Here is a 70,102-nt window from a genome sequence, read left to right as displayed (position 1 = left end):
ATTTTGTAAATGAGTTTTGTTTTAGAATTGTAATAGTTTATTTAATGTTCATGCTGGTGGGTTTGTCCTGTTTTTAGTGGAATGAAAAACTGTTTTCCTTAAAAAAATCAGACAGAAAGGTGAAGGACTGTGTAGTTTTCATGTACGCTTCTATTTATTTTGGTTATTGACATTGTTTTTATTCAGTTGAAAAATGTTTTTCTTGTTAAAAAAAATATCAACAATAAATGTTGGTTTAATTCACTACTCTGAGACTACTTTATTGAATTATATTGTTTTTTGTAAATGTTCTTATATTGAATATGAATGTTAACATTATTTTTATTTGCTGTAAAACACAATTACAGTCTAAACAAATTATACTGTACACAATTACAGTGTTATACCATAAACCACATTTGCAGTACAGTGATACTATAAAACTTAATCACGGTAAGTCTTTCTAACTGTAAACCACGTTTACAGTAAAGCTGTTATACTGTAATATATGTTTACAGTAAAGTGGTTGAACTGTAAAACATCACAACAGTAAAGATACTGTAGATCAGTAATTACAGTAACTTACTGGCAATAGTGTTGCCAGTAAGTTACTGTAAAAATACAATAAAATGTCTAACAGTGCGGCATGGAAAACGTGGCGTGAACAACAGGCGACCTGACAAAGAACGAACAGAAACACACAGACTAAATACACACAAGGGGGGTTAGGGGAAGTGGAAACACATGAGGAAACAGCTGACACTAGTCTGACATAACGAGACAAAGGAAGCAAAGCTGACTGCACTGACATAGGACACAGACCTTCAAAATAAAAGAGGAAACAAAAAATGCAGACATGACAATATGAACTTGACAACATAAGACACGCAGGATGAAACACAAAGGGTGAGGGAAACTTAAACACAGGGGAAGAAAACACAAGGAGTCTAATAACCAAACGAACTTCGCTAATCTAATGAACTCAAACATAAACAACATCCAAATAAACTAAAACTTAAAACGCTGCGTCAACACACCCAGGAACCTGACACTTGGCAACTCAAGGAGTGTTAGATTACATTTCCAGATAAATGGTAGAAAACGTCAGGTGGAAATTGTGCAGCAGTTTTATGTAAACTGCTTTACAACTATCTGGCAAAGGCATAAAAACGGGATTTTGTGGCATGTTTCAGTTGTTACTTTGAATTACTTTCCTGGGTCTTGTGCACCTTCCAAACTTCAGTGTTGTTAACACACAAGGAAGAAAAAGTAATTAGCAGTTAACCCTAAATAGGTTACAGAAAAAGTAGTGTGCTGTCTCTGCTTACCCCTGGAGAAAGTGGTGACAGACTGCGTCTCCCAGGAACTGCTCCTGTGGTTGTTTACAGGATTCAGGTTGAGCTTCATCTCTGTCCACAGACTGTACAAAGAAAAAGCTGTGAGACACTAAAGGAACGACTGAGAGAGAAAGGGGGGGGAAAGTATTTTTTTATTTTGAAAGAATTTTCTTTGCCTACAAGTCGATTATTGTGAGAGGAGCATAAGAAAAACGGTTTTGTCTTGTTGAAAACAGTTTGTCACAGCTGAGAGCTTTTTCGTTGGACTCTTCTGAGGTCCTGACTGTTAGCAGCTGCTAAACATCACCAACTTTCCTTCTCCTCTCTTACTCCTCACAATGTGCCGGTGAATCGTCCAAAATCATATAATAAATATAATAGTAGAGCAGCGGGCCTCTTTAGTCCTTCATATTGTGTCACTGATGAAAATTAAACCTTATCCCACCAACATATTTACATATATACTTGATCAAAAAAAGAAAGTTCAATTCTAAGAGTAGGCTGTCATGATCTTCGGTAGCCGATTGAATGGAGGGAGAGTGAGGACCTAAATGCAGACACTGCAGGCAGAAGTTAAACGAGAAGTTTCTTTTTTTCAAGCTGACTGTTGAAAGTAAACTAATCAGGAAAACTAAACTGGGAGAAACCTCAGAAACCTGGGACACAGGGATAAGTGTACAGGTGTTCTGACAAAGGACTGAGGGAAACAGCCACTGTATACAATGAGGGGCGATCAGGGAAGTGGAAACACAGCAGGAACAAATTAGACATAACAAGACAGGGGAAGCAAAACCGAACACAATGCTCATAAGACTATCAAAATAAGACAGGAAGCAGCACGAACACTGAGACCCAGACACACAAGCTTGACTCTAAGGCGGGAACACAGAAGAACATGGGAAAAGGTGAGGGAGACAAAGAGACAGACAGAGGAGACACGGGGATAAGTGAACATGGAGACATCGTCTTCCACAGGAAGACACTGAGGACAAAACACTGAGAAAGGGAAACGATAAGGGAATTTAACCTGAATCACAACAGACAAACATAATAATTAGGAAATTTATAAGCACAAGAAAAGTAAACTAGGAAAGATAAGTCTAAGAACACAACAATAACGACTAAACACGATTCAAAAGTCCACAGACACAAAACATTGGGTCAAAGACCCAGAACCATGACATAGGATGTCTGTCCAAACTGGGAGCTGGACTGGTTTCTGATACCTGACAGCTCTGTCTACACAAGTAGAGCCTAGAGTAAGTATTTCATTAGGATACAATGTTACGGTATGGACCTATGCAGATGTAAGAAAGTGAAGTATTTGAGCCTGAAGTTAAAGTGAAGACACAAGATAAATGCACTGCCAAAACAGGAAATGATTAACAACCAATGCTAAAAACAAAAATAAGGATGAGACACCAGAAAATGCTGAGGGGACCAATGAACTTCACAAACACAGACAGTGATTTACCAAATACAGCCAGGACGAAAGAGAGAGGATCAAGCAATGAAGAACGATATTAAACTGAAAAAAGACTGAGAACCCTGAGAAAAGACCAGCGATCACGAGGAGCCCTGGTCTGCTGATCAGCTGAAGGCGTTTAGAGCAGCCTGACAACAGAGACGCGACAAATGGATGAACACGTTTTTCAGCATCTGTGTCAGATACGACGTTCCTAATTGGGACAATATGTGCAGATGAGATAAGACAGTCTTTACAGTTGTTTAATGTGAGGCAACAGCTTGATTAAAAGTGACTTTGATTTCTCACAATATTTTAGCCAAAGTAATGGCGTTCAGGGCCTGGTCAGAGATTTACTTTATGTAGCCAAATATCAAAATGTCCATTTTGTGCCCTTCTGTGATATGATTCTACTATGAGGTCTGTATGATGTGATAGTGCCTGCTCCGTATGTGAGGAGAAAGAATTTAAAGCACGCTAAACAGCATCAGCATCTTAGCACTGTCCCTGTGATCACGCTAGCATGTTAACAGCAGCTGTAAAATGCACAGACGCACAAAGCTGCCAGGTTAGCTGTCAGTTCATAAAGGTCGTCTTTTTCTTCTGGATCAGGCATGATGCTCACTTCCATTTATAATGGACACTGATTGAAAAGAGACTGATTGCACGATTGTACTTTTTTTAAAGAACACAAAACAATGAGAGATGCAGAAGCTTGTGCCACTGTCATTAGAGCAAAGACACCCCTCTATAAATGACTGATCAACTGGTCCAAGTGTAACACAGTTTGAAGGCAGCTGATTAAGGGTCAGCTCCGGCCTGGACTGGAGCGTGGATGAAGAAAACACAGTGATGGGGGCCATCGTGGTTTTTGCTCCCGTTGGGGAGAAGGTGCAATTTCTCCCAAATGAGCATCTGCACACACTGGCTTTATGATGTTTCTGGGAACAGGATGCATTTCTTTTTACAATTTGCTTTGACGGTGTTTGATGAGTATTCTTAGAACAGATGTATTTTTAGATGATGTGTTTCCATAAGCTGAAACACACATTACAACATTACAAAGAACATTTAAGACAGAAGAACCAGAGGCTCACTGAACGCTTTAAATATCTGTTTATCTATTTATCGTACATGATGAACTAATAACCAGAAGATATGGTTTCAAAGAAAGGGAAAAAAGAAAAGAGTTTTTAGACACTCGTCTGACATGTGCGTACAGTTGTGTGCCTGTGTTTCAATCACCTGTTTGAGGATTACTTCTTCTTCTTCTTGTGTGTACTTCTTTGGAACCCCAGACTAATTTCCCAGCACTCCCAGCACAGCAGAAGGATGGGAGTCTTTTAATGAAGCTCAAAAAACCCTCCCTTGTGATCATGAAGGTTAAGAGTTAGTGAGGCTGATCCCTGCTCAGGCAACAGACGGAGTGTCAGCAAAAATGTCAAATACGGCAGTGAAACATAACCGAGTCCGTCCTCTGGGAGGAATGAGTGAAATAACAGGGAAATAATTTCTATGCAGTAACTGTTAATGGATGACATGGATCAATCAAAGCACACAAGGCTGAATAGAAATGTGACGTAAAGAGTGAATCCATCCATCTTCTTCACCACTTGTCCAGTCCAGGATCAGCAGTGATCAGGCCGTCACAGTAACAATGTCCCGTTCCTGAGTCTGGTTTTTGATGATCAGTATTCTTGGTTTCTGTTCGTTTCTGGTTCGACTTTATTGATTTTTAGATCTTGGGTTTTGCACCTCCCGTGTGTTCCACGTGTCACGTCGAGTCAGTTGTGCTTTCTTGTCTGTTCGTGTGCTCAATGTTCGCCTCCACTGTCAGCCGTGTCGCCTTTTCAAGTCTGCGTCTCCTGATTTCTGTTTCCTGTTTTACTTTGATAGTCTCGTATCCTGTTTTCAGTGTGCTGAGTTTTGCTTCCCCGTTGTCTCATTATGTCAGATTAGTCTTGCTGTGTTTCCCTCCTGTTTCCCATTCCCTCGTTACTCCCTCGTGTATTTAAGTCCTTTGTCTTCCTCTTTTTGTTGCTGGATCTTCTGCATTTTCTGTCCCTCATCTCTGATTTTCACGTTTTATGTTCTTACTTTCTTTATACTTGTTCGTAGTTTTCCCCAGTTTAGGTTTTTGTTAGTTTTTCGCAGTCTCCCGTCGCCTTTTGTTTTTGGTGTTTTTTTGCCGCCCAATATAAAGGCTCACTCTTTGTTAAACATCCACCTGCATCTCTGTGTCTGCGTTTCGGTCCACATTCGATTAGGCCTCCCAAAATGCATTGGACTCAAATGCAGCAGTCTGGAGAAAAGTTTCAGTTTATTTCCCAAACACAGCTCACATGGTGAAGGTAAAGGTGTCCAGTCAGTGAAGTCCAAGGCCCAGAAAGAACAAGAAAATCCACACCTTAGCTCCACAGAATCGAGACCTCTTTCTGTCTCTCTAAGATCTCAAAGGCCTTCTGCACAGAGACACACAAAGCAAGCAGCAAACACTGAGCGAGAAAGCCTGCTTCACTAACTGTGGTCAGTTCAATGATCCAGCAAAGCCTGAAGACGATCTTAAGTAGCAGCTGATTGCAAATGGGTGAGCTCATTACCTGCAGGTGAGAGGAACCGAAGGGTGTTAACCCAGGACACGTCCCGCTCCTGAAACACAACGCTGAGGTCAGCTCACTCACACAAAACAACAGAAGGATAGAAAATGGTGAGCCAGCACAGGAGGACTGAGGGACCATGGCAATTTTCTTTGATTCTGGAAGGTGCTACTTAATGGTTCCCTTGTATCCCCACGTTCAATACCCTGCAGGTTATCATATGAGAAATGTGAGGAAGGGTTCAAATTAAGTGGACACACATCTCCAGGAAGAAAGCTGTTTCGCTTCTTTCTGTAGTTTTTCTCCTTTAGGATTATTTTCTTTTTACCCTCAGGGTGTTTAAAAAAACCCTGTCAGACCTGCAGTTCTCTATAAAACAGAAAGTAATGCGGCTCTAGTCGCTACTTTGTGTCTAACCATCCCCATTTTATTCAGTTAATACAACATTACATAGATACATAGTGTGGCAGAAGACTAATGTAAGCGTTCTTCTGGCCTGTGATTTAAAAACAATGGTTCAGGTTGAGTAAATGTATTTATTTGAACACAAATGCACAAACGAACACAATCGCAGTAACATTAGACTCCATTAAGCTCCTGTTGGTCCTCTGACATCTCTGAAAGGCTTGACTGCCATCCAGAAGTCCAACAAACGCTCACTAAGGTTGACAAGTCAGGTAGATTCAAGGCCTGCACTCCGTCCTACTGTGGAGTCCCTGGAGAGGAGAATTACTTTCTTTCTTTCTTTCTGCAAGTTTATTCATGCAGGGAATCCTATGTATGCAATTCCAAGCAGGAAAACACTCTCCCAAAATATCATCCCAGGCCTACATGACAGAGAATGTGCATCTTCTCTTTTGTTTTCATATTTTAATTTATATTTGATTGTGTTGTGGTTTGCAGTGTTTTGTGTTGTTTCACTTAAATTTGTTTAAAAGGAAAAAGCTGAAAATTTAAATAGTTAAAAGTTGAAATGTAAATTGTTGGTTTTTGTATTTTAACATTTATTTATTACGTTTTATGTGGAGTGAATAAATAAAAGTATATTTACGGTGGCCCCTACAAAGCACGTAGTGCGTCGTTCACTTCAAAGAGCCATTTCGTTTGCGACCGACACATCACTATTACCAAGCCCAGCATGTCAGCTATGATTTGGAAGGGGATCCTTACAACACCTACTGAATAGCTGCCATGACCAGATGCTGAAGGCGGTTCCAGAAAGTAGTAGGCAACGCCATGGCAAACTCCATCTTGGCCCAAAGACAAGACTCGCCCTTGTCAAAGCTGGAGAAGAGCCCTGTCGGTAGCAAAGAATAAGGTCAGGTCTCCTCTATACAGCCTCGGACTGGCAGCTGCAGGATGACCTAAGGATGCAGTTGATGTTCTCTCAGCACATCACTGAAACATCACTTCAACCAGACATGTTTATGTCTCAAAGGCAACAAAACAGCTTATTGTCCTCGATCTCGCCACGTCCTGGGAAGAGGAAGAGGGAAATGAAAGAAGTAAAGAAGTGCCGGGAAGGCGGCTTGAAGATGTACTATGAGCCAATAGAGGTGGGCTCTAAAGGCTTCGCATGATGCTCACTCCGCAAAGTCCTGAACCAACTGGGCCTAACAGGAGTGGCTAGGAAGAGGGTGAAACCGCAGAGAAGGCCCCAAGGTGGCTGTGGATGAAGAGGGCTGATCCGTGGGTGGCTGTCGCTGGGACGCAGGCTGGGGTCTGCTCAACCTTAGCTGGGTGCCTGGATGATAGTGTCTGATGTTGAAAGACCCGAAACACCAGATGACCCCATGTTACATCACTGAAAATGCGTCCCAGCGCATCCAAAGATGCATCGTGCACACTCCATTAATAATAATAATAATAAAATGAAACTGAATGTTTCCCAACTGAGGACATTTCATTTAAACAGATCCCATTCAATTTAAGATTTTAAGTACTTATGTAACAAAATTACATTATAAGATTTACATGTAATCAAACTACTTAAAGTCAGGAGTTTAGGGCATGAATTATACAAACCTCTCTTTCACTCTCTCTTTTGCTGCAGGCGTCTCTGAACTGCATTTCCTTATGCTTCCTTTCCTCTGTCTTTGTCTTTGTTTTAAAACTGCAAACTCTTTCATCAGTTCCATCAGAGGGTCCTTTCTGATTTCTGGATGCTCTCAGATTATTTATGCTTGATTTGGTGCTATGTAAAAATAAATAAATAAATTTAATTGAACACGCATGACTGGCTGGAAAGGAGACGTGAGAAGAAACAGGTATTAAAAACATTAAAATGTTTGGAGCTTTGGTATTTTCATTTGTTATTATAGAGAGCCATGGGCTTAGACTGAAACATTAAGACAACATGATTGTGCAACAGAACTATGAGAAGCAGAGACAAAAATTAAAAAAGTGAACATGCACAACAACTTTGAACATGAGCAATAACAGTAACCCTGCTGAAACACACAAGCTATTAAAGTTAAGTGGTTCATAAATTAAAACAAGTGAATTTATCACTCAGCTGAATAGTTGCTGCTTTCACACTTAAGCAGGTTATTTCCCAACACCCCCCCCCCCCCCCCCCCCCCACACACACACACACACACACACACAGAGGTGGAGCCCAAAGGAGTCGAGTGGAGTTTATAGCACTGCTCTGAATCCCTGTTGTAGTTTGCATTTATACTGGTGTGCTGTGCTGTTCAGTGCCGTATAAGGTTTGAGGAAGATAAATCCTACAGAATAACAGGGCTACATGTGAGGATTATGGGACTGTGGAAGGCTGGTGAGGTCAGGTGAAAACAGTTAACATCTGTAATGTTGTGATATTTTGATACCACGGTTAGCATTTACAGGATATTGTTTTATACAGGAAAACTGTTACTCAATAAGGCCCATCTACTAGTTGTTTTTCTCTTTCTCTGTGACCCAAGAATTAATGTGTAAGACTCACAAGCTGGTACCCCAAGGTCGAAAACACCACAGAGATGAGACCACTTCCTTACTCCCATCCTCCCTTTTTCTTTATCTCCTGGAAAAGGCTCGTTAAAGGCTAGGTGGTTTGTTTCAGAATTCACTAATGAAAGAACTCTGTATTTTATGTCTAGGAGTGTATTTTGCTGGGATGATCATAAATTGTAGCTGAACTGATAAACTACACACAGGATACTTCTTTGCTCACAAGGCAGGAAGACGTTTCCTTATTTGGTCTGTACCGGTTTGAACTGAGAACTTGCTGACACACGAACCTTTTTTTCCTCTATATAAGCTGTTATGTACTAAATAAACCTTTGAGTCGATTTGGGAAGACAACCTGAAGCAGTCTGTGTTTCCTTGTTCTCCCAAGCTGCTCCCGACGTCGTAACTAACCCAGCTGAATGGCATACCTGAGTGTTACTTTAAATAATTAGGAATCTTAGAAGGAAAGGACAGAACTCTGCTTATCGCTCGTGCCTTGGAGGGAAAACCGGGATGGACATTTTTTCCTTCATGTAAAGACCATTAGAGCGATGCTGACAATGACAAAGACGGGCAAAAACTAAAATGGGAAGCAATCAAAAGACTAATACGAAAGACAGACAGTAAACAATTACAGACCAATATCTCTACTCCCACAGTTCTCAAAAATTTTAGAAAAGTTATTTGTTAATAGACTTGATAAATATATTGAGAAGCATCATCTCCTAAGTGATTTAACCAACATGGTAAAAAGGCCCACTTCAGTGGCAGTGATGGAACTTGTAGAAGGGATATCTACTGCAATAGATAATAAAGAATATACTGCTGGTGTTTTTATAGACTTAAAACAGGTGTTTGATACAAATGATCTATATTAATGAATAAACTAGAGAGATATGGTCTTAGAGGGATAGCAGACAAGTGGATGAAAAGTTACCTGGATGACAGAAACCAATAATGTAAAATCTAATCAGCTGAAGGTAACTTGTGGTGTTCCTCAGGGCTCTGTGCTGGGCCCTAAATTATTCATGTTATATATAAATGACATATGTAGTGTTCCCAAACTGTTAAAATGTGTATTGTTCGCTGATGACACCACTCTGTGTTGCTCAGGTAAAAACCAGGAACAGCTTCTGACTACAGCGGAAAAGGAGTTAAATATATTTAAAACACTGGTTTGATGTAAATAAGTTATCATTAAATACAAACAGAATGTGGCAGGATGAATGTTATCCCTCGGTCCAACCCACTTTCAGCCTGGCCCATTAGGGGGCGCTGGTATAAATAGTGGCCATTTGAGTGTCTCTGGGTCGCTTGCCTGTGATCTCCTTTTTTGGTCACCTGACTTCCTCTCGGTGTGGTGGAGATCATTTGTGGGTTACTCCTCTGAAGTCTCCATCGCGGCTGGTCGTAGCTATAGAAGCCTCCTCTGAGCTATTCTACTTACGTTCTATGACCCGGCTTACTTGGAAGTGTGGGCCTTAGTTTTGCGCCAAGCTACACGAACTGAAGTGCTGCTGTTTTGCCTTGCTGTGCTTTTACCGTCTGTTCCCGTTGTGAGAATTCTTTCCCTGCTGCTGTCAGCTTTTACAGTGGACGTCGGCGAGGACAACGGCCATATGCATGCCGGTTATCGGAGTCAGCTGGCGTGCATATTGATTGACTGTTAACTTATCGTCGTGTGGACGGCAAGTTGGAGCAGTACGGCGATTCCGTTTGCTCCAGATTTTAGAGTTTTATTCAGATTGTATGTTGTTTTATTGCTTTTTGATTTGTAGTTTGGATTTTCTGTTACACCACTGGTGGGAGGCCCTTTTTCTAGCTGTAGATCACCAGTGTGGTCCTGCAGTTGGGTTATCCCCCGGTGCTACACATTAGTTTGTTGTAATATATTAACATTTTCTTTGTTTCTTTTATTCAGATGCGGAGTGCCGACGTGGAGGAGACTAGGGTGCCTTGGTGGTGGGATCCCTTGAGTGTACACACCTGCCTTGTCTAGTTTATTAGTGTGAGTGTGTGATAGTGTGTTGCACTTGTGTTTTGGTGTGTTTTCTTTCTTTAGTTGTGTGTGGCATCCCTGCCCCTCCACTGGTAAGCCTCAGCTCTGAATACCTTTTTAAGCATATTTGTATTTGAATATTTATGATTATGTTTTTATTCGGTGTTTTAAATAATTACCAATAAATTGTCAATTTGTTTATTATTGAACCTCGTCTCTGGATTGAGTATAGCGAACCTAAGTGCCTTTCTGGTGATTTAGTGTCATTTCCAGTACTCTCTGGGTGAAATTCCCAGGGTGGCGTTGTCGTTCTTTAAAACTGAAGAGTATTTACTTTATATCCCAACCTCGTCTCGCCACAAAAACAAAATGTATTAATTTTGGTACCAGACAATTGAAAGATTTATCTAAAATCAGGGTTGATGGAATTGAAATTGAAAGAATTGAAATTGAAAGAATAAACCATGTGAAAACAAATGTCAAAAACCATTGATTTTCTCTACAAAACAAACATGTCCTGAACAAGAAATCATTACACACACTATTGTTCTCTGTGCTTCCATATATGACTTACTGTCTATAGATACGGGCTAATGCATATAAAACAAATACTCTTCCCATTTTGGAGTTACAAAAAAGAGCTATAAGAATTATAAACCAAACTATATAGAACCAACTAACGTTTTGTTTATTAATCTGAATACCCTGAAATTTTATGATTTAGCTGAATATAAAATGGCACAGATAATTATAAAGCACAAAACAACTGGCTTTGCTGCAGTCAGAGAGAGTCAATATGACTTAAGGGCAACAGATTTCTTTAAAAAGAACAAGATGAGGACGAACATAAAGCAGAGACGTGCTTCTGTTAGAGGAGGAAACCTGTGCAATAGTTATGACAGGGATTTAAAAAGGTGGAGTTCATTTCACTTGTTTAGATTATTAGAAAAATATAAATCAAGAATGAAAAGAGCAAAAATAATAATACTGAAACTCTTGGTTGTTTTGCTTTGATTATTTTAATGAAATTTAATTTAATCGATTTACTTATCTAAGGTGGAAAGGTTTTTTATTTTGTTTTGTTTGTTTGCTTTGTTTTACTCTTTGCTTCGAGCCCTGTGTATATGAGCTGCATGCTAGAAGATCTTTTGTTAAAGCGTAATAAGCACATGATTCAGCCAATACCTTTTGATCAGCTTTGTCTTGCGCTTTCTCGCTTTGTGGTAGATCTTTATTCTGTATTCACTGAGATGCTAATCAATAAATCAATATTCAACTCAACATGGTGACGGAGACAAGGGATCACAGGAAGGCAAAAGAAATATCACTGAAACAAGACAGAGAGGGAGATGGTGAGGGTGGAAGAAATGATGAAACACGTGAAATCAAAGCAGGAACTAAAACTAACATAATGAATAAAGCAAAAAAAAAACAGGAATCCCAAAACATAACAAACTTCAAGAACAATAAAAGACAAACTCAAACACCAAGAACCCAAATCCTCGTTGGAAGTTGTTAAATCTGAAAGAATTATTTTGAAGCACAGATTGAACAGGTTGAGTCCATGCACGAATGTCAGCTACAACAATGGGAAAAATGTTGACACTGGTAGAAAACAAGCTACTGCATTAAGACTAACAGCCAAGCTAGATATAGTTCAAGCCTGTTACAAATGGTGCACTAATCAACAGACAGACAGAAAAAACTCACAGCTGCTGAGCTCTGCATCACTTTGAACACATGCTGCAACATCTTGAGGAAGATGAAGGTCAAGTTACATCAATGCACACAGCATATTGAGCATCAGACAGACAAAGTATGTGGGTTTGTTAGTTGGTTGAGACCAGAATCGGAGCTCAAAGAGTGAATAAAACTGCACTAACGCTCCTCCAAAATGGCCAGAAAGGCTTTGGCTACTATGCTAATTGCTAATTCGTTGCAATCTTCACCTTTTCACAGCTTTTACCTGAAAGCTGCTCATAAGAACAGCAATCGTTACATCAGAAATCATCAAAGCTACACACAGCTTCCTGAGGCTGTAGAGCTGTATAGAGCAGCACCTGCTATTAGACGAACTGTTCATAAAAACTTATAGACTAATGCTGTTTTGGAGGAAGGTTGGTTCAGGGTTTCAGTAGTCGTCATCATGGGCTCATCCGATTAGAATGAAAATAAGCAGTCATTAATCTTTGCAGGTTTTGTTGTTTTATTGTATAACGGATAAAGGAAAGAAAGACACACATGGACTGCTCTCTCTAAAAAGGACATAAAGTATGATTTAAGTAACTCAAAATGATACATGAACTCAGGAGACTCAAAGAGAAACTCACCTCAGCTGCCGCCCCATGTGGGAGTGAAGAAAGAGTGAGGGGTAGGTGAGTGCAGTCCTTATATAACAAGTGACAGGTGAGTGCAATTAAGGCCAAGCACCACACCCAATCAAAGGTGAGGAAAAGAAACAAGGTGCATCTGGTGAAGTGAATGTGCTGAAAGGTCAGCCTTTACAACAGCCGCCCCCATATTTCTACTGAGAAATATGTTCAAAGGATCAGAGATGTTCCTTTTCACAAAGCGGGGGCAGAGGAATCAGACATGCTACAGGTCTAATATAGGTTCAGGGGGTCGACAATGCAGGCCAGACAGTTCAGGGGGCCGACCATGTAGCCAGCGGTGGCGGCAAAGCAGGTCCAAATGCCAACCGCATGGGATGCAGCGGCAGGCCCAGACCTGCAGACCGTTGGGCAGTTTTGCAGGTGCTGGGGGCAATGTACGGGGCTTGGCAGAGGCAGGACCAGGTGATGCAGGAGCAGGCAGCGCCCTGACCACTGGTGGAATGGCAGCCACAGGCGGTGGAACTGGTGATAGTGGCACTGCCGGTGACGACATAGGTACTGCTGATGGTAGAGTATGAGGTGGCTGAATGAATTCAGAGCCATCAGCGGACACAAGGATGTGCTGGAGCGGTTCTCCTGAACCTGAACTGGAAGATGTGAATAAACATTGGGCATGCGTGGAACTGCTCTGGGGTTGGAAGTCTGTGATTGGACCTTGGAGTGTCCATCCTAAGCGGGTTTTGACTGCTGCAGGAGATCCAAATGGTCCATGTCTAACTGGTGCAATAGGCGTAATAAGGTGGGTATGATCAGAGCCTATGAGCAGTAGTGGAGCTGCTTTGTTAATGAAGGTTAATGGGATACCTTGAAGATGCTTGTATCTCCGTTGAAGAGGGGATACGGGGTAGGTGTGGTCTGAAAGTGCTAAGTGACTTGTAGCGAAGGCATTATTAATTGTGTATGTTTTCTCTGGATGTGCGATGGGTGAGATCTGGAAACTTACACAAGAACCTTGAATGGTTTCAACTTCTTGATGGACAGTTCTGAGTGATAATTTTTCAGCTTTCCCGGTTAGGTGGAGATGCTTAGCTGCAGATGTCAGAAGCATGGTACGTTGGGAGCCATCGCCAAGTATTGCATATGTTTCCAGGGTTCTTTTGCCATTACGCAGGAGCACTTTCACAACCTTTAATAGTACACTAGGGCGATCGCTAGGTCTATCAAAGTACAGTGTCCTCACTACAGGATTAGTTTCAGTTCTAGGTCTCTGATTCACCTCACATAGGATCTGTAGATGTCTTTCCATGCAGGTGGCACATGCTTTCCTCAGATCACACTTCGCAGCCTGATGAGTTCTAGCACAACGCCAGCACCGTTTGTTTCTCCTTATCCAGTTTATTTTCTCATCCTTTGTCTTGTTAATGAACTCGGGGCACTTGCTAATGTGGTGTTCAGGTGAGCAGCAATATGCACATCTTGCCTTAGTCATTATGATGGGTTGTGCTGCCTGTACAGGATCGGATGCATTTGTCCCATGTAATATTGTTGTGAGTGGAGAGGTGTACTTATGGGCAGGTCGTGGCTGGTTAAAGGATGAAACAGGACTGTCCTTTCTTGGTTGACACTTGCACTCTATTTGCAACCAGGATGAGAACAAAGGTAAGTCATACATCATATCTCCTTGTTCCCTGTAAATGTGCCGTTTGAAGCGACTGGAATGCTCTGCGGGCAACTTTTCAAGTAGGCGATCGACATGGGAGCCACAATTTAGTTCTGTCTGTCCTTGATCACCCATAGTGCTAAGCAAACCAACTAAAGCTTGCACACGAAGAGCAAAGTTATCCAGAGTCCGACCATCACCTGCTCTGATAGGAGGAAGCTCCAGTATATTCCGTAGCTCTTTCAATGCTAGCTGTCTTGGTTGCCCATAACGCTCATCAAGAGCTTTGATGGCTTGAGTGTATGGGTCAGGAGCATAGGAAAAGGAAATAGCTAACCGTTTAGCTTGGTCTACTTTCAGATGATCGAGAAGGACATGATATTTGAAATGCTCTGTGTCATGAGGGTCAAGCAGGTTAGTAAGGGCCATTCGTAACAGCCTATACTGGATCTCATCTTCTCTGGTAAGGTCTGGGAAAGAAGGACCCTCAAGCTTATACACATGTGTTCTAGTGCTAACAGGGTGACTAGAACTAGCAGTGATGGGTACTGAAGGGTTTTGTGCATGCAAACCATCAGATGTAGCTGGTTGCTGCTGCCTTGGTTCCGGAATGCAGACGAGAGGTTGAGCAGGGTCTTCATCTAGAGGAACAGCAGGTTGAACACATGAAATCTGGTGGGGACCTTGCAGTGGCGTGGCCAGGAAATTAAAAGGAGTCTCATCTGGTGTAGGAAAAACTGGTCTAGGCAAACCACTTGAAGGAACTGCAGCATCTAATATTGTTGAATTAGGGAAAGGAGGGCTAGCAGCCAGAACTGCACCAGAGTGACGGCTAACCTGGGGGGGCTGAGAGGGTGATTGACATGTTGCTGGATCAATCACTGGGAACTGCTCATGTTGCTGATGTGTTTGGGGAATGGCTTGTAAACCGCAAACAGAGGATTTGCTCTCATCAGAGACAGTGTGAATTGAAGATCTGGAGGAACTGCGAGAATGGGGAGGAGATAACTGAATCATGAGTTGCCTAATCTCCCTCATTGTCATCAGGAGTTCCCTCATCACCTCATCTTGATTGGTGGGTAAAGGAGCAAGTGATGTCTCTGGTAGACTTCCTGACTCCCCATCAGGATCCTGCAGCCCATGTGTGTCTGTGTCATTATGCTGGCATTCTGTTTGACTCTCTGTATCACATCGAGCACTTCTACTTCCAGGATACTGAACGTCATACTGCTGCAGGTGGGCAGGAGGTCGACTATCACGACCAGAATGTCTCAAATCTTCAGTCAATGGCTGCTGTGAATCCATGACGCTGACGCTACTCCGGCTCGGAGGACCATGTTTTGGAGGAAGGTTGGTTCAGGGTTTCAGTAGTCGTCATCATGGGCTCATCCGATTAGAATGAAAATAAGCAGTCATTAATCTTTGCAGGTTTTGTTGTTTTATTGTATAACGGATAAAGGAAAGAAAGACACACATGGACTGCTCTCTCTAAAAAGGACATAAAGTATGATTTAAGTAACTCAAAATGATACATGAACTCAGGAGACTCAAAGAGAAACTCACCTCAGCTGCCGCCCCATGTGGGAGTGAAGAAAGAGTGAGGGGTAGGTGAGTGCAGTCCTTATATAACAAGTGACAGGTGAGTGCAATTAAGGCCAAGCACCACACCCAATCAAAGGTGAGGAAAAGAAACAAGGTGCATCTGGTGAAGTGAATGTGCTGAAAGGTCAGCCTTTACAACAGCCGCCCCCATATTTCTACTGAGAAATATGTTCAAAGGATCAGAGATGTTCCTTTTCACAAAGCGGGGGCAGAGGAATCAGACATGCTACAGGTCTAATATAGGTTCAGGGGGTCGACAATGCAGGCCAGACAGTTCAGGGGGCCGACCATGTAGCCAGCGGTGGCGGCAAAGCAGGTCCAAATGCCAACCGCATGGGATGCAGCGGCAGGCCCAGACCTGCAGACCGTTGGGCAGTTTTGCAGGTGCTGGGGGCAATGTACGGGGCTTGGCAGAGGCAGGACCAGGTGATGCAGGAGCAGGCAGCGCCCTGACCACTGGTGGAATGGCAGCCACAGGCGGTGGAACTGGTGATAGTGGCACTGCCGGTGACGACATAGGTACTGCTGATGGTAGAGTATGAGGTGGCTGAATGAATTCAGAGCCATCAGCGGACACAAGGATGTGCTGGAGCGGTTCTCCTGAACCTGAACTGGAAGATGTGAATAAACATTGGGCATGCGTGGAACTGCTCTGGGGTTGGAAGTCTGTGATTGGACCTTGGAGTGTCCATCCTAAGCGGGTTTTGACTGCTGCAGGAGATCCAAATGGTCCATGTCTAACTGGTGCAATAGGCGTAATAAGGTGGGTATGATCAGAGCCTATGAGCAGTAGTGGAGCTGCTTTGTTAATGAAGGTTAATGGGATACCTTGAAGATGCTTGTATCTCCGTTGAAAAGGGGATACGGGGTAGGTGTGGTCTGAAAGTGCTAAGTGACTTGTAGCGAAGGCATTATTAATTGTGTATGTTTTCTCTGGATGTGCGATGGGTGAGATCTGGAAACTTACACAAGAACCTTGAATGGTTTCAACTTCTTGATGGACAGTTCTGAGTGATAATTTTTCAGCTTTCCCGGTTAGGTGGAGATGCTTAGCTGCAGATGTCAGAAGCATGGTACGTTGGGAGCCATCGTCAAGTATTGCATATGTTTCCAGGGTTCTTTTGCCATTACGCAGGAGCACTTTCACAACCTTTAATAGTACACTAGGGCGATCGCTAGGTCTATCAAAGTACAGTGTCCTCACTACAGGATTAGTTTCAGTTCTAGGTCTCTGATTCACCTCACATAGGATCTGTAGATGTCTTTCCATGCAGGTGGCACATGCTTTCCTCAGATCACACTTCGCAGCCTGATGAGTTCTAGCACAACGCCAGCACCGTTTGTTTCTCCTTATCCAGTTTATTTTCTCATCCTTTGTCTTGTTAATGAACTCGGGGCACTTGCTAATGTGGTGTTCAGGTGAGCAGCAATATGCACATCTTGCCTTAGTCATTATGATGGGTTGTGCTGCCTGTACAGGATCGGATGCATTTGTCCCATGTAATATTGTTGTGAGTGGAGAGGTGTACTTATGGGCAGGTCGTGGCTGGTTAAAGGATGAAACAGGACTGTCCTTTCTTGGTTGACACTTGCACTCTATTTGCAACCAGGATGAGAACAAAGGTAAGTCATACATCATATCTCCTTGTTCCCTGTAAATGTGCCGTTTGAAGCGACTGGAATGCTCTGCGGGCAACTTTTCAAGTAGGCGATCGACATGGGAGCCACAATTTAGTTCTGTCTGTCCTTGATCACCCATAGTGCTAAGCAAACCAACTAAAGCTTGCACACGAAGAGCAAAGTTATCCAGAGTCCGACCATCACCTGCTCTGATAGGAGGAAGCTCCAGTATATTCCGTAGCTCTTTCAATGCTAGCTGTCTTGGTTGCCCATAACGCTCATCAAGAGCTTTGATGGCTTGAGTGTATGGGTCAGGAGCATAGGAAAAGGAAATAGCTAACCGTTTAGCTTGGTCTACTTTCAGATGATCGAGAAGGACATGATATTTGAAATGCTCTGTGTCATGAGGGTCAAGCAGGTTAGTAAGGGCCATTCGTAACAGCCTATACTGGATCTCATCTTCTCTGGTAAGGTCTGGGAAAGAAGGACCCTCAAGCTTATACACATGTGTTCTAGTGCTAACAGGGTGACTAGAACTAGCAGTGATGGGTACTGAAGGGTTTTGTGCATGCAAACCATCAGATGTAGCTGGTTGCTGCTGCCTTGGTTCCGGAATGCAGACGAGAGGTTGAGCAGGGTCTTCATCTAGAGGAACAGCAGGTTGAACACATGAAATCTGGTGGGGACCTTGCAGTGGCGTGGCCAGGAAATTAAAAGGAGTCTCATCTGGTGTAGGAAAAACTGGTCTAGGCAAACCACTTGAAGGAACTGCAGCATCTAATATTGTTGAATTAGGGAAAGGAGGGCTAGCAGCCAGAACTGCACCAGAGTGACGGCTAACCTGGGGGGGCTGAGAGGGTGATTGACATGTTGCTGGATCAATCACTGGGAACTGCTCATGTTGCTGATGTGTTTGGGGAATGGCTTGTAAACCGCAAACAGAGGATTTGCTCTCATCAGAGACAGTGTGAATTGAAGATCTGGAGGAACTGCGAGAATGGGGAGGAGATAACTGAATCATGAGTTGCCTAATCTCCCTCATTGTCATCAGGAGTTCCCTCATCACCTCATCTTGATTGGTGGGTAAAGGAGCAAGTGATGTCTCTGGTAGACTTCCTGACTCCCCATCAGGATCCTGCAGCCCATGTGTGTCTGTGTCATTATGCTGGCATTCTGTTTGACTCTCTGTATCACATCGAGCACTTCTACTTCCAGGATACTGAACGTCATACTGCTGCAGGTGGGCAGGAGGTCGACTATCACGACCAGAATGTCTCAAATCTTCAGTCAATGGCTGCTGTGAATCCATGACGCTGACGCTACTCCGGCTCGGAGGACCATGTTTTGGAGGAAGGTTGGTTCAGGGTTTCAGTAGTCGTCATCATGGGCTCATCCGATTAGAATGAAAATAAGCAGTCATTAATCTTTGCAGGTTTTGTTGTTTTATTGTATAACGGATAAAGGAAAGAAAGACACACATGGACTGCTCTCTCTAAAAAGGACATAAAGTATGATTTAAGTAACTCAAAATGATACATGAACTCAGGAGACTCAAAGAGAAACTCACCTCAGCTGCCGCCCCATGTGGGAGTGAAGAAAGAGTGAGGGGTAGGTGAGTGCAGTCCTTATATAACGAGTGACAGGTGAGTGCAATTAAGGCCAAGCACCACACCCAATCAAAGGTGAGGAAAAGAAACAAGGTGCATCTGGTGAAGTGAATGTGCTGAAAGGTCAGCCTTTACAACAAATGCAGTGTTGAATGGTGGCCATAGCATCGGCTATGTGGTGTAGGATAAGCTGCAGATTTAAAGCAGTAGTGTTTCTTTGTGAATTTAGTTGCATAGACATGTTGCTAATTTCCAAATTGAGCATCAGAATGGTAAAAAAATGCTTTAAGTAAGATAAGTAAGAGCTACACCAGCAGAAGACCACATCAGGGCTACACCTGTCAGCTAAAAACAGGAAGCAATTCACACTGGCTTACCAAAATGTGACCATGGAAGATTGGAAAACCATTACCTGCTCGGATGAGTCTCAATTTCTGCTGCAGCATTTTGGTGTCAGCATCAGAATTTGGTGTAAACAGCATGAAAACATGGCGCCATCCTGCCTTGTGCCAGTGGCTCTGCTGCAGGTGGTGTACTGGTGTGGGGAATGTTTTCTTGCTGCAATTTTTGCCCTTTAGTACCAACTAAGCATCATTTAAACACTACAGTCTACCTCAGGATCGCTCCTGACCTTGTCCACCCTGTATGACCATACTGTACTCATCCTCTGATGGCTGTTTCAAGCAGGATATGTCAGGAGCATGTCACAAAGCTCAAATCATCTCACGCTGGTTTCACAAACATGGCAATGAGTTCACTGCACTCAAATAACCTCCACTCTCAGCAGATCTCAATCCAATAGAGCACCTTTGTGATGTGGCGAAGCAGGATATTCACATTATGGATGTGCAGCTAACAAATGTCAGAAACTGGGTGATGCTGTCATGTATGGACCAAAATCTCTTTTCAGCCCCTTATTGAATCAGGGAGTCCAACCCGGTACTAGTAAGGTGTACCTACTGACGTGGCTGACTGAATTTTGTGCTTTCTTTATAGTAAATAAAAACATTTCCTTCAAATGTTGATACAAATCGATGCATCAAAATTGACCAAAATTCAGGAAATGAAATGTCTGATACTCACAGGTTCCTGGGAGAAGTCTTTCAGATCCCTCACATGTAAACACTTCTGGTCATGTGTCTCAAGTATGAAATCTGCCCGGTGTGCTTAACTCCTGTCCCAAAAGAAAACTCCAATTTTGCTCCATCTTTCACTCTCCTCACTGAGTCTTGAATGAAGAGCTTGTGTAAAGCTATTTTCCCCAAAAGGAAGTGAGCGCTCCTTAACTGTTGCTGAGAGATGAATCAGTTATGCCACATAAATAAATAAATAAATAAATAAATAAATACATATGTGCAAAATTGTTTGCGTGGGTGTAGCTACTTGTGCCACTCATTAAAACACATAGAGGTGGAGACTGATTGATCAAATGGATACTAATAGCAGAATAATTTGTTGGTGTTAACAGCGTTTTTTCAAAGCGTTCTGGTGAGCTGAAGAATCCTGTATTGAAAATGAAAGAAAATTGAAGTCATAGGACATTCAGAGCAGAACCAGTTGAGTTTTACCCAGCGGGTGGGTCCAAACCCACATGTGGGGCTGATGCACAATTGTGTGTTTGTCACAGATCAAGTCAAAGGATGGATTCTCGTCAGAAGCTGCACTGATCATGATTATAAACCCATCATAATACTGTGGCACTCACCCGCAGAGTCACACAAACAAACCATGAATACATCTAGCCCCGAAAATCAAATTGCACTGGCGACACGAACCATAAAGAGGACACAAAACACGATTATGATCTGGTTCAGGGAAATATAACCGTGTCAGTTGGAGTTGTGATTTGGTTTGGCGTCTTGTGCTCAGCCTGTAAAATAAAGACACATCCTGTCTTTTCCTACGCTCGCACCATTTTTCTTCCTTTGGGTTCATCGAGCTGACATTTCAAAGGCACACTGTGTCATACATGGCTTTGCCACATTTTACCATAAACGTGTGGGGTAAATGAAACAGAAGCTAACCAATCAGCACACCCATCCTTCACAGTTTGGGTCAGTTGGTTTTAGATTAGATGAAGTTTACTCACAGTCAACAGCTCATGAGTCAGATAGAGGGGTGGGAAAAATACGAGGCTGCTGGAGGAAGCGGGGAGGAGCGAGCACAGGGCGTTTATAAGAGCAAGCACGGACCTTGCCTCAAGACCAGAGCACAAAGTGCAGAAACATAACCACGCGTGGACGGGTTGAATTCTGTTGGCTCCTGTATGCGTCCGAATCAGGGAGACTCTTCTTGACTATTTGCAGCCACTTCTATATTTTATTATTGTTGTTATTACTTTGGCATCCTTAGGTAGCCATGGAGACGCTGAAGTTTGTAGTAGTGATGCTGGTGGTCGTGCTGGTGCAGGTTTGCAGCGCGCTGGGGACTCCGCTCTCCGGGGAAGAAAACGAGGGAGAAATGTGGACGGTGGAGGACTGGCAGGTACAACCCCCACCCCGACCCCTCAAAGAAAAGAAAAGGGAGAGGAAGAGAGACGCAGATTTGAGGGTTGCATCCCCATATTACGGAGCTTTGTAGAGAAAAAGATATTTTCTTATCAGAATCAAGTCTAAATTTGTTTAAGCTGTATAAATATTACAAAACAAACTTCTCTCTCTTTCTCTTCTTCTGCAGTTTCTTTGACTAACTTGCTTTTCAGCACCACAGACAGAGACCGAAAGTCCAACAGAGGCTGGAGGATCATCGCCTTATTTGTTAGAGCCAATCGTCTAAAATCATCAGCAGCCGATATTTAAAAATAGTTCTGGTAATAGTTCTCTGTCGAATGTGCCTGCAGCTACAAATCCTCAGAGAAATGTGAACATGACAACCGAGCGTGTCCGCTAAACTGGTAATTAGATGGTAAATGGGCTCGTTCACGCTTTTCCACTCTAACCGAGCAATTCAGTGCTTCACACACACACACACACACGCACACGCACACGCACACACACACACACACACACACACACACACACACACACACCTGGTCTATCTGACCTGGTCTATCTCCTCGTAAACATGCTAATTTCCTTTATTCATACATTTCACTTAAAGCCAAAAACTGAAGTACAGACAGTGAAGTGTGTTCAGTGACGTCAGACGCGTCACCGCTGGAATAGTTGAAAGCGAGGAGAACTCGTCCAGGGCAGAGACGTGTTCGTGCTGACTGCAAACTTTAGACTTTTGGAAATAAATTCACGCGTGATGCTGTGCTTTATATCTACGTGAGTGTGGCGAGCCTCAGTCTTCTGTTGTTGTGTGTGCAATTTTCTGGGACACATCTGCAGATCCGCTGAATCACATGCCTCCGAAATAAGAAAATCTGCGGTGATTTATTTGCGATTTGACGCGTAGAAATGAAGGCCTAGCAGGCACAGATGGCGTGTTTATTACCATATTTAACAGCTGGAGTCTCAGCTAGTGTCTCTGCTTCTGTGGCAAAGCATTTCAAAGCCATGTTCACGAGTAATTCTTACAGCTAAGATGTGTCATTCGGAAACATTTTAGAAGTCTGAGAAGTAGATGTGTTACAGGGTTATGAAGTCTCCACGACTACAAATAATGTTTTGTGTGTTTGGTGTGGTATATCTATAGTATGTGGTGACCTTTAGTCCAGATGCTGGTGAAGAATTTTGTAACAGACTTTTATGAGACACAAAGAACGAGTGTATGCAGAGCTTAATACTCCCATTTCTGCTTATTTCCACAATCTGACTAGATCCTAGTATTTATATCAGCAATAACCTATTGTACTATATGTACGTGTGTGTGTGTGTGTGTGTGTGTGTGTGTGTGTGTGTGTGTGTGTGTGTGTGTAAGCAGGGTTACCCAGTGGAGAGAGGAATAACCATTCGTCTGGCAGATCTCATCAAGCGGTCCAAAGCGCAGCAGTTCCACGGTCTGATGGGAAGAAGCTCAGGTGAGCAAATAAACCAGCTCATAATTGTACTGCATGGTTTAGAGTTGATGATGTGCTCCACAGTCCTTTTTGCTTCCTGTAATACCCGAGACTTCTTTATCTCTTGCTTGTTACAGGTGTATCCCACGCTGTGAGACTGGGCAGGAAAAGTGAGTAAGACAGATTAGAGTTCAGCTTTTCTTTATTGTTTTATTTTGGTAGCGAGCCTAAAAATCTTTGTGTTCCTCTTTCTCTGTGTGTTGGTTTGTTTTTACAGGAAATAAAGGGGAGATGTTTGTTGGACTCATGGGCAGAAGGAGTTTAGGAGGAGGTAAATGTCCGGCTACAGCCACGTCTATTTGTATATAATGTTTGCTTTGCATAACTCTTTAGATAGAGAAGCGGCTCTGTTATCATGTTTGAATCTGCCATTTAAAAAGTGATTTTCAAGCTTGATTATAATCAAATCTAAATGTTCATTCTAATATTTGTTTTTGCTGTTTTCTTTCTGTTTTACAGACATGGAAGAAGAATTTAAATCGGACTCTTACTGAAGACAAAAAAAGAAAAGAAACCAAACTCCATTTCAGTTATAACGTCTTATTCAGCCATCCGTTGTTGACCAACAGGACACTGAGATGATGCACTTTGACCGACACGGTCCAAACACCTGTTACAATGAGCTGAAATAAATGCTTTTAAAAATCGCTAACTTCACTCCCGTCGATCTGATGAACTGCACTGCTGTATGTTGTAGCTGATGATATCTAACCACATTTAAACTTAATGCATATGTAAGTCTCGTGTCTTTTCAAAGGGTTCGCTCAGTTTGTGCCAGATTCATTAAAGATGATTTCATTAGCTAAGTGTGCTTTCTTTCTCTGTCATGCATTACTTGCAGAATTTCATTCTCTCGTGTTCATGACCCCTACTGGTCCACTAATTCTTAATTTACGTTTTAATAATTAGAAATAAGCAAAAAAGATGTTTGGTGTTAATTGTTATTACCTATTGTTATTTAAACTCACTAAAATAAAAGTGGAATAGAAACCCTGAGTATACGAGGGCATTTTTAAGTGTATTTACAGGGAACCACACTAATATTCAGCTCTGCTTTAGGCTACATTTGCTTATCTAATAAGTAAATTAATTCATTAATTAATAAATATTTAGAATTTGCAACCGAAATAAACATTTGGTAACAGATGTTTTATTTAAAACACTGACAGGCACATTCTTTTCCCCTGCATCGGCCCTCTGTAAAGATATTACAATTAATAAATCACATGTTACATCTTTGCATCTAACTAACATGAAAGCGTGACCAGGAAAAAGAGCAGATCAAAGATCAAAGGTCTCCTATCATCTCCCTCATGTGTGGAATTAACAAGTGTTACAACTCTGAGTCAGTTCTGCTCTTTAAACATTTTGAGGCACCACAGAGATCTGTTCTTGATCCAGTTATTTAATCTAATAATAATGACATTGTTATTCCAAACCAACACTTTATGTTCAACCTTCTTTTTAACTGATGATACAATAATATATGCTAGAAAGAGCCTGCAGGCCCTGATTTATCTTAATCCCCTCAATCTCTCTTTGGCAGCTCAAAATCAGCATAAATGCAGAAAGGATCTTAAAATAATCTTTTTGAAAACCTTTACATCCTGTGCAAATAAAATAAATGGATCTTATAAATATTTTTTTTAATAGCGTGTGAAAAACGTACATTTGAGATTCATGTTCAACGAGGGGCTCAAACACTGCACCGTACAGAAATGTTGTCTTTCATTTTCCAGCTGCAGTATTATTGTGCAGTCAGTCTCCATAACTGTCCTGGCCTATGAAGAGATTCATGCAGCCCAAACAACACTCCATCACTTAAACCCCGTATGTCATCATGCTTCTTTGAGCTCTGAAGGAAAAGCTTGGATGGATTCCCTTGAACAATTAACAGCCCTCGTGTGGTATTCCTTTGTAAAGCCTCCAAACCACACATCTCTCATTTAAGTGTTGTAACAACAATTAACAATAAATTGACATTTTAATTTCAGATGCTCTCCAATGAAACCACCTGTTGGGTAGAACTGGTTTCAGCAGCACTATTCAAACTGAATAAACTCAAACCACAGACCTACATTCTCTTTGTAGCTCTTTAAGTTTTATGATCTGATGTTTGTTGGAATTTTGCAATTTTTTTTAAATTAATTGTATTTTGTGCAGTTTTGTTATTTTTTTCTGCCAATTGTGTTCTTGTGGATGTGGGATATCTTGATTTTCAGTCTCCAGTGTGGACAAAACTCGATCATCTTCTTCAAAGCCGACATGACCGCAGTAGTGCCAGGATTTATTTAGTCAGATTAGACATGCAGTAGATACTTGCTATTGCTGAAATGCCCCTTTAAGCGATCAGTGGCATTGCATATTTAGTTATTTAAACAGGCACGACACATAGAAATATTCTTTTGTCTATAAGTTCCTTATTAGCTGAGCAAACTGACCGAGCCTAAACAATCCTTAAACCTTTAAGGATGCTGTTCGGGACACAGTCAACACGAGGCGAAATCTGTTTGTTTCACCATTTGTCTTTATTGAAGAGGAAGGCAAAGAGGAGAAGCAGGTACAAAAGCACAACTGAGCTACACAGCAATGTCACGCTACTTTTGTGTCACTTCTTTGTGTGAGTAGTTTAAATAGGTAGCACTACAACAACAGCTTTCTGGTGACCTATGAAAGGCAAAGGAATGCATCTTTGTTTCTCCAGGGAGTCGTGATAGCATATGGGTGCGTTAGTAACCAGCAAAATGCTCTAAAACTGTCCATCTATAGCTGCCATTGGCACCAGGGGGAGGAATGAAGAGGTGATTGGAAAATAGACACAAGCACAACAACGTCATGACAGGTTTCTTGAAAACAAGGACCCTACACACACGGGTAAATTTGATTTTTTTTCTAAAGTTCAAAACACTCCAGTTATTTACAGATTTAATGGGCTGTATTCAGCATTATAATTAGGTCCATTTTCTGCTCAGGTAAGAAGGAAAAGAGTACACCCTTAATGATGGGATTTCTTCTTGTAAGACTCTTAAATATCAGCATAATGGAGGCCTGAAAAAAGGAACCCATCCTCTATAATATTTTCTCTGATACCAAAGCCTTTTGCTTACCAGTCATCTCAGCCAAAAAAGACCTCGAGAGCACAAGTATCCCAATCATGTATGGAACACTGTAGCCAGGAGTGTTTGAGGATGCTTTTTATTCATTGGAGATTCATTTAAAGGCAAAAAAAAAGAGAGGAGAAAATGGTAAGTAAGCGCACTTTGCTGTTAATGCACATGAGTTAAAAAAACAACAACAACAACCTACCAACAAGTAAATTCAGGCTGCAGCACATTTGTGAGTGATTTATTGAGAGCTCATGCTAAAAGGATAAATGGAGTGTCTGTTAGCACTGTTGCCCTGTGCTGTACGACCCAATGACAGTGCATTTAACCACATTAACCACCGGATAACACAAATATGTATTAATATGTCAAATGCAGATAACCCGTACACAGAAACGATCAGTATATAAAACAGGACAAAAAGACATTGATTTTTTTAAACTAATGAACTTTAAAGGCAACAGTTGTTTCAACACAAGAAGAAATTTAACTTTAAGCCGCAGTCGGGAAAAGAAAATGGCTCAAGTGTGACACAAAAGCTACAGGAAAAAATATAAAAATAAAAAAGATAATGGTTGATTCAATGTGACATTGTTGGCAACACACCTCTAATTTCACAGCCAGCTGCTGTCTAAACTTATGCACAATGTTTCTGACTCTTACCAAGTGTTAGACGGCACGATTGAAACCACCCCCGTGTCTGTTTGGTAAAAAACAAACAAAAAACTACTAGTAGTATTTTTACAACTGCTAGCTTGTTTCGCTTTTAGTGCCTGCAGCCACTCAGTGTTTAAATATGTATTTCCTTCAGTTACCTAAACTGAGGATTGTTAGGATGTATGTGAATCCTCTGTTGGACCAAGCAGATGTTTAGTCTGAACAAAAAGGGAATTTCCTGTTTTAAAGTCGGTTATTTGCTCGAGCCAGAATGGCTATTTCCCAGTTTCCAGTCTAAGATAAGCGAACAGCTTCATATTTACCGAACAGACGCGAGAGAGATATCGATCACAGATCAATGTTCACAGATCCACATTTGATAATAACAGCCAGCTACTCCTTTACCAAAACATTAAATGCTGATTAAAATTCTTCAACATGTTGATCCAGATCAATAAATGTAGAGATTGTCAATAGAATTAAAATAATATTTTAATCAATCATATAGAACAAATTAAAAAAATTTAAAGTGCTGCCAACCATGCTTATTGAGCTTACACAACAAGGCTGCCCTTTTCTAAAAGCTCACAGCATCAACTATGGTGGTAATAGGTAGTGACAATGTGCACAGTGACATGTTTTGACTCAATCACGTCACTTTTGATAACATGGAATAAATCTCTGAAATGTAAATGACTCATCGCCTTTGTTGGTGGGGAAATGCTCTGGATTGTTCTTCCTGTACTTCCCAGTTTGTAGACACATTCAAAAGCACGTACAATTTTTTTTTAGATTTTTTAAAATATTTGATTCACCAGGAAATCAGTTCCCTAGAAAGGAGAGATTCCTCTACGCTTGTTTACGCTCTATGTAGTTAATGTGGTTTTTTTAAGAATATAAATAGGCTATTTAAAAAAAAAAATCTATAAAAAACCCCAAAACACTTGCTGGGCAGTAACATCTACATTATTTTCACGTTAATACACACACAAAAACTAAAAAACAACAACAAAAAACCCCAAACACAACAAAACAAGAAGCTTAATGCGCCATTTTAGCTTTTTATACAGTGGTAAAACCTCAGAGGTAGAAAAAGTATGAAAATCATTGAGAACTTTAACAAAACCAAACAAAGCACACAAGAGCTCCCAAACTCTATAAACTGATAAAAAATGAAACTGCAGACACAACTGAGAGAAAAGTCTTAAAACATGAGTTACAAAAACAAACGGAAAACACACAAAAACACACATCGTGGGTAGGTTCCTCCTTGGTGACGGTACAAACGTGGCCCAGTGGCAGCTATAGCTTTTTGCTAACCAAGAGATGGATGAGACGGGGTTAAATGCTGGACACAATGTGAGGCTTTGTTGCATGAGAAGCTCTGTTACTGATCGGCTCTGGGTTCAAACAGCCACAAGGCCGTAAGGTAAAACACCTGACCTAAAACCATATTAGCTTTTCAATACTGCATCTAGTTGATAAAATGGATTAAGTTAAGTTAGATCAAATCACTTTTCACTACTTTTCACCTGTGTATGTGTCAAATATGTGAACACTAATTTACATAGTGTTGTTTGCTCACTGTGGTTTGATACTTTTGGACATTTTCTTTCTTTAGATTTCATCACTCGTCCCAGAGGAATGATCAACCTTATTTCTTCTCCAGTTTGTTTGAAAACTCTCCATTTAATCATGTGGATGGCAGTATTACATGCAAGCCCAGACATGGTCCTGTTTAATCACAACCAGCTGGTCTGTGTCTGCAAAAACACGTTTACACGAGTCAAAGTGTTGCCGACCTGCATTTTGTCTCAATGACAGACTGAAATGCACTGCAGATTTGATACCACATGCCACTGATTGGATTAGCAAGCGGGCCTGGTGCGCCGTGCTAATTAAGTGTCTGGGAGAAGGTGCGCTAACGATGCACGATTACCTTCACTTTGCAGAGAACAAATGAGGTCAAGAAGCTATCAGCGGCCATGCTACGTATACACACGTCAAAAGAACCTAAAGATGAATAGTGGCTGTGGTCAGTGTATAATAAAACCTGTCTGTTCTATTGTGTAAAATGTATAACTGCATTTGTGAAAATGTTAAAGAATTACATAAAACTCAAAGCCCATTTCATCAGAACAATCCAACATTCAATATTGTATTGAATAACATTCTCATGTTATCCCCCACTTTAAAAAATAATTTATAGCAAAAGCTAATCAAAAGCTAATTAGCTAAACTCAACATCAATAGTTTATAGCTAGCTAGTTAGCTTATAAAATACTGTTTAATCAAGAAATATTCATCAGTTTTATTGAATATCTGTGTTATTTTTGCCATTTTTCCCAAAATGCCCATTTTCAGGAAAGTCTTAACCAGCTAACTTTAGTAGTGGTTTTTGCTAGCTTATAAAATACTATACAGGGGAGTGTAGCTATTTTGGCTGCCATGAGATAAGGGTCGTTCTACATCCTGAACAGGGAAATAAATATTTAAAATTGTGACTGAATATCGTTCCTATTTTTCACCATATTATTTTTTAAATGCCCACTTTTGGCCCAAACAAACCAGCTAACTTTAAGCAGCTGTTGTTGCTAGCTTTAGCATAGCGCATGTAATACGCAAAAAATGAAAAGACAGCGACAACCCCGGTGTTGCTTTGTCGTAAAAATGTCTACCCCTATCAAAAGAGTAATAAAACAAGATTTGAATCATTAATTAATTATTTAACTTGTCAGCATCCCGCCACAAATAAAGCAAATTTATATTTCCTTTTTATAGATGTGTTAAGTACTGTATTGGATGTTGTATGTTAGGACCTGTTCTGTAATCTGTCTTTATTTCACTGCTTATTGCTCGAGATACATCTAAATGTAGTTTTCCCGCTCACAGAAATTAAACATTGCTTTTCATTAGCCCTCTTCCTTTACATATTTTATTTATGCAGCTTTCCTTTCAAAAGGACGTCGTTCCTGATCGCTTGCTATTAAACACCTGGCAACTCAGGGTTTTTACTAACACACAGTTAAGTGTCTGAGAAGTCATTCCCAGACTCATATGGATTTTCCTTATTTTTCTAATTCAAATTTTAGGGAAATCTCCAAACAATTCTTTTAACAGGAATCCTACCTGTGGACTAACGTTGTGGTTACTTGAACCCAGAGTAGCAACTGTCCATGTCTGTGACTGCGCTGTAGCTGCTGAAAGCGTTTCGTACAATAGTGAGTGAGGGTTTAGACTCAGCGTCTGTGAGCATGCCCGTGTACAGAGGAGGATCTGTGCGTGACTGTGTGTTTTTGGAGTGTGTGTATTGGTAGCTCCTCTACGTCCCTTTGGGTGGGGTCCATTTTAAGGCTGTGGGGTCAATGGTCTTGCTGTTACCACGTTTGGTCTCCTTGGCCTTCCAGTCATCAATAAGGTCCTTTAAAGGAAGAAGGAAACACCCCGCAAAGGAACCCTGGTTATTAGAATCATAAACAACAACCAGCTGCTAATTGGGAGAGAGTGGCTAATCTACTAAACAGAGACAACGGCATGGCTGTGTTTCATACCTGTCTCTTTAAAACCAGGTGCTTCCCCTTCCAATATTTAAGCATCTGGAGGGACTGCAGTGTGCTGACTATATCCACCGGGTTCACTGCAGTTTCCTGGCTGATCTCTGTGAACATAAAAGTGAGAGAAAACTGAGGATGAATCATCAGCAGCTTTCAAATCATTTCCCTGCATTCATTACACCCATAAAAAACATCTTTAAAAAATTCATATTTAAAAGTTTTTTTTCATTAAAATATTCCCTTCAGGTCTTCAGAAAGCTCAGATGTAGCTTTACTATCTGTGGCACAGGGACACACAGAGCAGCAGAGTGGGGTGACTGAGAAGAGTCACTGTCATCACTCTGTGCGAGCTGGAGACATTTTCCTAGATTCAAAATAACAAGAAGACATTCTGAGTTCAAAAGAAAAAATACAAATAAAAGAGGACAAAAAGATGCTCAGAAGTGAAGGAACAGTGTTATCACTGAACCATTCACTGTTTAGTCACATTCTTCTTTATTCCGCGTGTCAAACAGATTGCACTGAAGGACGCTCGCGGTGAAGAAAAGTAACTCCTATCAAATACTGGCGTGTCAGTGCTTCCAACCTCCAATTAGATACACCTATGGTAGCTAGCATTTTCAAGATCCTATGTCACGTCCTTCTCAACTTTTTGCATTGACAACAGTTTCATAAAAACTTGACCTCTGACCCCTGACCTTGAGGATGAGGTCACTGAGATTCAAAGCCGTCTGAGATTTTTAGGGATACACCTAAGATATCGAACATCGTTCTGGAGTTACTGCATTCACAAACTTGGGTGTCTGTGAATATAAAACCCCACCAGCCTGTTACAGCAGAGGGGTAACAACGAAACACAATATTGGATATTGAAGTGAAATTATTGAAAACTTTAGAATACACAACGTGATGATTATAGTGCTGTTAAATGATGATGTCAATCCCATCAAATGCAAAGGATGCATAAGCACCATGAAACAATACAAGTGTAAGCAAGTAAACAGAGGTGTGAATAACTTCAAATATTCCAAAATCCTCCATATAAAGAAGGAAATACAAGCAGCATGTGAGCTGGACTGCAACATGAAGACAAGGAAAATGAATGTGTCGTGTGTTTGAGGCCGGTGTCACTCAAAGCACTGCTGTGCCTTAATGCCTTACACAGATGTGAGCGTGTGGCTGCACTGTTTGTTTTTAATCACAGAAGCAGAAACGAGCAGCGCAAACAAACGCGATGCACCATGGGAGCAGGGCGTTCCTCGCTTCCTCCGAGTCACCGCTTCTTTGGCAGAAAACCACAGGGGAAGCCTCGCGTGCGCCCGCCTTCATTTATCACCAGTACATTGACTCGATATGGCTGCAGTGCTCTCTGACCCATTCACAAAAGTGGCCACGCTTGAATGTGTGCATACACACACACACACACACACACACACACACACACACACACACACACACACACACACACACACACACACACACACACACACACACACACACACACACGGTCTCAGGAGCTGTTCTTGTGTCTTACACTGTATTTTATAAGCTTTTTGACCAGCAGCCATAGTCAAACAGAATCAACTAGAAGTCAGATATTTGTCTTTCTCCATCCAGCATTTTGAACTTTCTGACCTTTGATGGAAATCTCCTTGCCCTGAAAGTTGTTCAGGTAGCGCAGCAGCACCTCCTTCCAGTAACTTCGGTAGCTGATTAGTCCCAGGTCCGACAGGGGCCGCTCAGGTGAGCCCACCTTCTCCTCTACTTTGGACAACAGGTAACCTGGCAGGACAAACCGAGAGAGCAGTGCTTTGGATGGCTACACTTAGGAGCGACCTGAAGCTCCTACACCTGCTGTTACTGTGTAGCGCTGTGCAGAATCTCTGGCCAGTGTGTGAGCTCGTTTACATTTAAGTGGGTACTCACTGAAGTCTATGAGCATCTTGCCGTAACCCTGCCTCATGTACTGCGGCATGGTGAGGATGCAGGATACGTTGTAGTTCAGGAAGGAGTTTTTCTCCTATGGGAGGAGAATGAACGCATGAAGGTAACAGGCTGAATCAAAGCTCATAGCAGGACTATGGAGGCTGCAGCAGTATGAAAATGCATTATCTCTGATCTGATTGCTTTGGCCCAACATCACAGAGCAGCTGACATTACAACCTGTGTGAAACTTCATCAGAAACACGGTTTTAAATTCAGCTCGCACTTCTTAAGACATTTGTGATTTGTTGTAGTCATTCTCTGCAAACTCTGTTAACACTCCCTATTTTCAAGAAGAGTTCAGTCATGTAAAATACTCTGGAGTTACCTTGGAGAAGTATCCGACAAGGTGGCACCCTGTGTTGTCAGCTTCAGTCATAACATAGAAAAGGAACGGTTCCACATCATAATACAGAGTCTTGTGGTCCAGGAAGAGTTTCGCCAGCAGACACAGATTCTGACAGTAAATCTGCAGAAAGCACAACGTGAAGAAGTCGCACAGCAAAAGTGTGTGAAGTTTTAGCCAGTCAAACAATCCTGCACTGACTTTCGTGACTTCACGTTACCCATCAGGTATAAATACATTAAGAGTCTTCCACACCTCAGCCACACAGCCTGCCTTCCTCCACAGGGAGGAAATACTTGTTAAGGCCTTTCTGTCACACCGGATGTGTAAATGTGCAAATGTTTGGTGTGTTAAAAAAATCTATCGCAGCCGTTCACCTCGACTGCGCTTTTTTGCAGGTAATTATTTGGATGGATTCATTGGATGAACCCAGAATCTCAGTTTCTTCCTTTGAATCATCAGGATTCGCTCATTAGACATTTTCTGTGTTACGAATTCTAAATTCTGTTGGTTTCCCCCTCACAGTGCACTCGGTGTGTAACGGCCTTTAGATTTGAAATATTAAGATCTTGTTAACAAATTTAGCCTAAAGTTCAAGTACATTAAATCGAAATGTAACTGCCATTATCACTGCCTGCAGACTTGCTGTGAGGGTTAGATAGAATATTTGGCAGAGCAAGTTTAGAGGTCAGTATTTGGTGGGAAAATCCTCCCACTGAGACTCTCTCACCTTATTCTTCTTTCCATCCACCTCAAAGACAGAGATGTTCCCCTTCCTGTAAATCTCGTCACCTGGAGGGTGTTTCCACACACACTTGGCCTTAACAAAAAAAGACAAACGTGAAGAAATCGAGACAAAAAGAAACTTTTGTTCAGATCTTCAACTGGTGCAAAATTCTAAAAATACACTAAAAATAATAAATAAAAAATAATTTAAAAAAGTATTTTTTCAGTGTTTGCCAATTGTTTTTTTTAATTTTATCTTTTGTGTTTATTTCAGTTGTAGCTGCTCTGTCCCCCCCCATATTCAGGCTTTAATATTTAATCACTAACACTGCCCTGCTGTGGCTGTGCAGTTCATCTGTCTGACAGTCAGGCTCCAAACACCTGACTTCAGCCAAGCACCCAGTTTGGAAAAATGTTCTCGTCAGCCTTGTCACTTAAATACAGAAAAAGTCTGAACGTCTCAGAAAGGCCAAAGTTACACACTTTATCTAAACGGTGTAGGAATAATATTATAGAGCACCTGAGGCACTGAGACAGTCTAAGACAATAGCCCAGGCTCACTTTGATACCTCTGTGTCACTGACTGGCACCTTATACTTTCTAATCAATCAGATACTTTGACTGAGATAAACTGAAGCTCAACACTTTGAGGAATCATTTGCATATTTCCCCCGTTTACTGATTACAGAATTAAAGCATAAAAACAACTTTAAGTATGACAGGAGAAGCCAAACTGCAGTGCACAAAAACAGCGGGACCTACAGCACCGTGCCAAATCTCAGACCACCTCATGTCTTTGTAATTTGCAGGAAAATTGGAAATGGGTGCAGGAATTTAAAGCAGTATCTGCCAACATACACGTGTACAGTATGCAAGACAAAATCAGATTTTGTGCAGTTTTTACAAACTTGGCATTTTATTACTCGACTTTTCTTCACGTAGTCTTCAGCAATAGTTCTCCAGGCTTCTTAAAGGACATGCAAAAGTCCTCTTTAGATGTCGGCTGCCTTTTGTTCTGTTCTCTTGCTTCAGTAACACTGAAGTCCAGCCTCTGGACAGGACCAGCCCACGAGTGATCAGGTATGTTTTTACTGCTTTGGCAGTGTGTTTAAGAACATCTAAAGCTGTTGGCTGAGAAATGAAGACCTGGACTGAAAAGCAATGAAAAAGCAAAGACTGAACAATATTCTGAAAGCCCGGAGAATTACTGCTTAAAACCAGTTTTTAAAAAATGAGCCAATGTTTGTGATAACAAAGTCAGTGTATGAGCCAACAGCTCAGCCTGCTTCAAACACTAGCAGTGTTGAATGCATAGTCCTAACATGGTCCATCTCAGTCATGCTGTTCTGCCTTTCAGCACAGAAGCCCCACCCACCTGCTGTTGAAACCTTGTGTTTGTGAGTGATAGCCAATCAGTGGAGAGTTGGGGGAGAAGTTATCAAGCTACTGTAGGCGACTCCAACAATGCTAATCTGGTAAGAGTCTGCTGCGATCTATCTTATCTTAATGTAATGATGATAATAATAATAACAATGATGATAATGATGATAGTGGTGAGCCTCACCATGTGCCTGCGTAGAATGGTCTGACTCTTCATGTACTTGAGGCAGAACTCGCACATGTAAAGCCTCCCCAGGCGGGCGTACTCCTCTGGGTATGGAGAGTGGTACCAGGTGTCCAGCTCGTAACGTCCAAACACAATGGTCTTTATCATGTTGCTGCCCTCCGACACCTGGCCAGCCAGACGGAGCTTCTCCTGCACAACCAGGACAGGAAGGGACAGGAAGACAAGGTACAGAGAGGACAAGAAGACAGGGCAGGCGTGCAGAGAAAGAGAGAAAAACAAATCTCAATTATTTGTCGAAGAGGATCGGGCGAATCAAAGGTCACGCTCAGGGAAACCTCAGTGGAGGAAAAACAAAAGAAAACGATGCAGGAAGAAAATTTAAAGGAAGAACTAAAAAGAAAAGAATTCGAATAAAAAAGGTATGAAGCAAATTCTTTAGAAAATACTTGAGTGTAAATGTTGTTCATGAGGAAGTGAATCAACAAACAAGCTACTGTTAATATAATATAAAAATCATAGTCAGCAAGAAAAATGATCAGATAACTGTTAAAGTTGCAAGCAAAGAGTAAAAACACGCATATGTGATGTCAATTCTAACTTAGATGCTTTCAAGATGACTTTGTTTTGAAATTGAAAAGCTAGTCATTCATTTACCTCTGTAAAGAAATGTATCGCCAGAGCAACGCAGTTAAAAGACCAAAATACTTCCAAAATCCTATGTGATAGTTCAAGTATGTCTGTTTGAGAATAACGATGCTTGAATGGGCCACAAAGTGACAGAACAGAAGGGGAAAAACCCAACACGGAATGACAGGAAGTGATTTCCCAAACTACCAAAAATATCTCAGACGCCTCCTGCAGCTGCAGGGGAGGGTCTGCAGACTGCAACAGAGAAGAAGAGCGATAAGGCCAAAAATAAAGGGAAGAAGACAAAGTGCAAGGGGGGAGATGAAGATGAGTTTTCTCTCTTACAAGGTCGTCCGAGGCACGTGCCTGCGCTTTCCTGAACAGCTCGAGGTCATAGTCACTGGTGATGTTCTCCAGCAGAGGCTCGCGGCTCGTTCCGTGGCTCTGACGGTGCTCCTGGTGGTGAGCGGGGACCAGAGAAGACGGTACAATCAAATGATATGTGATATATTACACACACTGACTCTTATCTAATCCACTTACCATGTACTTTTCCTTCTGCTCCTTATTGAGGCCAGTGTTCCTCTTCCTCCTCAGCTCTGTCACCTTCTCTTTGTAGCGCAGCTGACGCTCTGTAGGGGCCTGAGTGGACACAAAACACACTTATATATACACTCACACAAAGGTGATGCTCATAATAAACATGCCCCAACTTTTAAATAATAAACTCACAGAATGTCTATGAGTCAAAAGCTCAGAAGTCATCGATATAAAAAAGAATATTGTCCTCATAAATAAACACTGATTTGTGTGTAATTATGTCTTCTGACAAACTGATGCTTTCTCATGAACTTAAAATGAATCCCTTAAAAATACGCAGGAGCAGTGGTCGTGTTCATGGTCGACCACCATGTTGGCCCGCCCTTTTGAATGCAGCCAAAAACATAATCACACTTTCCCTCCGATAAACAGTTTGCTTATGGTATGAGAGTTTATTCACTGACATAATAACGAGATAATAAAATGTTATTTCCACAGACTAAAATGAGCTAACAGCAGCTAACAGAGGCAAAAACAACAGACAAAAATGTTTAGGATATCAACACCACCAGCTCATCGACTTGCTTTCATAAGGTTTACAGCCATGGACACCCGGCACACTGACTCGTGAAGCAAACAGCATTTAACATGTGGAGTAAAATGAACGGTGGGCAGGTCTTTGTCCTGCAGAGACCACCGTAGCTAGAACTATATACTAAAACTGGGAGGCGTAAGAAAACAGAATTCAGTTGACTGCAATCTGCAACCTCCTGACATCTGCTGGTGAGATTTTACACACTGTAACTTTAAAGGGCGAGAAGCTTAACTGCTTCTTTCAGATAATGAACTAAGTGGCTGCACCAAGGTGCAGCGTGAGACAAATAAGTGCTATTTGGAAATGTTAATCACGCACAGTTCCACTAGTAGACTCCATGAATATAATAAAAGGATTTAAATAACATAATAAGACCCTAAAATGGACACTTTATCGCTTTCTGAACACAAAACTTTCTAAAAATCTCATTTTTTTCTCATCTGCACTGACGTCCCACAGGATGTATAACCGACCTGGCATTATGCTGGCTGCATGTAACCGCGTTTGGCTGATCAGCCTTCAGCCAGGAGAAATAACGACATATTGTTAACCATGTGATCTAATATGCAAACAGTAGTTTAGCCCTTTAAAAACCCATTCATTGGGTCATATCTCAAGTTCAGTCTAAAGTACCAGATAAATGATTATAAGTCATTCATTACATTAAATAAGTGTAATTAATCTGATGTGTAGTAACTAACTTCAAAAACAGCTCCTCAATATAAATGATCATTCAACACTTCACATATCATCCAAGCAAACAATTATAATTATATTATAATTATCTAAAATTATAATTTTACAAATGTGTTCCAGAAACCAAACAGTTTTCACAGAGCAGAGACAAATACAAATAAGGTAAAACAAACGTATGTGCTTAAAGTATAAATCCTTAACCAAGTGTCTTTATTAATGCAGCGGTCATAAACATAACCAGGGAAATGTCATTTGGCCTTCCATGCGTCCACAGAGAGGAGGTAACCAAGTGTAAGCGTAATCATTCGTTAGTGCATGTGACCTGGGTTTACTCAGGATCAGAGGGAAGCCAGTGCAGAGAATAAACAAGCGTAACAGATCAGTCACATTGCTGCTACTCTTACAGATACAGTCAGGCAGCGAGGGGTCCTACCAGTTACCAGCAGCAGCTCTTCATCACTTTGCCTCTGACCCTGCTATTCTGACAAATCGCAGCATGATGGGAGGTGTTGCTGCTTTAAGAGTGATGTTGTGCTGTCTTGTGGGTGGGTGAGGGGGGATTCCCTCCCATACACACAGACAGCATTGTGTAACAATCCACTGCATCTAAATTCTTAGGCTGAGTTCAGCTGACAAAGGGAATTACTTAACAGAAGCATGTGCACGAACTGGTGGACTTGTTTACGTTTTATTTGTTTACTTGCGTGCGTGCCGTCCACGCGTTACCTGGTTTCTCGTGGAGTGTCTGTTCTCGTCCTGACGGTGCGACAGCGTCCTTTCCTCGGCCTGTTTGTCGCGTGTCGATGCCTTGCCCTGACAAAACATCAACACCGTCTGCCACCAAAATCTCACAACTGACCCCGCAGCAGGAACATCACAGCACGTAGCATCATAGTTTCACACTCACTTCTTATCCTGAATTCCCCGTTGATGTATCGTCATGTTTATTTGTGTTTGTGTGTGCGTGTACCTTGCATTCATCGGCAGAAAGGTTGTGGTAGAGAGGGCATCCTGATATGGAGAAATGTCTCTCGTGCCTCCCTGTGAGATGACCTGAGAGAGACCGAAGGAAGAAGTGGAAGGGGTGGAATGGGAAGAGGATGAGGAGATGCTCTGAAGAGGAAGCGATGCTGTGAAGTATGTGTCAGTCTGTCACTCACCCAGCGAGTTGCAGCCAGGTGTGGGACACTTCATGTTAAAGTTGTAGCTCTCGTGGAAACGCCGTCGTTTGGGCCGGTGGGAAAGGTCGTGGGCGGCGGCCTCTTTGAGCGACAGCTCTTTGGCTAACCTCTCGTCTTCCTCTTGTGAAACTACAATGTCGTTGCTAGAAGACACGAGGTCATTGCTCGGGCTGGAAACTTCAATGTCCGACTCTGATGACGGGGCGTTGCCTGTTGGTGTGCGAGGAGGGGTCTCGTCACGATCCGCCCCTTGTTTGATGTCTACTGAATCAAATGTGACAACGAAGACATGTCAAATGTCAAACAGACATTCTTACAAAAGTCCCATCATTTTTGCGTGCCACCAACTTTCAACTGTCTTATATCTCATGGGAGGCCTCTGTTAACTTTTGTCACCACATACACAGCTAGCTAACACCCTGCGACGACGAAGAAAAATCTAATATCAAGGAACATATTAGTGCACCAGTGTCTGAGCTCACAGACCCCAGCGGCTCAATTGAAGCAGGCACATCAACACTTTTCTTTTTCTGTTTTTCACTCATGTAGGGCGAGTCAACATGTCAGTCCAACTCTGTGTCTACAGAGCGGACGCAGTAGAAGTACCATGAAAGCACCAGCAGCAGCTCAAGTGATTTCTGTCCAGTGAGACGGCGAGACGGTGCTTAGGCAAAGGGTTAAATGATATGCTAGCTACATGTTGGAAACACTCAGAACTTAACACACAGTCACTACAGTAAATGGTAAATGGCCTGTATTTGTATAGCACTTTTACTAGTCCCAAAGCGCTTTACACATCCAGTCATCCACCCATTCACACACATTCACACACTGGTGATGGCAGCTACATTGTAGCCACAGCCACCCTGGGGCGCACTGACAGAGGCGAGGCTGCCGGACACTGGCGCCACCGGGCCCTCTGACCACCACCAGTAGGCAACGGGTGAAGTGTCTTGCCCAAGGACACAACGACCGAGACTGTCCAAGCTCGAACCGGCAACCTTCCGATTACAAGGCGAACTCCCAACTCTTGAGCCACGATTCTGTTTTCATGGATGCCTGGATGTTAAACTTAATTGTTACACCTGGTAAAGCAGCAACGCTGATCATTTTATTAAAGATGAAAGAATTTAGACAGTTTTTTACTCTCAGTGATGACGCAGAGTTTGTTTGTGGGACCTGAACAGACGGAGTTTAGGACCCAGACAACCGGTCACAGCAGATGGCCCCGCCCCTCCCTGAGCCTGGTTCTGTCGGAGGTTTCTTCCTGTTAAAAGGGAGTTTTTCTTTCCCACTGTCACCAAAGTGCTGCTCATAGGGGGTCATATGATTGTTGAGCTTTTCTCTGTATGTATGAAGCGCCTTGAGGCGACTTTTGTTGTGATTTGGAGCTATATAAATAAAATTGAATTGAATTGAATAGATTACTCCACGAGGCTCCAGACTACGATAGCTGTAATTCTCCGACAATCCATCAAGCGGTGCGGCTTCGTACCTTACCAAAGTCGTACTAAAACATTTTTGACAGATGTTTGAGTGCCGTGTAGCACATGAAATCGGTTCATGGTCAGTAAGCACAATCAGAATTCATATATGAGGCGCACTGTCGATTTTTGGAGAAAATTAAAGGCGTTTAAGTGCACCGGAAAATACAATATACAGAAGAAACGAATGCATCACGATATATATAGTTAAAGCACAGGCTTCAAATTATACGGTGATATGGATTTTAGGCCATATCACCCAGCCCTAATTTCAGCATACTTTATTAATCCCTAAGGAAATTATGTGTTATAATTTACAATCATAGCATTATACAATCAAAATTTAAGCTCATATATCAAATAGCTTTTAATTTTTTATGCTTCACTGGTTTTTCTTCATCACAGTGAATCAGAATTTGTCATTTCAAACAGATACAAAAAATGTCCAGCCCTCCTGCAATGTCCCATATTTGAGCAAATATTAATAAAAACTTCAAGTTGCAAAAAACAATTTGTGATGATTTCTGTATAGTTCAGTTTTCTATGTAGCTCAGTTACACAATACTGTAAGATAAAGCATGTGGGATACGTTTTAACATAAAACTCCCTGATTTCATTCAACTTTCATGTTGGATTGAGCAAATACAACAAATTGTACCAGTAGAACAACGTGCTGGAGTTTCTAGATGGTGCTCTGATTATAACACAGAAAAAAAACGAGTTAAATATGTCTATATTTTTTCATTTTTAAGACCTGGGTCACTAAATCATCCATTTTAAGAACATTTTCTGCTCCACCACCACTGATTTGCACGTTTGAATGTGCAGTATATAACAATTGGTAAATGAAGCTAAAACGAACAGCCTAATAACCTTCTGCAAACCAAACCTTTCTACAGGTACAATAAAGTAACCCGAACCTGCAGATGATCATATCCTGCATCCGCTGAAGTTAGATAACAGTTCCTGGTGTCTATGAAGTAATTCATTCATCTCAGTGACAAAACACAAGCCCAGGATATCTACTGATAGCAGGAACACACCGTGATCACAGACAAGCCTCGTGACATCAGCTGAATGGCATCACGATGTCAGATGGACTCCGCTGCACATTCATGTTCTTCTTTCTTTTCTTTTGCCCTCTTGCTTTTCTAACACTCTCGTTCTCCACCTGTCCTGTTTCTTTCTCTCCCTGAACCCCTCCTTCCCGTTTTTTCCTCACTGCAAATTCATCCTCTAACTAAAGTGGAGCTTGGCAATGACCAAGCTCAACTTTTAATAAGAAAAAATGTTTAGAGCATGTTTAGAGCATTTGACAGTTCTGAATTCTAGTACTGTACCAATCTTACCGTGAGCCTCTGTGTCAGAGCCGGACGACCTGCTCTGCCGTAGTGGGTATTTTTTGGCTGTGGTGTTTGCCGCCCCCTGCTGGCTGCGTGTGACCCTGCGCCCAGAGGAGAAGACTGATGCTGCAACAGCTGTCGGCGCTGACTCTACGGCTGAGTCCAGAGCTTCATCAGAACCCACAGTTACAGGAGAGCTGCAGTTATCTACAGAAGAGAGGGGAAGTCAGTCAAACGTGTTTTATTTACTGCAGTAAAATAACTTAAGAGGCCTTTCAGGGGATTACTCAACCAACTCATTAATCAACAGAAGAGTAATCACCAGTTACTTTATAATGTACTTTTCAAGCATTAAAATGAAAGGTTCTGCCAAACCATGAAAAAATTATCAGCATATGAAATCTGCTGCTGTTGGAGCCCTGAGTGGACTCTGCTCCTCTTCCAAGAAGGAACTTGACTGAAATGCCCGATTTCGTTAACTGTGCAAGTAGTTTGTCAGTAACTGAATCCAAACGAAAAAGTTAAAAGAAAAGAAAAGATGCAAACGGCCTCAGTGGCTATGAAGAGACTAATCCCATCACAAAACAGAAGCAGTGAACCTTTGAATCCACTTTGTTTTTGCAGATAAATAGCCTCTTTGCTGTTTCTGTCTGTCTGTGTGTGTGTGTGTGTGTGTGTGTGTGTGTGTGTGTGTGTGTGTGTGTGTGTGTGGGTGTTTCCTTGACAAAAAGCAGAGGAAACAGTGTCAGTCTCTGTTTTAAATCTCCTCTGATAGCCAGAGCAAAACGAGGTCACCCAGGGGTGGGGGTGGGAGTGTGTGTGTGTGTGTGTGTGTGTGTGTGAGAGAGAGATGAGGGAGATCAGTCTGTCTAAAGCCATTCATCCTCTATGGCTGCCCATATACAATAGCTATGTCTAAACCAGTGTAGTGAGGAGGCTGGACTCTGAATGAATGCATCTTTAATTTATATTACTTATAGAGACAGAATTACACAGCATGTAGGCATGCTTGGATTCTTATGCTTCCAGAACACCCAAAAGCTACACAGTAACCTAAACAATGTGAAAAGGATAGATGTACACCTTTATGTCAACAAGTTGTGTTTTTTCCATTTCATGCAATTTTTATTTTGGTCAGTTTTTTTGTGCAAACCTTTGGCTCAAAATTTGACTGACGTGATCTCTCTTCTAATTTGTATTTCTGTCCAAATGTGAATGTTTACCTTGTGAACTTCGGCTGAGTCGCAGAGACGCGCGAGTCAGGCGTGTGCTGCTGCGTCTGTGCACAATCTCAGCAGCTTCAGCATGCTCGACATCAGCGGAGAAGTCCGAGTCCTCCGTCCCGTCCGAGCTGCTGCCAGCGGTCCTCTGGGAAAGCAGCAGTTAGAAGTTAGAAGCAATCTGTTAGAAGCAACAACTATGGACGACCAACACAACCGCGTGTGACAAAGTTACTTTTTTTCCCTCTTTACCAGAGGATAATCCAACAAAGATCCCATTCTGGGGGGAGGAGCGTCACCCCCTTCAAATCTCCTCCGGCACTTCACCCCCTCTTCCCACCAAGGACTTGTAAATACTTCAGATAAGCCTAATACCAGTATCACCACGGGAGGTCCGGACAGCTAATCTATTGTACCAAGCACAACCTATAACAACTGGGTTTGTTTAGAAGTCCAGCACCTAACGATTCAGGATAATTTGTTCAAATCAGCACACCTCCAGGTTAGCTAATAAGCATAATGAATGTAATGTTGTTTTATTCTGACGATTCACACTAGACTAATTAAGCAGTGAGGGCTGTCAATCACTGCACAAACTGATCCCTGTCATCTCGGTCTAGCCTAAAAAACAAAACAAACACAAAAAGTATGAAAACAGGATCAAACAATGTGCACATTTCTCTGTTTAATTCATTACAAACATTATTATTGTCACAGTATTTATTTAGTTACTTTTCTAATCTGTCCTTACTTATGTTAAATGAAATGTAGACACAGTGACTACTTTGTTACATTCACTTCCCATTCTTTTCTCATTGTTTTGCTAACTATTTATGAAAACAAATGAACAGTTACAGACTTTGATAAAAATGGAGAGGTAGATCCAGGCCAATGTGGTTATCCTGCTTTATGGACGTTAGCGTAACAGCAATAAAATAATAGTAATAACATGTTATTAGGCTAACTAATTGTCTTTTAATATTAATGTAAATTTATAACAATGTAAGTTACTTTTTAAAATCCACACAGCCAAAAAGAAACCCAAAGATCAAACACAACATCAGTACAGCACGGGCTATTACCGCAAACTATGTTTGACAACTTCATAACAAGATGCTGCGCGCACAATTTACATACGACCAATTAAATTAAAAAGGAGGCGGGCGTTAGAGAATGCGAACCAATGAACGCGACGCTTGTCAGGCGTCCGTCCAATCACAGCTGTTGTTTTGGTGCGGGCGCCCGTTCCTCCTCGCACCCCAAGAACTGCCTATTGCTTTTTCATCAGTAAGCTAAAGCTGCTGCTGTTACCTACGTTAAAGTGTGCTCGGGATTCCCACTGTACTAAGCAGCCGTTACAAATTTGAACAAAGTTACCAGCATGTTTAAAACTCTTATTTGGGTACTAGAAAGAAGCGACGGTTCAAAAACAACAACATATTCTTGCAACTCAGCAATATGAGCCTGAGCTAGCTTAGCCATATAGCAACCGCAGATCGACAGCTCACTTATGCGATTCTATAAGCACTGATATTCTATGAATGCTACAAGCCGTTCACTTTGTCTTGTAGGAACGTTTTTTAGCTTGCAGCCCCCTTAAGTTTGTTTCCCACACAGTTTGTTTGCTTTTACCTCTATGTCGGCTAACATTAGCTATGACGTTATGTTGTTGTTTATCTGCATTAACGGTTGAGTCTGCCTCACCTTTCTCCGGGGCATTTTTCAAAGATCTGCCGTAACGCCTCTGGCGGATTATTATCCCGTGCTGTGGCAATTTATGGCAGCCTTTTGAAACTGTAACAACGAAAAAATAACCACCAGCTGACATGAGCCAACCCAGCTGAAAAAAAGCGCATAAAATTCTCCGCACTTCCTAGTGAGGACAGCGCAAACTCGCTCTTTTTGGGCGGTACAGTGACAAAATGACTCCGGGGAGAAACATACACCGTCAAATCACGTTAATGGTGCATTAAGATTTTTGCAGCCATATTTGAATGCGCTCAATTGGGTATTTGGGATTGCTTTTAACTGTACAGCATCGTAAAAAGTAATAGTCATAATAAAAGCAATAAATAAATAAATGTAAAACAATTAGCCGTTTAAAGTAATGGCTGCGCTAGTCACAACTAATAACGTTCTTATAGACGTGGACCACTAAACGCACCAAAACACGTTGCGTCTTTAAACCAAATTTGTATTGTTGCTATGAATCTTTTAACTGGAGGAAGTCTTCAAAACGGCAGACAACACAATTACACATGTACTTAAAAAAAGTGATTTAAGTTTAAAATGTAACACCATAACCTCCTAAGATGTGATGAGTCATTTTAAAGCGAATTGCCCCTCATTTATTATCATTGATTTTCATTTTTTTAATCATTCAAAATCACTTTTTGTTTTAAAATTAAATTATTATTATTTTATTTAGCTACATGACAGACTGGACACGTGACCGAATGTTTCCGTGTGTGCGTGTGTGTTTTAAACTTTACGTACGTTGGTAAATAGACTTCGGTGAACAGGGTTTACACAGGGGTTAAATCTAAACTTTAAAATTTACATGTTTTTCAAGTATCTTTATAACTCTTTGATATTGTAACCAATCCGGTCCTTTTTGTCCACTTAAAATATGTTTACAGAACTATTGTGATATTGTTTGTAATATTTGCTGTCCTCTTGGGCAGATTAACCTTAAAAAAACATTTTTAATGCCAACAAGATTTTCTTAACTGGATAAATAAAGGATATATAAAAGTCACTGCCAAAAACTGATTGCAGCTTCTGCCTTGTTACAATAATGTTGTTTGTGGCTCAAGATGACTTGATATCAGTCATGGCGGATACATTTGACATATGTTTCACATATTATAGACCAACAAGTTATATATCAGTTTTGGCAAATACCAAAAATCAGTTTTTGGCACAAACACCGGAAATTAGGCTTTATTTTGAAATTATGTCACACGTTTTATTACAATAATTTGTATGAGTTTGAAAAAACTAAAACTAAAAACTGGATTGATTGTGCTTTACGAAGTTAAAAACGGTTATTTTCATTTTCTCAGTGTCCATACATCCTAGTACGGTCTATCTGTGTTCTGGTGAACTTAGCGCACACAATAGCGGAAGTCGGGAGGAGTGAATCCTCTCGCTCTCACGTATCGACCTGCGCGTTTCTGGCAGCTCAGGGAAGCTAGCACGTTTCTTTCAGAGTCGGAGTGACGCTCGAGTTCCCCTTCTGCCAGCTTTCTCTCTTCGTATTCTTCCTAACTCCATCCAAGAACGACCACGCACAGCGACGGCGAGATTTGCTCCCACAGTGGTTTCTTCTTATTATGGCTGTTAGCAGCACCAAGACAGTGTACGAGATTTTCCAAAGCATGGAGTACGGGCCAGCAGCAACTTCTAGCACTGCTACTGCACAGGTACAGGTTACGTTCAGATTCATATTCGGAGACTGCTTTGAAACTAAACTTACTCACAGCACGCTGTGCTGCGGAGTTAGCGGATACCTATATATAAGTTATTGGACTCGTGAAGTTGCTTAACCGTTAGCCCAGTGTACCTCACAAGACAAACATGTGACAGAACTAGACACATAATTACATTATAATGTGTCGAGGGATTACTGTTCATGTAGATTGTTTTTTTTATGTCCGTATCCCACCGTAGTCCGTGAAAAACATTGTAGGGGTTTCCTCTTTTTACCTGAACTTGAAAAGAGTTTAACAGGAGCTTCTGCCAAATACCAAATGTAGAAGATGGGATCTCTCAATAAAGGTTTACCCCTCGTTCATGGTGCCAGGCCTGCTAAAACTAAGTAAAATCAGCTGGCTACTCCCATCTTCTGTGTACAGTCTATGATTGCTAATCTGCAAACAGCTGTGTAAAAACAGCTGTGTAAAAACAGCTGTGTAAAAACAGCTGTGTAAAAACAGCTGTGTAAAAACAGCTGTGTAAAGGTTTTTGTGGCTGTCAGGACATTGAAGGTTTACAAAGAGTGCTAAATTACTGGAGAAGCACTCAAACCACTAGCATGCTGTCATTTGACAGCCCACATCATGTAGCGCATGAGAGACCATAGTACCAGCACCACGGCTCAGTTAATACACACTGCTAAAAATTGCCGTTGGTGCTTTGCAGAGAGTTGAGCTCTGTACTTTGGTCTTCAGTCTGTAAATAGCTGACACTCTTCACTTTGCCTACCCGCCTTTATCAGTCACTGCCATGTATATTGGTCTCTTCAACCAGTAAAAAGGTTTTTTTGGTTTTGGGTGCTGCTCATCTGCAGGCCATAATTTCACGAGTGTGCTAATGACGATGTTAACATGTTGTGGATTTAAAATGTTGAGAGCACGATAGACTGTAGTTTTCTTTTCTTATTTTCAAAATAATGCACATCTCTTATATGCAAATGCTTAGATTTGCAAAAACATTAGAAGGGCCTCCTTTACCTGTAAGACTCCAGATAACAGCTTGTCTGAGATGTTCGGCATCCTCATCCTCTGTACTCATACAGGCACGGTTTGATAAAAGGGAAGCAAGACTTTTTTATTTTAATTCAAGGATTTTCATAAATCTGCAGTAACCTTTTAACAAAACTGAATCTGTGTGGGAGTGTTGGTCTCTCTGTTCTGGAGCTGATCCTTCCCCTGTTCCCTCTCTTCTTCATCAGGCCTGGCTGGAGCATCGTTCCCGTTCTCTGGGTCTCTTCATTGACGGTGAATTTGTCTGTTCAGCAGACGGGCGGAGCTGCTCCCTGGCTGATTCTAAAGGTGAGAGCAGCCCAAGCACACAGTTACACAGAAGTTAAAACCTCTTCATTACAAGTCAGTGTTTCAGACTTTTTACAAACATCCTAATGATAATGATGGTCTCAGTGTTTTGCCTGCCTGCTCTCCAGGAAGTATTGTATGCAGCACAGCATGCGCTGAAGAAGCTGATATTTCCCAGTGTGCCTCCTCTGCTGTTAACGGTTTCAAGTCCTGGAGCAGCCTGAGCTGCAACCAAAGGGCCAAAGTGCTCCTCAGGTCCAACAAACACACCTTCACACACCTCGCTGCTTTGTTTTTGAGCCACCAGTTTAACATAAAGATGAATTTCTGTCCTCTAACAGGTTGGTGAGTGTCCTCGGGCAGCACGGCCAGTGTCTCTCAGAGTTGTGTGAGCTCTGTGAGGCCTCCTGCGCCACTGCCGCCCTGGTCAGGCTGCTGCAGTTCTACAGCAGCTGGGCGCAGCTCAGAGACACACTCCTCACTGACTGGACACCTCTGGGTAAGTGAATTCAGCTATCTTTACAAAATGCTCTCAGTCTTTTTATTGTGGTGTTTCGTAATTTTTCTTATTTTTTATCTTCCAGGTGTGGTGGCAGTGGTGACCTCGAAAGACTGTCCTCTCTATTCTCTTCTGCTCAAAGTCCTGCCAGCACTGGCTATGGGTAAAACACACACTGATGTTTGTAGCTGAACCCTAATCTGACTCTAACATCAAATCTGAACATTTCAAAATCGTCTTAATACCTGAGTTTAAAAGTGAAATACTATTTTATAAGAGCTTCATTTGGTTCTTATTTACTTTTCCTGCAGTGTCCCAACTTTTTCAGAATTGGTTTTTGTGGTCCGCTGTTAGATCTTAATTACTATCAAATGTATCCAGATCTTTGATATGGGAAAAACATCAACCACCACCAAAGAGCCCTGCAGCCTGTGGTTATATTCATCGATTCATGCTTTAGTTGATTAATAAATTATATGGTTTATTAAATACCAGAAAATTCATCCAAAGGCCAAAGATGTGTAGCTTAAGATTAGTCATGAGAGAGAAGCCAGTTATCTCTTTTTGTAATTTGTTATCATCTTAATCGTTTAGGTTTTCTATCTTTATTTGTGGTGTCAGAGGAGCTGTGAGGTATAAATGAATGCTTCTTCCTTCTAGGCAACTCTGTGGTGGTTGTCCCCGGTCAGAGCACGGCCCCCCCAGTACTACTACTGGCTCAGCTTTTTACAGGAGCAGGACTTCCTGCTGGGGCTCTTAATGTGCTAACAGGAAGTGACATAACACTGGGTGTCAAAGTGGCCCAGAACCACAGCATCAGTTACGTCAACTACTGCGGCAACAAGGAGGTGTGTTTGTGTGCCATGTTTGCATGTCTTTGTGGGGACCAGAAATGGGAATGTTACTATACTGGGACCAACAGCCCTTATGGCAGGGGTACGGAGCTGCAGGTGTCCTGCAGGTTTCAGATGTGTCCTTGATCCATCACAGCTGATTTAAATGGATAAATGACCTCCTCAGCATGTCCTGAAGTTCTCCAGAGGCCTGATAATGAACTCATCATGTGATTCAGGTGTGTTGACCCAGGGTGAGATCTAAAACCTGCAGGACACCGGCCCTCGAGGCCTGGAGTTGGACACCCCTGCCTTATGGGGACAAAATGCCTGCCCCTTCGAGTTTGAGGGCATTTTTGAGACTCTTAATGTGGTTTTGGTGTCAGGGTTACTGTTAGGCTTAGGCGAGGTTTGGATTAGGCATTGCTTTTTGATGATTAGGGTTAGGGAAAGCATTGTCAATTAGACGTCCCCACTAAGATATGAAAACACGACTGTGTGTGTTTTTGTGAGAGTGAGTGAAATGGAGTCCAAATGGTTGAGCTGTGTGTAAGAAAATGTTTCCCTGCTCTTCGAGGACGGAGTGATGCTGTGTAAGGCCACAGCAGGGATGGGAGTTCCTGTGGCGGTGTCACCGTGCGTAGGCTCCACCTGTCCCTTCATCATCTTTGAGTCGGCAGACATTAACAGTGCCGTGGATGAGGTGATGGAGGCCGCCTTCAGGAAGAAGAAAGAGGTACGCTCATAGAGCGACGAGGTAACTCCTATTCCAGCGACGCATCCCTGAGCCTGTTTGACGGGACTCCCCTCTGCCTGCAGGTCTTCTGGGTGTTGTGTGTGCAGGAGAGTGTGGTGGACAGTGTTGTTGCCCATCTCCGGTTGCGAATGGCCAAGATGAAATGTGTGACCCTGCCCAGTGAGGCAGACAGGGAACGGGTGGATGCTGCTGTGCAGGAGGCTCAGCAGCTGGGAGCCACGGTTAGTAAGAAGACTTTGAGACATCAGGGTTTAAAAATGTTAATGCCAGGAAAAGTTTCAACGAACTTGAAGGTTCCCTTAGACTCGTCTGCTGATGGTGTGCACCACTTTGTCTTCATTTCCTCTGAGTTTACTGCCCATAACTAGCAGTTTTAAATGATCTCTCCTCAGTTGGTTCAGTCCTGTGCTGATCCCACGTCAGGTGCCCAGTATCCTTCCACTGTGCTCTGTGGGGTGGCCCCCTCCTCACCATGTGTGCTCAACCCCTGTCCCGGACCACTGCTGCCCCTCATGACCTTCAGAAGCAACACAGAAGCCGTGACTCTTGGTAAGAAGCTTCATGTGAAAACGTCTCCTATAAGACACCAACGTGAATAAGGTTTGAGGGTTTTTTAAAGGGTTGCATTTGCATCGTAATCAGAGACCTGGGCCTGTGTCGAACAAGGAGTAACATTTTCTGCCCTGTGCAGGGAACCACAGTCCTCACGGTCAGGCAGCATCCATCTGGACCGAAGACCTCACCCTCGCTCTGGAGACAGCTCAGAGGTGCATCTGCATTCTCTGCTCTCTGTCCTTCTGTTCTGCTGTCTGTTTCCTCTTTCTCCTTCTCTTCGTTTCTTTGTTGACTTTTCTTTTTACTTTCATATACAGTCGTTTCGTCACAACCACCTGTGCTCGGTGTAAAGCGAATACATTGACTTTCATGGTCGGCTTCACATCTCGTGACTGTCCATTTAGTACTAACATTCATATTTATTTCCTTTAAAATGAATATTTCTTCTTCGTGTCCTGCCAGGTTGTCAGTTGGCTCTGTGTGGGTGAATTCCCACTCCATCTGTGACCCCTGTCTGCCCGTCTCCGGTCACAAAGACAGCGGGACCTGCACCGATGGAGGACAGGAGGTTTGTTGTTTTGACAGGCCGACAGAGCCTGGATCAGTAACACTGCTTGCACATGCTGCTGTAGTTCAATGTTTGAATTCAACGTCCCCTGGGTGTCGTCTCACCGTCCTTAGTTTAGTGTTTTCTGTTAGGCTCATATAGCCCCGCAGCACTAATAACCTCGGTCTTTAGATATGAGGTTCTTATTGGTCTCCAGCTCCTGCAGTGCAAAACATCCCTACTAAACACGCCCACATAAATCACTCGATAGTTATATCCCCTCTTTATCCTGTCAGGGTCTGTACCAGTTTCTACGCCCCTCCTCTTCCTCCCCCCCTCTTCCTCGCTCCTCTCCCGTCTCCATGGACTACACGCAGTTCGGAACAGAAACGTCCCCACCTATCATTCCTGCTGAGTCGGACCCTGCCAGGTATGTTTGTGAAGCATTATAGCTGGTAAATGTTGCAGGAAAAATGTGTTGCACAGCACTAATCGCATCATTACATTTTCTTTCGTTTTTCTAGAGCCCCTCAGTCCCACCTGCAGTTTGTTGCTGGTAAAGCATGTAAGTCAGTGTCTGGCTGCAGTGTGGCTGTGCAGCCAGCAGGTGGTAGTGGTGGTCTGTTGGCCTACTGCCCAGACGGGGGCCGGAAGGACGTTCGCAATGCTGTGGAGGCTGCTGTCAAAGTCCAGCCAGGGTGAGAGCGCAAACTACGTGTACACGTACAGGTCATTCAAAAAAACCACAAACACAACTGAGGTTTGTGTACTCGCACAACAGATGCTGTTGAGAGTTTATGAAACTGCACAGATTTTCCAAGATGTAGTCACTATATTAGTGGAAAAGCCATCAAGTAATGACGTAGGTACAAATCATCCCTGTAGTATTTCTGGATGGTTTCACAGGTTCTTTCAAGTCTTTTCTTAAAGTGGAGACGGGGTTCAGCTCCCACACCCACACCTGCACCTGCTTCCACAGAAGGGCTGAAAGCTGATTGTGCATTGAGACACTGCCGGTCTGAGAGCAGAGTGCTTTGTTGGTATACTACGGTAATATGAGGATTTTAAGATGTGATTATTTAAGACCTTGAAGGATTTAAAATGAAGTTCTGCGTCTACGACAGAGCCACTAAAGAAATGTTAATATTTTTAACTTGGAGTCAGACGAGGCTGTTCGACTAGTAGAGTCACAAAGCAGAAATCTGGAGAGTGAACTGAGCAGCGTAGATCCACTTTAATGTTGTTTGTTACATTTTACTCCATATACACAACATGTAGATGAGTCCTCTGAGCCTTCCATGTAGAACATTGTGTTCTTAATCTGCTCTTATCAGCTGGTTACTGTAGGGCCGGGCTGTGTGCGTTTGCCATCAGTCAATGTACAACTTGACTGTGGGAACAGATAAGAAGACAAAGTGCAGAGTCATGAACTCGACACAAACTGCTTACAGAGTTCACTGAAATCTGACAGACACAAGCTGTGAAGCAGGACGTGTGGCCATTACTCATCGGCAGTCTTTAACAGTTGATAGATTTTATCCACGTAATGAAGCTTAACCTGACGGACACATAAATCCCAACAAATGGCATCAGGCTTTTGTTTTATTTATATTATTATTGTTGTATTTCTTTGAATGCCTTTGTCTCTTACAGCTGGATGAAAAAGAGCCCGTCTGCACGTGCCCAGTCACTCTACTCTCTGGCCAAGGGCCTTGAGGCGAAGAGGCGGGACATAGCTGCAGCAATCAACACACAGACCGGCCTGTCAATGGACGAGGCTGAGAAGGAGGTGGAGCTCAGCATTACCAGGCTCAGCGTTTGGGCTGCTTACTGTGACAAAGTCCAGGGAGGAGCGCTGGTGAGACCTTTCATGTTACTCAAAGCTGCTAAAGATGCTGAAACATGATAGAAAAGTATCAGCTGAGGCCGTCTGATCGCTCGTTGTTTCCCTCTCCTTCAGCCCATGCCAAACTCTGGCTCCGCTCTCTCCATCCCTGAAGCCCTGGGAGTCATGGGGGTCGTCCTACCTGACTACAATCCCCTCCTCTCCATGGTAACCGTGCTTGGGGCAACTATTGCCACAGGCAATGCTGTTATTATGGTCCCCAGTCAAAAGTATCCACTGCCTGTCTTGGCATTCATTAAGGTAAGTGTATAAATGTGCTGCGTGGCAAGTGGCAGGGAACCTTTAGAAAGAAGTTGCATGTTTCAGTCGGAACACAAAGTCAAACACGGTGGAACAAAAGTAACACGAACTGAAGCAATACGTCTTTGTTATTCAGAGGCAGCTGACCTGAATATCGTCTTAACTTGGGGGTCAAACTAGTGATTGTACAAGTGAATAGAAAAGTCTACACAAAAAGAAAAGTCTGCCCAGGTTTGTATGAATGTCAGTACACTGTGTGGGTCAGAAGCAGAGCTGCTGTCATTCTAGAGGAAAGGCTCGCCACCCTGCAGCCATTTTAAACATGCGCGGGCACCTGTGTGAGCATGTCGATTTACTTTAAATTCAGTCGTCAGCATGACATAATCATGCACGCGCAGAAACGCCAGTCAGACGTGATAAGAAGCGCCGTTAAGCAAAAATAGTAATAAAGGCTTTTGTCCATTTTGTGTCCACCGCCACGTTTGCTGGCGTTTCTCGTTTACTGCAGCAGTTTGCTCACATTGCTCAGGACGCTGCACTCTGTTTACACTCGAGGTGCACGTCCTGGGCAGGGAGTCAAAGAGACCAATTACACGAAGAGTCTCTCAGTATGTCATTCTGCGCTGTGATTACAGCCGTTCACCAGCTCTGTGAACAGTCCTCGTAGCCATTGATCACCGGTCACGACAACGAGCATACTAACAACCATGAAGCTGAGCTTGTGGCTCAGCTAACATGTGACTCTAAAGTGGCTGTTGGTGTGATGGTAAATAGTGATCTGTCTAAGTGTTAGCCTCTTAATAATAATTTGAGGACAGGCTGTGCAGGCATAAGGGATGTGAGCCGAGGATAAAGGAGTCTTCATGCGTTGAACACATGAAATGAATTGAACTGAAATAAATCATCACCGGATGAGTGTTACATGTCTGCACCTAGCTGTTTGAGGGTAATCCCTAAATCTGCACAGCTCTGTGCGGCTGACCTTGTCAGGTCACGTCTAACATGCGTGCACGTGTTTTGCTTTACGTGTTGCAAAGAAGCTCTGAAGATGTTTTTAATCAGGTCAAACCTTGGAAAGAACAGCTGTTTACTCAAATGGAAATAATGGTTTTAGAAAAGTCTGCTTATAGTGTCATGATTGTTTTAGTTATGTGCAGTTCCAGATCCTTTCAGTGTTGCATCTATTCTGAGTTCCCCCAGATGTTTGGTTGGCCTGCTATTGTAAGACATGGTGCCTAAATGTTTTTGTACAGCCTAAGCAAAAAAAAGAAAGAAAAAGACGTAGGTGAGTGGACTGTTGGTTAGATAATGCTTCCTAATGGAGAGTTTGAAAGTCTTAAATTGTACCTTAATGTTGCGGGCCTGTTTCTAGCCAGTTTTTCTAAGTTGGTCAGCATTAAAAGTGCTTGGTCAGCGCAGCTTAAGCTGCAGTCGATCACGAGGCTGTCAGTGTGAACTTGTGTGCAGATCTGTTTTCATTTAAGATGAAAACTTGACTGCAGACTTGAAGCAAGTCTTCGGTTTCCTCAGCTTGACCTGCATTAAAAAGCACCGTGAATCATAAAAACCGGTTGTTATCTTTATTGCACCTTTTCCTTCTCCTCTTTCTCAGGTGCTCCAGTCCTCGGACTTGCCAGCAGGTCTGGTAAACGTTATTACAGGAAGTCGAGACCAGCTGACTGTGGCTCTGGCTAATCACAGTGTCATCAAGGCCATCTGGTACTGGGGCAGTGCTGAGGTGAGGCTAACTCTTTTAGCTAACTCATTTTGCATTAAACTGAGCTCCTGAGTGTAGGATTGACTTCCTTCTCCCAAATTAGGCCTGCCTCATATAATCGCCTACACTCACTTCACTGTTTCTGATTTCCTGCTGCAGGGCTGCCAGTACCTCCAGTACACCTGCACTAGTCCACTAAAAACCCTGCGCCTGTGTGAGGACCAGGAAGGGAAAGACGGGGAGCTAGACTGGACTCGGTGCCGTCCGTCATTCCTGGAAGAAATGTGGAGAAGCGCTGTGCAGTGGAAGAGTGTGTGGATTCCTACAGCTTAAAACAGAACGGCAGGAAGAAGGAACAGAGTTACAGTTTGGATCATGGAGCGTTTGACTGTGACCTGAAAAAGCAGAAATCATCACAGGCCCGACGGCGACAGAAGGGGAGGAGGGCTTTTAAAAGCAAAAACATTAGATGTTAAATTACATTTTGAGATTATATTAGGAATGGCTGACACAAAGCACTTAATAGACAGACGAGGGATTCAATGCAGCTCACACGTTAAGTGTTGCTGACTTATGAGCTGATTTTTGTTGCCAACATGGTTTAAAAATGATCCTAAAATGGAAAATGTGGCGATTCACTGTGATTAAGACGAAAGGTTTTTCCCTTTTACGTCCCTGTGACGGTCAATGCAGAGACCCTAAAAACATTTCACTGTTTTCATTAAATGTATGTCGGTTTACTGAAGATTATCGAGCAGAGCAGTAGCTGCCCGTCAGAAGAATCGATTCATTGTTGAGTTTGTCATTTTGGTTTTTAAATAAATATAAAAAACAATGCTAGCCAAAGTAACATCCGTTAGAACTACTGCAACGTTTTGCTTGATTAGTCAAAACAATAAACCTGCAGGTTTATTAGCAACAGCTGCTCTTTAGTAATTCCTTTATTTTAGTCATAACAGGCTATCATGATAATAACCCTGCTGATTTTCTACCTCTGTTATGCGTTTTTTAATTAACCCTCACATGTCTGATCAGGTATCACAAGTTATTTCAAAGTAGGTCATGTTCACATTTCTTTCCACGTTAACGAATAATCCACGTGAACCGTGACAAACCTCAGGAGAACTTTGGCTCAGATTATTGCGCCTGTGTTGCAGGGTCAGTGCATATTAAATAGATAAAGTTGTGTTATGGGCTTGAGCGTGTTCTGTGGGGGCCATTCCACTTCCTGCTCAGAAGTTAAGACAGACAGAAATGAGGTGCAATTCAGAAAAGGTCACAGCAGGGGGCGCTCACAAGGTAGTTCTCAGTGATCAGGAGTGAATACAGATAAACGTGAACAATATATATATTTTTTATTTTGTTTTTGACAATACAGCAACACTTATGTACTAAAGTTTTTCTGAGAGAAAAGCCAAAAAAATACTTCCAATCTGGTGACGTATGCTGAGAGGTCCTCGAAAAAACCCTTTGTGGCTCCTGTTTCTAAACAGCAACTAAAACACACATTAGATGTGCGGTTTAACTACAACAGAACCTTACACGTATAGGAAGCAGCGGGTATCAGAGGCTTCAACACAGCTAGCCGTTGTTTGTGTTCGCTGGCTTGACAAAACCTAAAAGCCCAGTTGGAGATAACAGGAACCTCGACGCTGGTTCTCAGCTTCCTCCTGTCGTAGCTGCAAATCCAGCTACGTGCATAAGATTAGGCAGCAGATTTGAATGAAGTATAAAAACATTTGTTCATTTTTTTGCAGTTTGCACTTCTGTAACTTTACAGCTGGCCTTCATTCAGTCAGTTTAATAAAGTCTGGCTTAACAATCATGCAGGTACTTAAAACACGCTGTAAAGAACGGATCCAGAGAAAATGTTTTACTTCAGGATCTTTCTAAACCAAAGCACCGGGCTGTGTTCAGCATAAGTTACCATGGTGATTTAGTAGAAAGAGAGCAACTTTTGTGACACAGGAAACTCTTTAAGCTCAACATCGCTGACTGAGGATTTAATCGAGCTTCGCAGTGCACCACTCGGGCGGCTCCTGCACACTTCATGCCTGCAAATGTTCTGTGGAGCTATGATGTATTTCTTTACTTAGAGGGTTTACTACAAATCAAATGTGCAGAGCCCTTCGACTTAAAATCTAATGATATTTACCAAAGAAAAGTGTCCACCCAAAATGTAAAATTTTGGACTGCATCTCTGTCGTCCACTGTTCATTCAGAACGGTCTTGTGAGTGCCCCGTATAAAAACCCTGAACTCCAGAGAGTGTTTGTTGCTTTATTCTCAAGCTGCCAGAAGCAGCTACAGTTTGTGTGATTTGCCCCGGTGTCAGAATAACAAGCATTTAGCTGAAGTTTGCAGTCCTGGAGCTTCTAAAGAATTATGGTCTGCATCTTGGTGCTAATTATGCTGTTTGCATCTGAGCAATCAAATCACACCAAAGGGAGTCCAGTTTAACTGCACTGAAAAGAGTTCTCCATTGAAATATCTCAGCTGGGGGGAACTATGCATACTCTGCAACTAGAAGCCGCGTCAGCCTTACAGATCTGTCAGTGACTCAGCAAAACAAACAAAAAGCAGCAGTACATGGATCCAACTTCCTGTGTCATGTGTCTTTTGCTGTACATTAATACTGTAATTTGTAGCCATGAAAGGTCAAATCTGACTCTGTCGTGCAAAAACGTTCCAAGTGACATTTCATTTGTTTCCAAATTCACATTGTGAAATAAAACCAACAAATGTCAAGTGTGTCTGTTTAAAAACGAATATTTAAAGAAAACGATTATCTGGAAATGTATATTTATTGTTTTCTTTTCCCATTACTCACAAATACATTAGCTTTTCTAGCTTCTAATGTTTAAGCTATGTTTCTACAGCTGTCTGTGCTGTTGCAGAATTCTTCTGTAGATTCTTTGAAAGCTGTTTTTCTCTGCTACACGTATTGCATCAACACTTCTTAAATGAATAAATCCGGACTACTGATTTGATCAGCGTCTCAAATTATTTTATGCATGGAATAGGTTAAAGAAATATAAATGTGCTTCCTGCATTATCTATTTTTTATAAGAAAACAGCAGCGCCGCCACTGCACACTGTAAACCTACTGGCTCATATGTTTGATTGTGGCACTGTGACTGTGATCCTGGTTCTGCTGGAGGTCTCTTCCTGTTAAAAGGGAGTTCTTTCTTTCCACTGTATCCAAGTGCTTCTGATTGATAGAGTTTTCTCTCTTATTGTAGCGTTTTTCCTTTGTAAAAGTGCCTCGAGGCAACCGTTGTGAGTTGGTGATATACACTCGGCCCCCTTTTGTCTCCAGAACATCTCTACTTCTTCAGATTCAACAAGGTGCAGGAAACAAGCCTCAGACACTTTGGCCCATGTGACACGATGGGTTTGTCAGCTGCACGTCCATGCTAGTCTCCCATTCCTCCACATCCTAAAGGTGCTCGACTGGATTGATATTGAGTGCAGTGAACTCACTGTCATGCTCAGGAAACCAGTTTGCGATGACCTGAGCTTTGTGAAATAGTTTATCCTGCTGGATGCATGCATCAAAAACTTTAGCTTCAGTTTCCTGTTATTAGCTGACAGGAGTGACACCTGGTGTGGTCTGCTGCTGCTGTAGCTCAAGGGTTGACATGCTGGGTGTTCGGAGATATTATTCTGCAAGTGATTATTTGAATTACTGTTGCTTTACTGTCAACTTCAAGCAGTTTGACTTTTCTCATCTGACCTCTGACACCAACATGGCATTTTAACCCAGAGAACTGCAGCTCACTGTATATCTTCTTTCCTTTAAATAAACCTTGGTTGGAAACATCCCAGCAGGTCAGCAGCTTCAGGAATACTCGGACCAGCCAGTCTGACACCAACAGCCGTGCCACATTCAGAGTAAATCACATTTTCTGATCCTCGGTTTGAACATCAGCGAACCATCTTCACCACGTCTACATGCCTACATGAGTTGAACAAATGTACCTAACAAACATGAGAAAGTATGAATACAGTTCTTTTCGTTAATTACTACTAGTTCACACAGATAACTGGTCAAAAACAGTTTCGGTAACTCAAGTACACTTTTGGTTCCTTCGTTCACACTTTCTGTTCCTTGTTCGTTTTTCCAAACCGGTCCCATCCAGCAGAGCACTGAGGTAAACGTACAATGAGATGCGATCACGAGGTGTCCTCCCTCTCACGGCCCTGTGACAACAAAAGCAGAACAGAGAAAAAGGAAGACGGGTGCTGGCGGCTGCAGAATGCTGACTCACAGCAATGACATCGCACAACACTCAGCTGAACCTGATGGTACAACCCGGACTCATCGTCTTACACGAGAGTGCACAAAATAAAGATGGCAAAGCTGCTGTCTGAACTGCTCTGTCATCTTTGTTAAGCATGAGAGTGGAAAACAAAGCAAGTGTAGCCACTTGATGACGAGTGCTTATGTGTTGTTGCAGGTGTTGGTGAAGTACAGTCAACACAGGACAGCTTACAGTGCTTTTTAGTACGATGATAAGTGAGCAGTGACTGTGGATCTGTCTTTAGCTCGTCCTTCCTTCCTTTCAGCTCTGTGGTTCCTCCATTTTCACAGAACACTAACTTATGTGATTGTTGTCTCTATACTGTGAAAGCCTTTTATTAACAATCATTTTTACTGCAGGATGAAATTTAGTTATAAGACTTGAGTGACATAAAAGCCATGTGAACACAAAGCTATCTATTGGGCTGGCATTAAATACAACATGTATTTGATTTTTTTCATTTTATGGAACTTTTTATGTCTACTTCCTTATTTCTTAATATGACACAGGAACTGGTGTCTTTACTCAGGTCATTATTTATTTAACAGTTTTATAACTTTTCAGATTGCAGTTTTCTTACCCTTGCTCTGTACCAAAAACTACAAATTTCTCCACTGATTCTGAATACTCTGACAAAATTAACACCTTTATGTTTTTCTGAATCCATTTTCCTTTATCTTGAAATATATGTAGAGGTGTTTTAAGATTTTTTTTCTGAGGTCATGGAAAATGTCTCTTATTAGTACATGGTCCTGATTGGACAGCGCCGCTACTGACAAATCTTATAGAATATGATGATTGCTGTGCCCATTGGCAAATAAAACAGTTAAAACAGCTCCAACTTAAACGTCTACAGGTATAAATGCATCATATGTAACACCTGTAGCTCTGACGCTCTGGAAAAACAAGTGTTGCTTCTCTGACTGAGGAATGTGTTATGTAATGATGTCTCTAGCTCTTGCAACTATGCTAAAAATGTAATGTGGCTTTATTTTGAACATGTTAAAATTACACAACAGCAACTACAAAAAAAGCACAAACAAACAAAAGGAAACATAAGGAAAAAATAACAACAACATTTTCAAAACGAAGTAAGAAGAAGGAAACGCTTATTTAATCCCACGCATGTTTCCACAAGTCATAACTAATAATCATCAGTGTGATTAATGGCCTGTCCTACAATAAATCCGTCCTTAGAATTTGTTACATGCATTTGCTTTTATAATTCCAACATCGTGGCAGGAGAGTTATTTACAGATGTGCAGACACATATATACTGTGTAGATAGCGAGTAACAAAACTATCTCCTTCTTGTACCTTGAAAAAAACCCCATAATTTTGTACCACTATTTAAAATGTGTCAAACTAATAAGATGTAACCTTTGCAATATCATTGATGTGTTTGAGAGAGGTATTGTTTACTCTCGTACATTACGTGTCAGCTAAAATCACACACTACAGCAAATCATAAGGAGAACTAAACCTGTTCTGAGACATATTTTAGAGACAAGCGGTGTCGGCCTACGTGACTGCCACTGTGTGTGAAATGACACGTTCAGCCAAAAGGCTTACATATGTTCTCCTTAGTGTGCAGGAAGGTATCAATTACTCTAAGACAAGCAGACATGGTGGAAGTTATTCACTGGGAAAGAAAGAGTAGATCAGTAGGCTTTCTCTGTCATTTCAACTGCTTAAAAGCAAGTCTAGTGATGTTCTTTCATTCATTTTATTATTAGAAAATGAAGCTGAAAGGGTGCAGCAAAGAAAATGCAGGCTCCGTCCTCGTGCTGGGAACACGTGATTACCAGCACACCTGTTCAGACTGGCAGGTCTCTCGGGCACAGTGGAAAAGTACTGCTCACACCGCTGTAGGTGTTGTCTTGTAGTGCTTGACTTGATGTAAAGACAAAGTCAAGTTAAAGATAAACGTACAGAAGAGATATTTATGATTACATGAAGATGAATATTAAAGCTTACTGTATGTGTTTTGGGCTTTCTATTAAAAACATATCATGAGTGGATTTACTTCTACATGCACTTTACATAGAAAGGATTGAGTATGTGACGTTGTGTTACACTTATACCTCAGCTGCAGTGAGACTATTCAAGGACAAGTTTCATCTAACACGATACTCTTACATGAACAGACTAATACAAAAATGTGTATACATGTCTTAGTTTTCGTTTTGTGTTACCCAGCAGTAGTAATGTTTCCGCCTGGGAGGTTCTACTATTGCTGGTAATGTCTGCCAACAGTGCTGTGGTGTTGAGCAATGCAATGCAATAAGAAACTCTTTGGTTGTAAACACCATTATCAGCAGTTTTTGGATGTCACGTGTTAGATTTATGGCGTAACTCTGCCTCAGTTTATGCTGCTTTTATGTAACCATTAACTACAATAATATGCAAAAGTGTTCTTCTTTTGTACTTGTTGGTTAGAACGAATGCCCGTCTAAACAGGTTGTTTTTGGAATTTTTCATTGATTCAACAAAAGAAGTGGAAACACAGTATGTGTTTTATTGACAGGCTGCAAGTAACAAAGCGCCTAAAGATGCAATTTAAAAAGTTTTCTGTTATATATCGACACAATTGGGTCAACCTTTGGGTTTTGTGCCTTTTTGGCTTGAATGTTTCAAAGATCAGTCTTAAGTCCCTTTATTAAACAAGCAAAAAACATTTGTTTAAAAAACTTGTCCAGATAAAAACTTCAAACGCCCTTCAGAACTGGGAATTATTGAGGTCTGGCTACTTGAAAAAGAAATATCAGCTTTGGCTCAAGACTTTTGCACAGCATTGTACGTATTAAACAAAGAAGCGATTTTACGCGTTTTGAGATTTATCGTTAAATATCTTATATATGTTGCTTATTTCCTGTTGAACTACGGAAAATGCTTTGTCATTGCACGTGACTATCTCCCAGCAGGTCACATTAAACATTAAAGTGGATGATGAGATTTCTACGAATCAGGAGGAGAAAAAAATGCAACTTCATCCTGTGAGTCACAGCTGGTACAGACGCCCCGGCTCAGTGATTGGTGGAAACATACGTCACATCTTGCACGAGCACTTCCGGTGGAGTATAAATACAGGGACCCGCGAGTGTGCCGTTTCACACCAGGGGAGAAATCTTTGAGGAGTTTTTGCTTCAACAGTGTTTGAACGGAACTTCTTGACTTCGTCCCGCTTTGTATTTCAGCTACTCTGCACTTCGGAAGAAAAACCCTTTTCTACTTGAACACTACACATAAAGTCGACGTGAAGCTTTATTTTTACACCGTTTTTGTTAATAAAAAGCACAAGAAACGCCAGCCGAAATGGAGTCCCAAGTGCGCCAGAACTACCACCGCGACTGCGAGGCCGCCATCAACCGGATGGTGAACATGGAGCTGTTTGCGTCTTACACCTACACTTCTATGGTGAGAACACGTCATGTGATGCTGATGTCTGTAATAACCTTAGTCTCAAGCTATATTAGCTTAATGCTAGACAAAGAGAACGGAGTAGAGTCGTTAAATGTAAAGTCCGGTATGTTGTTGCTAATTTCAGTAATGCATGATTTCAGTCGCAGCTCGTTTGTTGGTTGTTTATCACAGTTGGGCAGGTTGCCAGATGCGGAGTGTATTTTCACCCCAAACACATCACCGAAAAACCCAAATGCTGCGTCGTGCTTCGTTTGGCTTTTCTTTAGTCTCGAGTTCAGCAGTTACCTCGGTCTAAACCAGCTGAACTGTCCATCATGAATCATGTCTGTCTCCATAACTGTTTGTCACGATGCTGTATTTGCAGAAGAATTGGTGCTGTGTACTAATAACCTGTGTCTGATTTGTCAGGCCTTCTACTTTGACCGTGATGATGTGGCCCTGCCAGGCTTCTCCCACTTCTTCAAGGAGAACAGCCATGAGGAGAGGGAGCACGCTGACAAGCTGCTGTCCTTCCAGAACAAGAGAGGAGGTCGCGTCTTACTCCAGGACATCAAGGTGTGTACAAACTGAACCAGTCCTGCTGTGACATACCTGACTGTGTCTCTAACACAGAAACTGGGATTAATGAGCAGTGTTATGACACTTGTTCTCTTGTTGTTAGCGTTAGTGTGTAATGTGTACACAGAGCTTAAAACAAGTGTTCAGTCTCTAACAGAATTGTTTGTTGTGCAGAAACCAGAGCGTGATGAGTGGGGCAGCGGGCTGGAGGCCATGCAGTGTGCTCTGCAGCTGGAGAAGAATGTCAACCAGGCTCTGCTGGACCTGCACAAGCTGGCTTCTCAGCATAATGACCCTCATGTAAGTGGGAGTTGGAGGGAAGAGTTTGGGGTTAAAGACTGAACTAGTTCATGCTGTGTATGTTTGACAAATCATCAAATGTTAACTGTAGTTTGTTTTCCCAGCTGTGTGACTTCCTGGAGAGCCACTACCTGGATGAGCAGGTGAAGTCCATCAAGAAGCTGGGTGACCACATCACTAACCTCACCCGCATGGATGCCCACAACAACAAGATGGCAGAGTACCTGTTTGACAAGCACACTCTGGGTGACAAGAGCTAAATGCTGAGACGTAGAAGTGAGCCTGGAGTCAGCATGTTAACAACACAGGCTTTGAAGTAAACTCACTTCTGCTCCAGCTGATTTCTTTCCTGATTTCCTCACTTTAAAGCTGGCATCAGTTCTTGTATGTTGTGGTGTTTGTGTGAAATGTCACATGGAGCGATGGATGTTATCAGGGTATGGCTCTGCTTCTAAGCTGTCTGACATTTGGAAATGTTTCTGATCTGTTCATCTGAATAAACATTTTGAGCTGGATCTTTGGTCTCTCTGCATCAGTCACTTATCATGACTCATTTTATTATAGTTTAGATCAACTGCTCTGTCAGATGTATGCCTATTCAACAGACAATGCATTTAAGTATAGTGTTTCAGTTCAAATGGCTTCAGAAGGAGTTTGGTGTCAGGCTGGTCCAACTATTTCAGAAACTGTTACAGGATTTCTCTACCCTGCCAGGAAGTGTAAGAGGGAAAAATCCTGTGAGGTTGTTGAACCAAAATGCCTCTTTCATAACACCCAGATTGCTTCAGGTTCTTATGGAAGCCTGTTTCCGCCACCAAAAAAAAGCTAGTATCCATAACTCGAAATTAGTTATTTTCTCGAAATTTCGAGAAATAATAACTCGAAATTTCAAGTTAGCTCTGCCAATCAAAAATATACGTGAATGGAAATGACGTCATTCACGTAGATTACTGATTGGCAGCACTAACTCGAAATTTCGAGTTGCTTTTCTCAAAATTTTGAGTTAATATGTCGAAATTTCGAGAAAATAACTCGAAATTTTGAGTTATGGATCCTTTTTTTTTTTTTTTTTTTTTTCTTTTAGTGGCGGAAACGGGCTTCCATAGGTTCTTGAGTCCCTTGTGGGAAATTATAATTTAATTGTAGCTTCAACATTGACAAGAACCACACATGTGAAACGATGTTAATTACTAATAAAGTTAAAGTGAAAAAGGCACATATTCCATACAGCCATTATTTCAGAGTCTTGATGACATTAAAGCTTAACTCTTAACTTTTTCAGATTTAATGACTAGAAAACTGAGGTGAATGTTTTTGGTTTTTGACCTCCAACGTGTATTTAGATACCTTGGCCCAGTATAATAAGCCAACTGTCACAAACCTGGGGCTGAAAGTGGACTCTGAACGTGACAGATTAAGGCAGTTGTAAAATCAAGCTTCTTGCAGCTCAGGCAGCTGTCACAGCAGCACTTTGAGACAGTGATCCACGTCTATGTTAGCACTCAGCTGGATTACTGTAATGCACTTTATATAGGGATCAGTGATTCATACATTACTCGTTTACAGAGGGTGCAAAATGCTGCAGCTCGTCTTTTATCTGGCACTTGAATGTTTGAATACATTTGCCCTATTTTAGCTTCACTTCACTGGCTGCCCATTCATTTTAGGATTCATTTAAAAATTCTTTTATTTGCTTTTAAAGCCCTCCATGGCCTAGCCCCATCTTATCTCTCTTAGCTGCTACAGCCTTATACACTCACCTGCTCTCTCAAGTCAGCTGATCAGCTGCTCCTGAATGTAAACCTCGAGGAGATCGTGCTTTTCCTGTAGCAGATCCAAAACTGTGAACGATCTGCCTTTAGAGATAAGACTCGTGATGGCAGCTACGTTGTAGCCACAGCTGCCCTGGGGCGCACTGACAGAGGCGAGGCTGCCGGACACTGGCGCCACCGGGCCCTCTGACCACCACCAGTAGGCAAACACGGGGTTAGTATCTTGCCCAAGGATATTTGGCATGCAGCCAGGAGGCAGCCTGGGATCGAACCACAGACCTTCTGGTTAGTGGCTGACCTGCTCTGCCACCTGAGCTACAGCCACCCCAGAAAGTGCTTTATAAATAAAGATGGATTGGATTGGACATCTTATAGTTTTTAGGTCAGTGTTGACAGGAAACTGACTCTGGATTTGTCTTTAGCTCGTCTTTCTTATCTTGACCTCTGTGATGTCCTTTCACAGAATACTAAGCTATGAGATTGTTGTCTATACTGTGATAACGTTTTACTAACATTCACAAATCCTCATGCAGGATGATAACATGTAGTTATAAGACCTAAGTGAAAAAAAGCTGTCTCATATGGAAACAGAGGTTTCTGCTGGGTTGGCAGTGTTGGAACATACAATGGAAAAAAAAGCAGAAACAGAAAAACCCATCATGAAAACAAGGCAATAATTTTGAGTACATTAATGGTTTATTTATAATTAATCACTGAGGAAATGTGCGGAAAGTTCATACCCAGCACAAATGTTCGCATCAGGTCAAATTTCATTTGACCTGATGCGAACATTTTACAAATTTACTTATGAATTAAATTACATTGAAAACTGACATGTAATTAAGTTTACTGTTAGTGTACTTATGTATCTTTTCCAAACATGGAAGCACGTGTACTTAATTTTTTTATTTAATTTATAGTACTTTATACTTCTACTTAAGTACATTATAGTACTGTATTTAGTTAACTCTTTTACTATTTTCTTACCCCTGCTGTCTAATGAAAACCACATTTTTCTACTTGTGATGATTTAAAATTTTCTGATGAAATTACTTGATTTGTGTTTTTCTTTATAGAATGAACATTTCCCTTTTCTTAAAACATATAAAGATTTTTAAAGTTTTTTTCTGAGCTCATGGAAAACGCCTCTTATGGTTATCCGATCCTGACTGGACAGTAGTGCTACAAACTGGATGAATATGATGACTATGATGTATCGCTGTTGGTCAAACTGCCCGTTATTAAATAAAATAGTTAAAAACACTTTTAAAAGAAGGTCCACTTAAGACATAAAATGCAACATACACATAATGCAGCAGTAATAATATCTCAGAAACATCACATCATACTATAGCTCTGACACTTTCAGTTCATTCTGTGATATTTTTAGTACAACTGATTTCTATGGAAAACAAGTGCTGCTTCCTTGATTGAGGAATGTGTTACATAGTGATATTATCTGGTTTCAAACTCTTGCAGCTATGCTAAAAAATTGTTGGAATACCTTTGGTGTGTTTTAGAACGAACCTGTTCTGAGACATATTTTAAAGATGAGCCTTGTTGGTCTGCATGACTCCCTTTACTTAGACTTGGTTCCTCCTGCGCCAGATGGCGCATTGGGCGGCAAGGGATCATCAACGAGCTCGATTTGCAGCCACATCTTCAGCCTCGTCCCATGAAAGATCGACCATTTTCAGGTCCTCAATGAATGACCGTCTCCACGTCTGTTTTGTCGTCCGCAGACATGAAGACGGTCATTCATTGTGGACCTGAAAGCATGACTCCCACTGTGTGTGAAATGCCATGTTAAGCCAAAAGGCTTACATACTAATGCGCATAAAGATAATAAATAGTCTAAGATGAGTATGCCTTCTTGAGTGAGATGGTGATTGGCTGGTACAGAAACAAGAGGAAAAAAGAACTCAAATAAGAAGTTCTTGGGTTCCTGGTACAGATCAACTAAAGTAAGTAAATCCAGGGGTAGGGCAGCACGGTGTCACGATGGCTGCCTCAAAGCAACAAGGTCCTGAGTTCAATTCTGACATCAGGCCAGGGTCTTTCTGTGTGGAGTTTGCATGTTCTCCGTGTGTTTGCGTGGGTTCTGTCCGGGTACTCCGGCTTCCTCCCACAGTCCAAAGACATGTAGTTAGCGGGGATAGGTTCGTTCGAAACTCTAAATTGAATGCGAGTGTGAATGGTTGTCTGTGTCTATGTGTTAGCCCTGCGACAGAGTAGCGACCTGTCCAGGGTGTAGCCTGCCTCTTGGGACACCTGGGATAGGCTCTGAAAAAGCCCGTCCTAGGCAACCATGAAAAAGGATAAGCAGAAGAGAATGGATGAATTAAGTATGTGAGACTGCAGCACACTGAATAATCTTCAAATGTGTGTTACATACCTCTGCTGCGATGATATTCTTGAAGGTTTCATTGAAAAAGCTACTTTTACATAAATAGGCTGATATAAAAGTATATAAAAATACATTTCTTAGGTTGTTTTCACTCAGCAGTAGTAATGCTTTAGCCTGAGAAATTCCTGTCAACAGCACTGTGGTGTTGAGCAATGCAATAAAAAACACTTTGGTTGTAAGCACCATTATCAGCAGTTTTTGGATGTCATGTGTTACATCAGCTGAATCAGCTTCAGTTTGTGCAGGTTTTATGTACTAGGCCAGCGTTAACTCAAATAATCTAACTTTTATACAGCACAGTAAAGTCCTGAATATACCGTCCTGAAGCACCTGTCCTTTATATTTTGCCACAAAAAAGGACGTTCAAAGATGTACTGGAACATCTGCATACATACATGAAAATCTAGTTTTCACATTTTTACCGAGCTTTAAAGTCAATACTTTGGTATGAAAACCTTTATCCTACATATTCTATATACCACAGGCTGAACTCTCGTAGATAGCATTCTTGTCATTTCTCTATGCAGTTTTTAGGAATAGTTCTCCAGGCTTCTTCTTAAAGAACGTGCAAAGCTCTTCTTTGTTGGCCTCTTTCTGTTCTGTACTCTTACACTGCTTCAGTAATGTTAAGGTCGAGCTTTGGGGAGGTCAGTCCATGGCTAAGAGGGATCATAATTCTATCACTTTGGCAAGCTCTCCAAAACCACTGGGTGAGGGACTCAGGGTCTCAGTTCCCTAGATGTTCACTGGTGTTGGTGTGGTGGGTCTGCCCCTGTGGAAATTCACCACCAGCTCCTGGTTTTCCCGTGTTGAACTGGAGATGGTTCTGCTGGCACTAGTCCACAAACTCCTGAGTCCACTGTCTTTATTCTGAGTCATCCTCACTTTTAATAAGGCCAACTATGGCAGAGTCATCAGGAAACTCTTGCAGATGACAGTCTAGGTTGGTAACTGTCTGCAGTGTAGAGAGTGAACGGGAATAGTGCTAGCACAGTTCTTTATAGGGCCCTGTACTGAAGACCAGCCTGTCAGAAACACAGCCTTGCATCCTCACATACTGTGGGTAGCCAGTGCGATAGTCCAATATCTATTGGGACAGGTAGTAGTCCACCCCTGACTGCTTGTCCCTCACAAGTCCAGGTTGGATGGGGTTAGCACTGGAGAAACTAGAGAAAGAACATTAGCCTAACTGTGCTTCCAGGCTTCTTCAGGTAGCACGATCTCGGTGCAGGAGGTAGATGATGACATCATCCACCCCAATGCTAGACTGATAGGCTTTTGCAGTTGATTCAATGGAGACCTAACCGGGGCTGAAGATGCTTCAGTACTAGCCTGTCGAGGGTCTTCTTCAGATGTGAGGTCAGTGCTACTAGCTTGTAGTTGCTGAGGTCTTTTGGACGTGTGATCTGTGGTAATGGTACCACACAGGTACTGAGTAAGAGCCGCTTAAATAGGCAGCCTAGTAACGTGGTACCGGAAGATAGATGTTGATGGGGGAGAAAATGTCTGTTTATGTCTGTTAATCTCTGTTATCTTCAGGACTGGTGGTAGATTCAACTAAAGAAATTGAAATAAATTATGTCCTTTGTTATACACAGCTAGTAACAAAGTGCCAAAAGCTATAATTTAAAATAGGTTCTTTGCTAAGTTCTCTGTTAGGAGTAGACACGACTGATTCATCACTTGAGTTTTGTTCCTTTTTTTTAATGCATGAATCATTGCAGGAATGAAAATGAGTAAAAAAGCCACCAATCTCCATATTAAAACTTAGAGCTTAAAAGCCCTTGAAAAGGCTAGGAAAGTACTGCTATTTAAAAATTAGCGGACGGTCTGGCACATTGGAAGCAAGGTTTGGAATAAACGTTTTAAACAGTATTTTTAAACAGTATTAAACAAATACATTCATACCATGTGCGTGTGCATATCGGCTCTCATGTCCATCAGGACGTCTACATGTTTTTTGAGAAAATCTTTATATATTTTACCCATGTTGCTTGTTACCTGTTGAACTACGGAAAATGCTTTGTCATTGCACGTGACTATCTCCCAGCAGGTCACATTAAACATTAAAGTGGATGATGAGATTTCTACGAATCAGGAGGAGAAAAAAATGCAACTTCATCCTGTGAGTCACAGCTGGTACAGACGCCCCGGCTCAGTGATTGGTGGAAACATACGTCACATCTTGCACGAGCACTTCCGGTGGAGTATAAATACAGGGACCCGCGAGTGTGCCGTTTCACACCAGGGGAGAAATCTTTGAGGAGTTTTTGCTTCAACAGTGTTTGAACGGAACTTCTTGACTTCGTCCCGCTTTGTATTTCAGCTACTCTGCACTTCGGAAGAAAAACCCTTTTTTACTTGAACACTACACATAAAGTCGACGTGAAGCTTTATTTTTGCACCGTTTTTGTTAATAAAAAGCACAAGAAACGCCAGCCGAAATGGAGTCCCAAGTGCGCCAGAACTACCACCGCGACTGCGAGGCCGCCATCAACCGGATGGTGAACATGGAGCTGTTTGCGTCTTACACCTACACTTCTATGGTGAGAACACGTCATGTGATGCTGATGTCTGTAATAACCTTAGTCTCAAGCTATATTAGCTTAATGCTAGACAAAGAGAACGGAGTAGAGTCGTTAAATGTAAAGTCCGGTATGTTGTTGCTAATTTCAGTAATGCATGATTTCAGTCGCAGCTCGTTTGTTGGTTGTTTATCACAGTTGGGCAGGT

At 42.0% G+C, this 70,102-nt stretch overlaps 5 protein-coding genes across 7 annotated transcripts in view; 4 read left to right on the top strand and 1 right to left on the bottom strand.

The window, feature by feature from the left end:
- The first annotated feature begins 21,370 nt into the window (after nucleotides 1-21,370).
- tac4 (tachykinin precursor 4) lies at nucleotides 21,371-24,090 on the top strand. Its single transcript, XM_085272546.1, has 5 exons — nucleotides 21,371-21,635; nucleotides 23,019-23,115; nucleotides 23,232-23,264; nucleotides 23,372-23,425; nucleotides 23,614-24,090. Exons 1-5 carry the CDS (start codon nucleotides 21,510-21,512, stop codon nucleotides 23,646-23,648), a joined length of 345 nt encoding a protein of 114 aa, XP_085128672.1. The 5' UTR covers nucleotides 21,371-21,509; the 3' UTR covers nucleotides 23,649-24,090.
- Nucleotides 24,091-25,659: 1,569 nt separating this feature from the next.
- On the bottom strand, nucleotides 25,660-44,859 carry LOC146575371 (histone acetyltransferase KAT7-like). 3 transcript variants are annotated; one of them, XM_085270030.1, is made up of 15 exons: nucleotides 44,482-44,859; nucleotides 42,781-42,925; nucleotides 41,564-41,764; nucleotides 38,710-38,994; nucleotides 38,520-38,602; nucleotides 38,276-38,362; nucleotides 36,262-36,360; nucleotides 36,085-36,174; nucleotides 35,089-35,280; nucleotides 33,529-33,618; nucleotides 32,781-32,921; nucleotides 32,396-32,489; nucleotides 32,105-32,251; nucleotides 30,467-30,573; nucleotides 25,660-30,336 (listed from the first exon to the last, which is right to left on the bottom strand). In XM_085270030.1, exons 1-15 carry the CDS (start codon nucleotides 44,494-44,496, stop codon nucleotides 30,238-30,240), a joined length of 1,875 nt encoding a protein of 624 aa, XP_085126156.1. In that variant the 5' UTR covers nucleotides 44,497-44,859; the 3' UTR covers nucleotides 25,660-30,237. The 3 variants fall into 3 exon arrangements, with proteins under 3 accessions (XP_085126156.1, XP_085126154.1, XP_085126155.1); XM_085270028.1 differs by having other exon boundaries at nucleotides 36,064-36,174; nucleotides 44,482-44,852; XM_085270029.1 differs by having other exon boundaries at nucleotides 36,064-36,174; nucleotides 38,710-38,991; nucleotides 44,482-44,849.
- A 1,063-nt stretch (nucleotides 44,860-45,922) lies between these two features.
- On the top strand, nucleotides 45,923-57,590 carry aldh16a1 (aldehyde dehydrogenase 16 family, member A1). Its single transcript, XM_085270027.1, has 17 exons — nucleotides 45,923-46,202; nucleotides 47,453-47,552; nucleotides 47,681-47,807; nucleotides 47,894-48,051; nucleotides 48,137-48,214; nucleotides 48,712-48,899; nucleotides 49,462-49,620; nucleotides 49,704-49,862; nucleotides 50,034-50,190; nucleotides 50,333-50,408; nucleotides 50,659-50,764; nucleotides 51,040-51,173; nucleotides 51,268-51,441; nucleotides 52,397-52,601; nucleotides 52,704-52,889; nucleotides 54,502-54,627; nucleotides 54,766-57,590. Exons 1-17 carry the CDS (start codon nucleotides 46,113-46,115, stop codon nucleotides 54,937-54,939), a joined length of 2,397 nt encoding a protein of 798 aa, XP_085126153.1. The 5' UTR covers nucleotides 45,923-46,112; the 3' UTR covers nucleotides 54,940-57,590.
- Nucleotides 57,591-62,009: 4,419 nt separating this feature from the next.
- On the top strand, nucleotides 62,010-63,705 carry LOC146575369 (ferritin, middle subunit). Its single transcript, XM_085270026.1, has 4 exons — nucleotides 62,010-62,326; nucleotides 62,741-62,887; nucleotides 63,065-63,190; nucleotides 63,295-63,705. Exons 1-4 carry the CDS (start codon nucleotides 62,225-62,227, stop codon nucleotides 63,448-63,450), a joined length of 531 nt encoding a protein of 176 aa, XP_085126152.1. The 5' UTR covers nucleotides 62,010-62,224; the 3' UTR covers nucleotides 63,451-63,705.
- Nucleotides 63,706-69,591: 5,886 nt separating this feature from the next.
- Nucleotides 69,592-70,102, top strand: part of LOC146575368 (ferritin, middle subunit) — a 1,703-nt gene continuing 1,192 nt past the window's right edge. Inside the window, exon 1 of the mRNA XM_085270024.1 lies at nucleotides 69,592-69,915. Coding sequence (XP_085126150.1) covers nucleotides 69,814-69,915 — 102 coding nt within the window. The 5' untranslated portion in view covers nucleotides 69,592-69,813. The remainder of the gene's footprint in view (nucleotides 69,916-70,102) is intronic.

Source organism: Mchenga conophoros, linkage group LG4, assembly GCF_057382185.1.
Source record: "Mchenga conophoros isolate Kocher_MC1m ecotype Shallow Benthic linkage group LG4, M_conophoros_male_GT1.1, whole genome shotgun sequence".
Classification (NCBI taxonomy): Eukaryota; Metazoa; Chordata; class Actinopteri; order Cichliformes; family Cichlidae; genus Mchenga; species Mchenga conophoros.
This window is presented reverse-complemented; position numbering and strand designations above follow the sequence as displayed.

What these genes read in the sequence shown, in the direction of transcription:
- LOC146575371 (XM_085270028.1), bottom strand. An exon ending in ACTCAGCCGAAGTTCACAAG is followed by an intron (nt 41,765 to 42,780) that starts GTAAACATTCAC and finishes TCTCTTCTGTAG; the next exon opens with ATAACTGCAGCTCTCCTGTA. An exon ending in TGGATGGAAAGAAGAATAAG is followed by an intron (nt 32,922 to 33,528) that starts GTGAGAGAGTCT and finishes TGCTTTCTGCAG; the next exon opens with ATTTACTGTCAGAATCTGTG.
- tac4 (XM_085272546.1), top strand. Translation starts at nt 21,510, where the DNA reads ATGGAGACGCTGAAGTTTGTAGTAGTGATGCTGGTGGTCGTGCTGGTG. An exon ending in TCTGATGGGAAGAAGCTCAG is followed by an intron (nt 23,116 to 23,231) that starts GTGAGCAAATAA and finishes TGCTTGTTACAG; the next exon opens with GTGTATCCCACGCTGTGAGA. An exon ending in TGTGAGACTGGGCAGGAAAA is followed by an intron (nt 23,265 to 23,371) that starts GTGAGTAAGACA and finishes TTGTTTTTACAG; the next exon opens with GAAATAAAGGGGAGATGTTT.
- aldh16a1 (XM_085270027.1), top strand. Translation starts at nt 46,113, where the DNA reads ATGGCTGTTAGCAGCACCAAGACAGTGTACGAGATTTTCCAAAGCATG. An exon ending in CACAGAAGCCGTGACTCTTG is followed by an intron (nt 50,191 to 50,332) that starts GTAAGAAGCTTC and finishes TGCCCTGTGCAG; the next exon opens with GGAACCACAGTCCTCACGGT. An exon ending in GCTCTGGAGACAGCTCAGAG is followed by an intron (nt 50,409 to 50,658) that starts GTGCATCTGCAT and finishes GTGTCCTGCCAG; the next exon opens with GTTGTCAGTTGGCTCTGTGT.
- LOC146575369 (XM_085270026.1), top strand. Translation starts at nt 62,225, where the DNA reads ATGGAGTCCCAAGTGCGCCAGAACTACCACCGCGACTGCGAGGCCGCC. An exon ending in TCTTACTCCAGGACATCAAG is followed by an intron (nt 62,888 to 63,064) that starts GTGTGTACAAAC and finishes TTTGTTGTGCAG; the next exon opens with AAACCAGAGCGTGATGAGTG. An exon ending in CTCAGCATAATGACCCTCAT is followed by an intron (nt 63,191 to 63,294) that starts GTAAGTGGGAGT and finishes TTGTTTTCCCAG; the next exon opens with CTGTGTGACTTCCTGGAGAG.